Consider the following 60,948-nt stretch of genomic DNA (forward strand, 5'->3'; position numbering starts at 1 on the left):
CCATTCATCTGGCCAGCTCCTCCCATGTGGCCATTCATCTGGGCAGCAACAAACCCTGCATGCAAAACAAAAAACCGCAATAAATACTCCAAAGCTTGGTGTTCCATATTAGTTTTAAGATTATGTTTTATGTACAAATGAAAAATATAAGAAAACATAAAGTTCTTTTAAACAATTTTTTTACCACATCATTCCAATTTCTGAAGAAAAAAAAGAAATGAGAAATGTTTGAAATATCCTACCAAAATATAAGGTCTGAATCTACATGCGCTGAAGTTACGACACATTTGGGGTAACAATATCGTTGGGTAAAAAGAAATAATTAATTTGAACTTTCCTGAAAATATCATCTCTAAAACTTTTCCATAACTCATTCTGAATGGATATTAAATTCGGTTTAACTTGAGCTGACAATTTGACATTTATACAGTGGCCTTGTAATTTTAAATTTTGTCATCACATTGGCAGCGATTTACTTCTCCCGCGGTCGAAGGTAAGTCACAAACAAGAAATGAGTCACAATGCCAATTTCCCCCTGGAATTATTTCATCATGACTTATCCCATTCTTAAATTAAACAGACACATCCTCCGATCATCTGGTCTATGTTTATAGTCTTAAACGAGCAGAGACTTTTACAATTGAAAAACAATTTTTGAAAGAGACATTAAAAAAACCCATTAATTATGAAGTGTTTCAACTCGTCAATGCAGTTCTTAAAGAAAAGACAATCCAAATTAAAAAAAATAAAGAAAATAATTTGCATTTAACGAATTTTGTATTGTGACAGTTTTGGAGACAGATATATTTCTGACCTATTCAAAAATATTTGGATTTTATTTTCGAAAACGAGAAAAGTTGCTGCATATTTTAACCAAAGTTATCGACAAAGAGGTTTCCGGCGTATTAACGCACATTAAGATTTGTTCGTTGGTTGTCGTTTGGTTTTTCAGAGAACGGACAACAGCCTAACGGAATGGCAACAACGAAAGTTAACGGGCAGCAACCGATGAACGATGGTGTCTGAGTTCAGCAATACTCACCAAGAAGGGGAAGGAAGACGAGAAAACCTTTCATGGTGATCGCTCGGAGTGGCTTGAGGATGAACAAGATGGCTGAACGAGACGAGAACTGCAGCTAGCTCGATGTGCACTCTGCGTTCACAAGCAGTCTTCAAGTGACTGGATTTGTACTCAGTCCTACCCCTTATAGCGCCAAACATGTACAGGGAGACTTGCTCATTCAAGGGAGGGGGCAAGGCCCTACGTGATTGGACTAATTCGATCAGGATACGACACTGTGACTGTCCCCTTATTACTCCGCTCTTGTTTTGTAGCGTGGGGTCCCTAGGGTGACCTCACGCTAACCCACGCAGGCATTGACGCACTTAGGTTAAGGCGACTCATCAATCTGTCGGATGTGGTCGCTAAAACTTTCTATATTCATCCTGAAGAAAGTAGATCCTACTACGATAAGTCTTAAGTTTAAGTAGGCATCAAAGCAAGTTCTTGAACATTTAATTCAATGTGAATGGTAAAAGGGAAAGGCTTTTTAAAACAGCTGACCAGACGAGCTTTAAATCATGCACAAGTGGATATAGGAAAGTATTGTTACTTAATTGAGATCATTTCTGAATCTGTCAGAGAATTGGTACCCCCAGTAGTGTAACAAACAGCCAAGTGTACGTAACGTCCATGCAACCCTAAAACCCCTAACATAACAATGGATACCATTTAAAACGGTTTGTTATCGTTAATAACGAAGTTAACTTTTTTTGGAGAAATTGTCATTATACATGACATAACACATGACAGAATGTGAACGTTTTCAAAAAACTTTGGCGTGAGTTTTCACAATTTGTCGCAGAAGGTTTTGAAATTGTAAAGTACATGAGTATTTTTTTATCGAAATATGTTTTTATGATGTCATTTAATTAGGATTTGAATAAAAAATTAACAATAGTAATTTGACAGTTTCTACATTTTTATTATATTAATTATATAATTAACCAAATAAAAGGTGACCTGGATTCAGCAAATTTAGTGTTTTGTTTTTTTTAAATTAACTTCCCCTTATATTTGACATCAACGCGGACCCGAGTATAATTGTTTAGTCACAGGTGTTTGATGGAACTACTTTCTTGATGGCACAGATGACGCCACACCACAGGGAAGTGATTAGCCCCCAGGTGTTCATAACACTCCTCATCGGTATCAAAACAATAAAATAAAAAAAAAGATTCTCACTTCTCAAGGAAACCATCATCACTTTAAGGACAACTCCTCCTGGGATGAACTTGGCGTTTTGCCATCCACAGGGTTAGTCAGGGGTCTACTTTAGGGGGTGATATGTCTCTGTCAAGTTTGTCAATCACGCTTCCCGATGCTGTCCGTAGAGGGCCCATGTTGTGTCCCCCGCCGCCCATAATTGACCAATTCTGTCCCTGGCAAATGTCTCAACCGGTAGGCGGAAGTTTCCGAGTCATGGGGAGTCATCACCATTGTCTTATTTTATAGACGTGCATTTGTACGAGTCGTGATAATTGTCCACAATCATCTTCCAATTGGGGCACTGTCCAAACCAGACGATCATGCACACTATCAGACAATAGATAGCGCTTTTCAGGGCGAGATTCTCAAGAAGGGCACTCGTAAAAGGCCGCCAGCTGTTACAAAAAGGGTACTTGTTTAAAAACAGGACACTCGTTTAAAAACAAATGGCAATCTTCAGAAATAATGGGGGGGGGGGGCGCAAACGGGTGAAAAAGGGCACCTCAGTGGAAAAGGGCACACTGTTAAAAATGCCCGTAAATTTACTTTATTCGGCTTTAGTGAAACATTGTTGATTCAGTACACGAAAGTAAATCTATAAACAACATTTTTGCACAAAGTCTTTAAGTAAGCCGAAATTCGGGTCAATTTGAACAGAAAACCCCCAAACTGAAGACTGTGCCTAAGAAAGTTACATCACAGCACCAGCGCCCTCAGTTGTCAGAAAAAAACATGGCGTGTTTAAAATGTCAAAAAAGTGGACTTTACAAAAATTTGAACCTCATGGTTTTCGTACAAAATAAATCCCAGTGTAAACCTCATGTCATGAACCCTTTAAAAAGTTGAGATGAGTCACCATGTTAGTAGAGTCAAAGTATACGTCAGAGTTTCCTTGACCCGCCCTCTATATCCTCCGGCACCAACTGAGGTTACAGAGATGTTAGTCTCCATTTTGAAGTTTTAACCCCCCTCCCGAACTGGGCATGCTCAAAATCACGTGACTAAAACTAAGATGTGAAGTAATCAATGAAATTGGCTTGCTTGACTGGAGCGTCGTTATTGGAAATACAGCACGTGCGCGTGCGATAATCGATAAGTCGACGAAAGAAACTATGGCACATAATTTTCATAAAAAATAAACTGAGTATTTTATTCGTTCAATACCAAATCGCACTTTCATACAAGCGGTTTTTTTTGTCACCCGATTTTAACACATCTACACTGTAAAAACTGCATTCAGAGTTTAAACACATTTCTAAACACTTAATTGTACCCGCTGTTTCACCTTTTTGAAACATCAAGCATAAATTGTTAAGGTAAATAAAAATGACATATGTTTGCAGTTGAATGACAGGATAGAAACCCACTTTTCTCATTCTTCTCTATAATCTGTCTCAGAAAAAAATGAACTTTGAAATATAAATTTGACTTTTTTTTATAACGAATTAACCCCTTACCAGCCAAACTCCAACACAAGTGTTTGGCACTAACAGGCGTTTCACACTGCTGTAAAAAAATATAAACATAGCCTACGCATATGCAAAGAGTTTGTACAAAAAAGTGTTTAAACTATAAGCACCATTTTGAAAGTGTACAAATCGCACGACATTTTTTTTCCGAAACACGTCAACAATGAACTATTTACAAAAAAAGTCATTTTTTATACAAACTATCCACTATTAAAATAGACCATTATTAATATAGATTCACAATTCTAATGCTAAGTATAATTATAAACAACTTTCCCATTGCATAACGCACAATGAGCACACGTTGCTACTGCAGGTTGCAGCGTGTGTATTGTGCTATACATTAAATGTCGCTACCATTGTTTCGTGGCATAGTTCCTAACAACTAAAGTTTACTTCAAGACGTGTGTCATATATACAGCATTTGCTGTACAAATTTCAGTCTGAAATCTCCACACTCTTGGTTAAGCCTTGCAACACAAAGTACTATACCATAAACAGCATCTAGCCAACAAAACATCAGCTTACAAAAAAAGTATTGCTCATATTCCCAAACTATACATCTCTTTAAAACTGTATTCTCAGGTTTGAAGAAATATTGCAGTAAATGAAAGATTTAAATTTCAACAAGTATATCAAAATAGGCCATACAAATTGATTAATTGTTTTACTTAATTCTAATGTCTTCCCTTGAAACCATCTTTACCCAGGGAATGTAACATGGGAATTCTTGCCTCTAGTAAATATAAGAAATCGATTTATGAATAGCTGTGTAACACCATTTACATAAAGTAAATCCAGGTTGTCCTTTTTTAAAATGTTTATCATTCGAATTCACCGTTTCAAATACTCAAATTCGTCCAACAACATCAATCTAGTGCACTTCCAATGTTAATTTTTGTCGTTTGTCAGATAGTTTCAAATTAAGTTCAAGCAAATTCAAACGATGAGAACACGTTCTTGTCCCGGAGTATTCGATTTCGTCCGTCGTCTACGCCAAACCGTGTTATTCAGAAATCAAATTCGTCTGATTGATTTATATAAGACGAATTCGATCTCTGAATACTGAGGGAACAGTTTAGACGAGATTGATCTGTAATGACGAATATTCTCGACCCGTGACTAAAGAGGGTGACCAAACTTCAACATTGAATGGTAAATGACGAAATTAGTTTTGTTAAAAGCGTGTGAATTTTTTTTGTGGATGAAATTGAACGATAGGGTTGGTGAATTTGAATGCAACATCTTTTACAATAGCCGGGAAACCCTATAATAAAAAAAAACAGCTGTCTTTTTGGCATTCAAAAATGTGCCGATATTTATCACTTTTCTTGATTTTCATTGCTGTTTTGTTTCAAAGACATTTTGAACCATGAGTCTTGCCGTTTCACGAAATCTGGAATCGTGGAATCTAAAAGTTCTTTCAGCTTTCTGGTTGTAGAATTGATATTGCTGTCTCATATAAAATATAAAATTCGCTTATTGAAGGAAGACTCGAATTTGGCATTAACACTTTCTTCTGTTTGTGTGTTACACACTTTATCAGCCCATAAAAATACAGTAAAAATGTCAGTTATACTTAAGTTGACGCTGGGCACACTTCACGGAAGTTAAGTTAATTATTTGTCAAGTTACACGGAAATAACTATTCAGTAAATTTGACCTCGTTCTAAATGAAGAACCAGGGAAATGGTTAATTATTGCATGTCACGTGTGTGAGACTGCGTGCACGTAGCTGTCAAATCCCCCATCATTTCAAAACGTCTCTCATTACAGAAAAACATATGGTACAGAATATCTACATCTATAAATAAACATAAAAGTATAACATTATATAATATAACTGAACCGCATTGAACGGAATTTCAAGGAGAGTCAATTATATTTTTTTTGATACGTGATTTTAAAAGGGTAAACACTATACAAAATGTTTGTGTTATTTCATCCAACTTTAATTGCTAGTTTAATGTATATTATATATGTCGTCTTACCATTTATTGTTTATACAATCTTTGTATTGAAAATAATTATAGTGTGGGATGGAAGGATAGTGCGACATGCAATCGCGCTAGCGCATGCGCAATGCCACGCTTGACTACAAGCCAATATCATAGCCGTGTCCGAGTTACTTTATGGCTGAGGCTAGAAATTACACACGCGGCTATACGCGGCTATGGAACTGGCCGTAGCCACTTCCCATAGTTATTTCTAGCCGTAGCCAAATAGTTTGGACGTGGCTCTGCACAGAGAAAATGAGTGCATTGAGCAGTATAGACGCCTTCACGGTGCGCCCTCACCCAGGGCAGTTTTTGTTATATAGATTCAGTGACAATGAAAGTACACAGAGTCTACTAATTAAAAATTGTATCACAGAGGAATAAAGAACCGCCTTGAATATAAGGGGGTATATGCGCGAAGAAGTGCAATTAGGTGACACCTGAATTAGGGCCAAGGAGGTGACACCTGAATCAGGGCCAATGAATTGCCTCGATTGCACAGCGACAGGTGCCACAGAAAATCTTGGGCCTTGGGTATTAATTGGTTCTTGGTCTTATGAAAGCCCCCTTTCTAGCGGATGGAATTTAATAGGCCTATGCTCAATGTTACCTTTCTTATCTACATTCTAAATCGGGAAACTGAGTCTAGACGCACGTACATCCGCTTAGAGGGAACAGTGAGCATACATACTTGATATATTCAAAATTGATCACCACATTCCGGACGCTGCTTCTATGTATACCAATGCAAAAGGGCATCTTATTATCTAGTCTATTCCAAAATGCAATATAATTAAAACCAATTTTTAGTGGGGATTAAAGCAATATATCGACATGGCCAAGAGGGCCACCTTTGTTTAAATTTTGCGGCCAATATAATCATTTCTCTCTCTAATTTGTCGGCCATAAAATTGGTGTCTTTGCTTGCCCCTCGGGTTCACGACGGATGCGTTTTGCCGCCCTCACACGTTGTTATCGAGAACTGTTTGGTTTAAATTATTGCCTTACGGTAAAAGACAGACAACCTTTTTCTTATCTATATCCACGGAATGATTAAGAGTTGTACCAAAATCTCAGAGGTATCAGATAAGTGTGGTACCCTGGCTACATATTGGAGCTCTCCGTGTTAATCGAGTCATTATAGGAGCGGGTATCCATCTCCTTCCATGCCACAGCGTCTTTGCTGTCCATGCTGAAGTGCTCGTATTTGCCGATGCGCGACTTCCGCCTCTGTCGCACTAAGACGATGACAAGAAAGACGACAATGGCGATGAAGAGCAGGCCACCGAAGACGACAGCTATGATGTGGCCGGTAGAGGGCGGATTAGATTGCTTGCTCTTCCCCGTCCCGTTATCCTTAACCCCCGTAGACTTGGGAGTGGCTTCTATTTTTGGTAGAACATTGTTATCCTCCCTTGGGGTGGTTTTGCCAGGGGTGCTTGGCCTGTTTACATCCGTAGTTTGGCTGTCACTCGTTGTCTCAATCTCCTCCAATAATGTGGTTTCCACCAGCTCAATCTTAGGACTCGTTGCGTCTTCGGTCTCTGGCTCCTGCGACTGCGTGTTGACCTCTGTACCTCCTCCCATGCCCGAAGGTCCTTCATCGGTGTCGGTCTCCTCGTCGATTGGCGTGGTGAACTCAGTATCACTGCTGATTGGGTAGGAGGACTCCTGGAAGTCCGAATCGAAGTCACTCCAGGAGTCGGAACCGTGATGGGGTATCGCCCGTGGAGTTGTGCGTGGGGTTGTGCGCTGGGTTGTGGCTGGGATTGTTGTCACGGCTGACGACAGACGGAAAGACATTACAACATTTTAGGAACCATTAAAACAAGAAATTCTTAAACCTTCTCTTGCCAATACACCCAAAATGGAAGTTACCCCCACCCCAACAGGAAAGGACACAATTTTTCATATTTCATTCAAGAAGCTCAAGGTATTCGCTTTACATCACATTTCATTTCCCAAGATGTATCAAGATCCAAACTGACCATGCAGCATTTTAAGTTTATTTAATTAATTTGCTTGCCAACCTTATTGCTAAATAAAACAGCCTTGCTCTTACAGGTCACGTGAATTTCCAAACCCATATTGCAAAGGCGCTGGAAGGGGTAGGCTAAATAGAGTTTCTTCATAATTGGCATTAAATGTCATTAGCTCAAATTATAAAAGACATGAGGGTAAAATCTGTTATCAAACTTTTCAGGCCTCTTTTTCTTTTATGGACTTTTAAGTCACCTTTCATTCTTTCTCCAATTAAAGTGTCACATAGCTGTGAGACAGTAAAACAGCGATGATGCAAATAGGAGGGGGACCAAACACCACCCCGTACCAGTTTATGAGTCCAAGTACCAGTTGAATTATTCGTGTACAGAAATAACCCCGTTTAACTCATAGGCCGGAAATCTTGACTCAAGCACCGATGGCTTCACGCACCGTGAGTCACTCGGAAGCCACACGGGCTGAAAATAGCCGTGACTCGGCAAGGCCGGTACCGAGCACGGCCTGGCACAGTTCCCAGGGCTGGGACTATTTATAAACCCGGGACGAATGGGCTCGGGAATACGGTGGCCGGTGGTTGGGACACGGGAGATATGGCACAGGATGGTTTATATGGATGGGACGGCACAATGTTGCCTAGTTTAGCGAAAGATTAGGTGGGAGTTTTTAGCCGTTTATTTCTGGCTGGGCGAATGGCACAAATCCAAGGAAAATGGTAGATTAGAGGATAAGCCAAAAGAAAATTGTTTGTACGAATTTTTTATTGTTTTATCTTCAGGAAAGTGCATTCCTCGTTCTTGGATTTGATTGTTTCAAGAAAAATCTCTTTCAGAAATATCTTTCGGGTCCAAAATGAATCCGAACAAATACGTTTTCACACCATTATAATTATGTTTCATAAGGTTTTATAGCAAAATAAAGGCCTGCTAAACTTGACTTCAATAACTGAGCAGGTTATGAATACTTGTGCGAAAAAATTGACACTTTGCATTAAAAAGACAGAGGGCGCTAGATAATGCATAATAGGGTGCAGACCTGTAAATCAAGTATACCTCAGTCATACTTGCACGTACTTCCAAAAATTATTACAAATTATTCAAAACTCTCCAAGGTGTTTGACACAACCATCCAATTAAAGCTTATTTGATAATCTTTCATTTTCTGTTCAATTTTTGGATGGTAATTCGATGGCCTTTGAGAGAAAATTCCATCAAAAGATGATCACCCCTACAAGAAGTTATGTGGCATTTTGAAAAGTGATGGCTGCGCTCCATTGCAAAGTAGAGCAATTTTAGAGCTCAATGTCATCCAAATTTCACCAAAATTTCACAGAAATACGAGGTCGCACTACTGAGCACGGCTTCCAGCCATTTTTTCCCCACAAATCTTTAAGTTCATGGTCCACAGAATTCTCTAATAGCTAGAAATTGAGGGCGTACATATCGTGATTTGACCCGCGTAGGCAATTCTGGGCCTATTTACAGGTCTGCACCCATGAAGCCCAATCCATTCATCATGCTTTCATTACAGAGGGCGCTATTTCTTGGAGAATCAAATCATGTTGGCTAATTCTCCCTTAAAAACCCCAAACGAACAAACAAGTGAGACAATCCACGTTTTCCATTGGAAGTCTTCATACTTCAAACTTTCTAATGTCAATAAACTTAAAATGTCTACTTAATAACCAAATCTCAATCTTCAAAATAAGAAATAATAGCTGAAAAGGTATAGCTGCATCTTTGCTGCATGACTCAGTAGGCCATGACTTTAATGATTGATGTGCCTAACCCGGCGGAGGGCGCTATTACCAAATATTAGCTCTAATAAACCGAGTACGAATCCATTGGAGTGAAATAATACTTTGTTGGTCAAAATATTCATTTCGGACAGAGGGCGCTCTTACCTTGTTCGCAGTATCTTCCTTGCCAATTTAAAGGGCAGATGCAGTCATGACGGTTGTCTAAATTGAGACACACTCCACCGTTCAGACATGGGTCACTGAGACATTCATCAACGTCTGCAGGAAAATGCAATCAATTTCCAGTTTTAAAAAATTCTGCTCTAATATTTCAACACATTTGTTTGACAGAGTAACAACCAAACCAAACTTTATAGCCAAAACATCCGGTGTTTGTTTGACGTCTTAAAAAACGAAGTTAAAGTAAGGGCCAGGTTCGGGCAAGGACCAGTCGACTAGTGGTTGATTTGTGACGTAGCTTACGCTTGCGCACTAATAACAACGTGCAAACGTCTCTAGTCAAACTCTGGTCAAAATGTCATTGCAAAACTTCTGGGTCCTGGCTCCCTGCTGTACGTTATCATGCGCGCGGCTATTGGTTTCAGCGATGCAACCACCCCAGTAAGTTGGTTCCAAATTAGCCTTGGTCAAGGCGCTAGTTGTTTTTTATCCGGCCGTAGCGCGGTAATGCATGCAGTCATAATGTCTATGCGCTATGTATGCAGTACAGTGCATTAAAAATACAGCGCGAACAGCGACCTCACGCGGCCACTATTTTTATGCAAATCAGTTGGACCCAATATAGCGCCTTGGTTCAATCGTCCATGTGAGGTTTTTGGGGTGGTGCTTATTATGTTAATAGCCTTAGCTGACCTTAAATGTCGTTTTCTTATTGGTCGATCGTTGCGGGAAAACTTGCTTAGTAAAACGTGGCACACTGTACATAATCCATACATGTACACGTACACGTTATGTGTCTCTGCACACGGCACCAATGCACAAAAACTGTGGTTCCTGTCACGTCCGCAAAAGGCGAATAGCTAGCTGCAAACAATTTGATGACGTCCGGATTTACCAAGGTGTGATTGGACACTCCACATATTAGCCCCGCCTACACTTATCTGTATTCGCATACGAGGTCGTGCGCTAGAAATCCAGCGCAAAATAAAGAAAAACATAAGCTTTTGCCGACGATTGAACCAAGGCGCGATATTGGGTCCAACTAATTTGCATAGAAATGGTGGCCGCATGAGGTCGCTGTTCGCGCTGTATTTTTAATGCACTGCATAATGCATGGCCCTAGCGAGGATATCGTTTACGCGCCACTGCCGGGATGAATAACATTTAGCGCCTTGACCAAGGCTAGTTCCAAATAGTCGTCTAGCGTAGTCAACCATCGTCGACTAGACAGAGTTCGGGCTAACTTCAGTCGAACTATGGTTAACCAATGGTCAACAATAGTTCTTGCGCGAACTTGCCCCAGGCTGTTTATTATAATGTACACTTCATGAGGTGAGTAAATAGGGCCTTATTCTTTTCCGAAATTAAGGGGGCTGTTTGGGGGCATGAGCATCCCTGAATTGTGATTTATCATTTCTAAATGCTTATTTAAAACAAAGCAATTTTTTTGAAGAGTGCATTTTTCCTAGTAGCGCCCTCTGCTGTTCAGGTTTGGTCAGTTTGTACACAACACTCACCGATCTCACAATGGACCCCGGTGAATCCTGGGTAGCACAGACATTCATATTGGTTGGCGCCCTCTATGCACTCGCCACGGAGGCATGGACTGCTCGCACACTCTGATATATCTACAAAGAAATAGCGGCAAAACAATGACTTCCCTATTCAGACAGAAAAAAGTCTTGGAAAACCTGAGATGTCGGAAAGTGATTAGTAAATGTAGTTTTAACTTTAGTAAAAAAAATAAGACTTGTTAGTATAACATGCAATCCTTCAAGAAAATCGCTACCTTTTAAACACTTTGGCATATTTTTGTCTCGAGTTTGTCTAAATGCTCTAGAAAAATGTTCAAAAATACTTTCATGCACCTGGAGGTTTTTCCAACAATGTTTTGTGTTTTTTTTCCCTTCCGGCTTCCTTGGTGGACGTTTGCATCGGGGTGAAGGGTAATGTTAATACAAATATTGCCGGCCCTTCGGAATTGTTATAGTTGAGTGCCTAAAGGGTCCTCATTGCAGGTCAATTTCAAGTCACGATAAGCAGCTGTTCTGATTATCTGTGACAAAGGCATTCCTTTATTATTGCTCAACCCCTGTTAACTGTGACTGGACATAATGACGGACATGTGGTTGACTCGACCACAACAATGCCTTCACTAGTGTTGTGTGCTGCCTCCTGACGCCAAAAGGTACATGTCTTCATTTAAATCTAATAAGAATAATTTAATGGGTCCGCCATGTTACAAATCTTAATGTTCCTGACAGTTCATATGCTCTGCCCGTCGTCAGAAGACCTCAGGGATTCCAAGGCTGAACAACCTAACCACCCTTCATCGTAATTTCTTTCATTTCTAGGTAGACGTTAAAAATAAATGGATAGAAGAGTCAGATTCCCATCTACCTGTGGCGCAGGTCGGCCCGGTCCAGCCTGCCGTACAGGAACAGTTGAAGCCATCCAACAAATCCTGGCAGGTTGCCCCGTTCCGACAGGGTAAGCTCAAACATTCATTCACCTCTAAATAAAGAAAAAACACAGAAAAGAACAGCCGATTACCTTCCATGTTTCAAAAGACAGTACAATGGGGTTTTTTTTAACTCAATATTAAAACATCGCCCTCTGGAGAACAGGTGGACCGCTCTTATGGTAGTCAGGTGTGTTACTGATCAATGCAGTGAATAGAACGGGAATTATATGGGAATGTCCTCCTCAAGGTACACTGTTACTTAAATCTGTGACTTGAGCAAGGGTGCATTTTAACAAGCTCGATCGGATCTCGGAAGATGCTGGGCATCGATTTCGTCTTCTTGCATGGGTCATGTGATTGTGCCACGTAATTTCTGGAAGCACGGTTTTGAGTAAAGAAAAAAAAAAGTTTTTTGACCCCAGTGACCCCATGATGACCTTTGACCCCAGTTTAGTCATGTGACATGTTGGGACTGGGCTACTGATACTTTTGACAAAGTTTGATTGAAATCGGTCAAAATATGTAGCAGCAATATATAGAAAATGTCACTGTTTGGTACTAACTAAAACGGAGAGACAAGATGATTTGTTGAGATGCTATCCTGTAGCTAAAAATATCCAGATTATATTTCTTACCTAGTTCACAATTGGATCCTTGCCAACCACGTGGGCAGTAGCATATGTAGAGTCGGTTGCCGACGCCATGATAGCACGTGCCGCCGTTTGTACACGGGTTGCTTTTACACTCGTCAAAATCTGAAACAAGAAGGTCAAATACTTTAAAAAGTTACCGTCATTCCAGGACAGTGTAAGGCGACTAACCACCTGTTACACTCTGAAAGGTTCATATAGTTCCGGTTTCTTTATCTCAAACTGCGTTGTCATAATTCATTGGTCGAGGTGTTGCAGATGCGGAACCCCATTTTCAGGATAAGATTTTCAGAAAAGTCAAATCTCGGTTTCAGAATACGGATAAGATTTTCATTCATAAATGATTTTCAAATACGTATATATTCTTGGGAATAACTATAACAGGTTTCCCCCTACTCAAATTGTCATCAAGTTTGTATCATTTGAAGCATTTGCTATAGTTGCTGGTTTGACCTTTGACCTTACCAAATTGACACTCTGGTCCGGTCCATTCAGGCGGACAGTGGCACACGTAACCGTTGGTCTGGTCTTCGCATCTGCCGCCATGTTGGCAGGGGGAGCTCCCACACTCGTTGATCTCTGACAATGGGGCAAATGAGATATCACACGGTCAGTTATGGGTGCAACCTTGTTTCAACATTCTCATAGACACAAGTGCTCAATGCCCATACTTCAAAATTCTCTTTTCATTTTATGGTGGGTTGACCATTGACTTTTCGAGATATTCTCACCCAAAGAAGACGACCCCTATTTTCCCCAAAGCGGAAAAGTAGCCATCTTGAAAAATGTTGTCCTAAAACGATCCAATTGAGATGCAGGAATCAGTATTTTCACTTGCAAACTTACCTATCTCGCAATTTATACCGTCAAACCCCTCCGGACACGTACAGTTGTATCCCCTTAGGTCGTCAGTGCATGTACCGTTGTTAAGACAAGGTTCGCTGGTGCAGAAGTCTGCCTCTGTTAAGAATATGCAATGTCTTCGTTTAACTGAGTCGGAGAAAACTCAGAAGTATAATACAATGGCGGCATCTTTACAGACTTTACCTTATTTGATGTCTAGTGAATGACGTGCTTTCAAAGAATACTTTTTTAATTGCAAAATAACGGCAGCCAAAGCTCAAAAAAAGAATAAAAGAGGAGGATGTGTTGCTTTCCGGTGAGGATTATATGTGTTGAAAATGTCAATTTAGCTTAATCTCTGACTACAAATTAACTGTTTTATAATGAGCCATTTTTCACCGGTGCATTTTATCGCAGGGAGCATATTCAAATCGAGGCGGGTTTGTCTCACGAGCAAAGTGTTCAAGCAAAGTGTCATATATGCAAATTAATGTACAAACGAGTCATAAACGTTGTAAAAAAACCTGCCTGAAAGTCTTAAAAACAAAGGGAACATGCACAAGTTGCAGTTTTGTTGTTTTAATCCCAGCTGTACTATCGCTGACGCCCATAATGCATTTGCCAATACAAATAGGTATCCTATTGAGATCTTTCATATTACTTATCTTCGGTAGTTTCACTGTTGATCACTGTGAGCATTGTAATCGTGAGAAGAGAGATATAGAAACATTCGTACCTAATTCACACGTGAATCCTCTGTACCATTCTGTACATCTGCACTCAAATCCATTCGGCAAATCTATGCATGTTCCATTATTCATACAAGGCTGGGTGAGGCAATCGTCGATGTCTGAAAGAAACCAATGTATAGAATACATGTAATGATTTACTTTCTCGAAATGTTCAAAATGATATCCATGTATGATACCAAAATATTCTTCGTAACCTTAGCTCATTTCAGCCTACCTATTTCACAGTTGACGCCCTTAAAGCCTGGCGTACACGTGCATGTGTATGAGTCCACTCCGTCCACGCATGTAGCTGCATTCTGACACGGACTACTCGCACATTCATCTGAAAACGGTAAGTAAAGGTTTGAACTGTAAAGGTTAATTGTATATTGTAGAAGCTCACGTTATTTTGCAAGTTGAGAAAAGATGTACATAAAGTTTCCGTTGTCTTGTCCTTTGGAAGACTTTTGAAACGCTTGGTGGCAGCAAACACGTCCGGTCCTTTTCTATTCTCGACATAATTTTGAACATGCGCACATTAACTTGAACATGAGGCAAACAATAACGAAAAGGACCGGTGTGTTTGCTGCCAGCCAGCGTCTCAAACTTCTCCCATTGTCATCAATAACGGAGTAAGAACACTTTTTCCTGGGATGAAATTATCCAGTCAGTTGTGCCGGGACTTGGTTTTAAATTCTTGTTTCATTGCGACATTTTGGTGCATATCTAGTCTTCTCCTGAAAATAGTTTTGTTTCAGTTCATACATGCTATATTTGCCAAAGTGTAATACTTGTATGCCATAAATCCATGGATTGTTGTGTACGAATTAATTTGTTAACGCAAATGACAAAAAACGGTATTACATCGAGTTGTCAATTTCTTCTTCGCTGTGCATCATCACAGTAAGGATGGTTAGCATTTACTTACCGTCAATACAGACACCACAGCTGTAGTGACAATTGGCCATCATGTAGTAAGGATTCTTCGTGCATTCTCCGAGTTTTTTCCACTTTGGACAACTCTCATGGGAGTCTTCACAAACTAGCACCAAAGGGAAACAATCCAATTATAAATCGTGCATAGGTAAAATGTCGTCGTATGGAATTACTATAAAATGGACGCTGTTAAATTTGGTTTTTCCGCCCTCGCTCTCAATTTTTTTCTCAGTCAAACTAGTAGCATTATAAATTTTAAAACCATGTGTTTTCGATAATATTTCGGGAAGTTTTTAATGTTTCTATATGTTGGAATTTTAGTCCAAATTTAGCCCGTCACGGGAAAACCCTCTTCAGTCTTGTGCAAATATAGAATCAAATATCATCGACTCGGTTTATTTCGTAAGCGTAGCCTTTGCTCCATTTATCTTGGATTGTTTATGGTAGTTTCTGATAATACCAGTAGCTACTTAACAATCTACAAATTCAGCATATTTGCATTGTTGACGTCAATAAATCAGAAACCGTGCAACATGTTTGAATTCTGTGCCATCTACACGTTAGATTACAATAACCTAAACTTCAAATCACTTACTGTAGTTTTGGCACACACCGCAAGCTTTCTGGCAGTATATCAGCATGTAGTTGGGGTTGACTTTGCACTCTCCTACAGCCGCCCAGTACATGCAATTTTTATTGCTGTCGGCACACTCTATGTATTCAAGTAACAAAAAAACGGATGAAATCAAATTTAGGTATTTTTAAAGTCCCTCCCGAAATGTAAGATCAGATGGAGAACGAACCCGTTTTGATCTGGCTAATGAAGTTCAAATTGTTAATTTTATTATTATTAGGCCGTGATAGAGGTGTAATATAGACTTGACTCAAAAGCGATATTAAGACAGAATAAGTTACCAGAACTACCCCATGTTAAAGCTCATTGCAATCCAAATACAATCTTAACAACTGTTTTCAGAATTGTCTGGAAAACAGTGAACTAAATTTTAAACTGTTCAACATTAAAATACGAGAACACTTTTCATCTACGGGCAGTCGTAATGACGCTACACCCGTGATTTTGCCATTTTCATAGTCGTATCAGACACCTTCCATTCTTGTCATGGGTTAACTCCACCGGCTCTTGTTTGACATTCTGTGATCTTACCGATCAAGGTGAATGTGATATAGCCTCACCTAAGTCGCAGTTTTGGCTGTGCCAGCCGCGGGGGCAGGTGCAGTTATAACCCCCTATCGTGTTGTTACACATCCCACCGTTTTGGCAAGGACTGGTAGGGAGTGAGCACTCGTCGACGTCTGGAAACGAGACCATCAATCAAAGAATCAAATTTAACATTTATTATCGAATGAGAATATTTGCAAGGTGTATGACTTGAATAATTTATTTTAAGTAAAGAGAATTTGTAAACATTTTACAGATGTTTGTGTTTTGATTTGACAATGTAATGACATCAACAAGTCAATTCTCTTTACTTTTTTTGTATAAGCAAAGCATTGTGAACGATACACATGCACAGTAACAGTCGGTTCCAATTCGTGCAGAAATGAAGGCAAGCCTTGCAAAATGCGTCAGTGACAACTTACTTACCACCTGCTAGCTCTCTACAAAACAATAAAGCAATGCAATTAAATCACTTAAAAACAACATTTATTTTCACACGTCAATACGGCAAGATATTTACTGTAACAGTTGTGGAGGCATCTTTCCAAAAACCGAAGCTTATGGTGAATGTGCCCCAGAAAACAAAACAAAACAAGACTGATGAAGAAATCGCAATTGTTATCTCAACGATCGAGTCGTCCATTCATGTCATTAACGACAAGTCACAAACTTGCAAGTTGCAATGTCTGTTTTACTTTTTAATCCACCCCTCATTCGTCAAATTTGGCTTTATATCTTCCACTCAATGAAACACCGTTGTGAAATTTAGTAAGTAAGATTTGAGGCTTTGCATGGTGGAGATACTAAATAATGAAAGGTTTGCGGAAACACCATGTGCGAATAATTTCTCAACAATTTAGTAAGTTGCCATAAAACCTGACATGTTGCGCATGAAAAAGTTACAAAAATAATGAAAACGTTTTGTTAATTAAAGCATCTTTCAAGTTTGACTTTACTCCAAAATAGCCAAAAGGCTTGCACGGTTTGCTTTAAAATCCGACGTCTTGGGCGATCTCTATGATCAATTAATCAAAGAACAACAATAGAGGAAATCAGACCATTTCACTAGTGTAAACTAGTACATATCGTCGGTCTGTCTCCCTACCTTCTTCACAGTTCTCCCCTGTCCATCCTGATGGGCACAAGCATTCGTAACGGTCGAAGAAGCTGGAGCACGTAGCGTCGTTCTGGCACGGAGAACTTGCACATTTGTCAATACTTGCGCGATCTGGACACAGTGATTAAACACAATAAAAGGTGTGATTAGGCCTATGGTTTACCTTGGGTTTTGTGCTTGACCAGAGGGCTAGCCTAGTGTCCTATCTGTACCTACTTGACTGACTGATCCACCGCCTGACTGACTAACTGTCACTTGTGATTAGACTGTTTGTAGTCTAATGAAGAGACGGGCTAAATCGAGCCCATTGTGTAGACCAAATGCATGAAGAGAACTCAGTGAAAACAAAAACATTCTGAATCAATTACTTAGAAGTATGTGAGCTCTGGGACCAGCTTTAATAGGCTTTCCTGCTCCTGGTTTTTCTTCAATATCTTCAGCAGACTGGAGCATAAGTCGTGCTTATTTTGTAACCTTCGAATGGGTTTAAGGTAAAGCATGCAAGTTCTTTTTTATTCCATACAAACAAACTTCTGTGGTCCTTTTTTCCCCCGCTGAGCACGTCTTACCAATCTCGCAGTCTCCCCCGGTATACCGCTCGGTGCACAGGCACTCGTACCGGTCGGTAAAACTACTGCATGTCGCCTCGTTCTGGCACGGGTTGCTCAGGCACTTGTCCACATTACTCGTATCTGAAAATAAGACGGAAAACATGGAAATATGTTGAATATTACAATAGTTGAACATAGGTAAATGTGTTTTCATTATCTGATGTCACAAGTTAACGCATGGGGGACAGCATGGCGAATCCAAATGTTTCAGAACAGATTAAGATGCACTTGTGGTGATGATGTCTTGTTTTTATCAGATGAAAATGCCCACATGGGAAATATTTTTTTTATAATAATATTAATAATAATAATAATAATAAATAGAGCATTTATAAATCGCTTTTAACAAATCTCAAAGCGCTGTACAAAACCACAAATAAACAAGAAAAAAAGAAACAAATACAAGAAAACCAGGAGATATTAGGCCAATTGTGATTCAATGAACGGATGCGTTTTTAGCAATTTCTTGAAAATAGACACCGATGACGAAAGTCGGATCTGTGTTTTCTTCTTGAGATATTTTGACAAGACTTTTACCTATTTCGCAATTAGTTCCCAACCACTCGGGAGTGCAGATGCACATGTACGTCTCTTCTCGGACGGTACCCCGGCAGGTTCCATCATTCTGACACGGTTGGCTCTCGCACGGGTCTGTCAACTGTACTTCTGAATATCAAGAGGGAAAGAGGACATTGTCAAAAAATTCTGAAATTAAAATTATCCTAAATTGTTATCTGAAGACATTCTATGTGACATTTGTTTCTAGCTTTTTAATGAAAAACATATGTTAATGAAGTTTCGGATTTGTAAGTTACTGGTGGTTATGGGGCTGGGGCAGTATTGGGCCTGAAGCTGGGACAAACAACTTTTTTAGGGGATTGACATTTGGGTAATTGTTATTATTTTTACTCGTTTACTTTAATGTCATTTGGATGTATTTATAAGTACTGTGTACTAGATTTATTTCCTGTCACGACTTGATGCAATTCAATCTGTGATTGCCACATCTTGTCTTAAAAAAACCCAAATAAACATTTATAATAATTCTTTTTCACTTGAAAGTGAGTACAAAAGGGGTGTGTTTGAGATGTTGCATCCGATGGTACATTAAAATGAACCATAAGGTATCAATGATGCAAAATAAGGTACCAATGAAAAACTTATGGTACAGTATAATGAACCATAAGGTATCAATGATGCAAAATAAGGTACCAATGGAAAACTCATGGTACATTATAATGAACCATAAGGTATCAATGATGCAAAATAAGGTACCAATGGAAAACTTATGGTACATTATAATGAACCATAAGGTATCAATGATGCAAAATAAGGTACCAATGGAAAACTTATGACCCATCCTTTAAGATGACGCCACTTTGGCAATGTAAGGTTTCATGACTGTTACATATCATTACTCTGACATATCAACTCACTGTTTTCGGATATATATAATTTAAGTTATAGTTGGTGCATACGTTTTTTTTCGGGTGTGGCATCTTAAAAATGTCGGGACTATTGTTTTAGTGAAGTTCTGTATGTACATGTAGCACTTTCATAATCAAGAATATGAAAGCCTAATTCATTCGCTTTCTTTTAGTACAGGAATCATTCAAATCACTCATGTACTTTTCAAGTTATGATATTTTAAACACAACCACCGTTTTAAAGTTCTGTCCACGGATCACAAAAAAGTGTGCGCTCTTTCAGCAAAACAAAAACAATTAACACACATCCCTATGTGATATGTTTTCGTTTTGCTGAAAGAACGCTGAACTTTTTTGTGATCCGTGGACAGAACCTTAAAACGGTGGTTGTGTTTAAGATTCCGTAACTTGAAAAGTACATGAGTGATTTGAATAATTCTTGTACTCAAAGAAAGCTTATGAATTGGGCTTTCATATCCTAGATTTTGAAAGTGCTTCATGCAGAACTTCACTAAAACAATTGTCCCGACATTTGGATTTCGTGGTTTTTTTTACTCACCCTGTAGTAAAACTAACCTCCCTCGGTGATCAATGGAGCCTTTCATTTCCCTCGACTACACCTCAGGAAAACAGAGCATTCCATGGATCACCACGGGAGGTTAGTCTTACTACACCTCTTGAAGCAGTCAACATTTTGTATAGTATCGTGTTTGATGGATAATAGTGCAAAACTGTGTACCTGTTTCACAGTTAAATCCAACGAACCCTTCACGACATGTGCATGTGTAGCTTCCGTCTGGTTGAGGGATGCAAACACCGCCAGGCCGACAGGGACTGACCTCACAAGGATCTGGAATGTCCTCTTTGATGTCAGAGGAGAAAGAGGATAGACAGAACACAATTCTTTAAGATGGACAAATACAAATCAATGAATTCATGTAGCAAGCCAAATCGAGGAACATTTTCGATAGTTTGTGTGTTGATTTCACTGACAGGAATGATACATTTTCTGTACCAAATTTTATTATAGGCCTAAAGACAAAACAGTTTTTTTCTTCTGATACCAACGACATAAGTTTCATGTAATTAAATAGTTATACTAGGTCTATATAGGTATAATGTACCTTTAGACCATAATCATCAATATTATTAATTATTTCCCCTCACTCACCAATTTCGCAATCCCCACCGGTCCAGCCCTCTTTGCAGTCACACTCGTAGTATGTGGTGAAGTTGTAGCAGGTAGCCTCGTTTTGGCACGGGTTGGGGTCACACCCAGAGGAGGAGTCTGTGTCCTCTGTAACCATGGTAACATGCACATGCAAAGGATGCAATGGGGACGGTTACCAGTGATGCAAAAATGAAATACACAATGCAGCAAACGGTATGCATTTCAAGACATTGCTTCCAAATCGCCCAACTACACTGTCTCTTAAGATATGTATTAACATTTGGGTGGTTAAAACTTTTTTAACCTACCAAATGTTAATACATGTTTTGTGAGTGTACCATTAGCTTAACTCTGTTAAACGGCAAGTTCCTTGCTCTTAGGTTAATAAACAATCCACTTATGATCCACCTCTTAGAAAAAAATCCAAATAGGTAGTATTCCAGGTTAAAAAAAATCCCCAATTATGATGAGAATTCATGTTAAGAGGTGCGGAAAGCGTTTTTGTTGTATTCCCGTTGCTTTTTGGAGATGCATAATCACGAACGATGCGGGTACTACACCTTGAAAATTGTTAAGATTTTTTTTACCAGGATCTTTGGGCAAATTTCCATTTTGTATCAAGTGCCACGATGAAATATTGAGGCGTGACATAGTGGGGAAAATGATGAGTGGGCGTGACATTTCTGTACGATCGCCCAAAGGACATAGGTCAAAATAACAGGCTGGGATCCGGACAAATGGTTGGAAGAAACTTAAGCGAATTAAGATCAAATACAAGCCCAGTTCCTTCCAAGGGATTAAACTATCATTCTAAACCAATTTCTGTGACGGAGAGCATGCATTTGGAGGATTCGGGAGGGGAAGGAAAAGGTTGAAATTACAAACCAGAATTAAGACGGAACATAAAGTATCCTGCGGGCTTGAATAACAGGCTATGAGCAATTTCATCTGGGTATTGCTTTACAAGGGGTAACCTGACTAGGGGTTCAATTATAGCTTGGCGCACACTTGAGATGGGTGCCCTTTAAGAGTGGGAACATCGCTATGATAAGTTTTTTTTCTTCAAATTGAGCTGAGCAGTTTTAAACCATTGAAAAATATTAGGGATTAGTTTTGCGGGATAATGTTTGTAACTCATGCCACTGTGTGATTATTTTATCCATGAAAGGAAATCCTCACTGAAGTGCTGGTTAGGGGTAAATTTGTCCGCGGAAAAAACTTCTTTGGGCGAGTGTACTGATTAATAGGCAGGACAAAATGTTGGGTTTGACGTCTCCTTTTTGAACTATTATGCACCCTATGTTTCAGTTTTGGGTTAATTGTTTTTTAAGATAATTCATGCGACAAACGTTAATTGGTCGGTGATGTTCCAAACGGAAAGGACTTATTGCATTCCCCCAGATCGACATTGGAAGGAACCAAGCTTTTCTGTCTGATGGATAAAGGGAAGATTTGAGACGGTTAAAACTCTGGTGATCGTTATATTTTTGCGGGAGAAAATCTTCCACCATTTACTTCATGTTGGTGAATGAAGTCATCGGCACTCATCTTCCCTCTGTAGATTAATGTGTGGGACACGCCCTTCGCTAGTGATAATTAACATTTCCCAGGCAGCATTTGTGAAAAGCAAAACTTGGGGATGCAAAGCCACCGAGATGGTTATCCTCATGTCCAAAATGCCTCATTATCTCAGCCATTTATTTCTATAATAGTGCAAATAAGGACATTTACAATACTGGAACACAATTCTGACACTGAGGAAAAAATCCGTTGTGGAAAAAAATCAAGTGAAAACGTTACAACTGATCTGTACTATGAAAAGCCCTTTTCAGAGACTATATGACTGGTGACGAACAAAAATGGGAGGGCACATATCACCACCAATTAGCACTACAAAATACAAGGACGTGCAAATGCAAAAATGCAAAAGATTAGATATCAAAGTTCGAAGGTGGCCAAGTGCCAAAGGTCTCACCGATTTCGCAGTTTTCACCCGTCCAGCCTAGCGGGCATTCGCAGGTGTAGGTCGTGCTGTTGATGACTACACAATGACCGTCGTTCACGCAGGGCCGGCTGGAACACGAACTTCTCAAAAGTTCTAGATAAAATCACACAACAAACTCTCAACTAGTGCACATTTAATCAAACACAAGCTTAGGGGAAATGACTAGGTGAATTTCAAATGATATAATTGAGCATAGAAATTGACCAGAACGGGGTTTGAATCTGCGATTTCCGTAATACCTTGCCAGCCCTATTTTGGTGGTTCCCAAGACTTTTGCTGGCAGTTCCCCAGTTCGACAAATCGGGGAACTCCCAGCATAGGACAGGATATTTCTAATCACTGTGCATTTAAACAAAAGCAATATTTAATGACACTGCCCGACTTTTCTTGTCCAGTCTGGTGCTAATTGCCACTATAAGGGGAAGGTAAACATCCCTACCAATTTAATGACACTACCCGACTTTTCTTGTCCAGTCTGGTGCTAATTGCTACTATAAGGGGAAGGTAAACATCCCTACCAATCCATCTCTAAGTGATTCAACATAAAGGCGCAAACTCATCGTGATGCAATCGTCGAAATGCAAATTGTTCAGACCTAAAAGTTTGCCAATTCTCAACGGACTCATCTGTCATCCAACATATCGAGGCCTTACTTCCCCAACCATGACCTTGTACTCCAATTTTCTTTTTCTTTTAGCTACCACCGTGAATCCACACCCATAATCTGATCTCCCGTGTGTATTGATGATTAATCTATAGAAAAAAATGTTCTATTGGAAGGCTCCAGGTACATGCTCGTTTGAGTTAGTCTCGCATGTTACCACCAATAAAACATGCTGACACGGTGTGCAAAAACACGGGGATGGTAGCAGGTCCGGCCGTGCCCCCTAAGGGCTCACCTCTGTTGCAGTTCACTCCTCCCCATCCTTCCGTGCAGTTACACCTGTACCCCCCAATCACCTGCTGGCAACTACCGCCATGGCTGCATGGGTTCGGAGAACAGTTATCCCTCCTGGACTCGTTTCTCTGTACTGGTGAAAAATAAAGGGAACAGGCAAAGCCCATTAAGGCTTTTCACTGGAACTCTTTCTATCAAGGGAAATTTGGTCTACACAATGGGCCGGATTTGTGTGTTGCCGGGTAATCCTATACGATAACACTGCGAGGCTCACGGTGACAATAAGTGAGGAAGTGTGTCAGTCAATCAGTCGGGGAGTCAGTCAGTCAGTCAGTCAGTCTGTGACATAGATATGAAGAGGACACTCAGCCTCTGGGACCAGCACAAATTATCGGGTTGAAATATTTTTATCAATGTTGTTAAGCTGCCGTGAATGTGCTTATTATGTAGTCCAAATTTTGGCCCACGGAGTGTAACAACTCTTAAGTGCACTTTTTGCTCAGCGACAAATGTAATGACATCGATCATTTGTGACGGCAAGAGGCAGCTATCTGTCTATCATGCAGATCGAACTATCTGGCCTCACCTTATCGCTCACACTAATTCATTAGGGATCCTGCGCACAGGTGCCGGCTAACAGCTGGGGTCATGATAGCTTAATTACGTAATTCTCCCGAACAGGAAAAAAATTGCTAAATTATTGTCAGTCAGGATTTGGACATTTTCGTCTTTCACGACCGAACAAAATCTGGCAGTATTGTGCCCTAACAGCTGTGTGGAATTAATCGACGGTCCCAGCCAAAATATTGACCTTTAGCAGATGTGTGCGTTTTGGCCCAACGCCAGAGGTTGGTACGTTTCAGTTTCCTTCGTAGGAACATTTCAACGAACCGGGAAAAATCTGACATTTAAAGCCACAAACATTTTAACGCTGTGCGTTGCAAGGAAGGAAGTATCCCTCCCCTTGCAACGCACAGCTTGCTTCTGGTTGGCGCCTCATAGTAACCAAATGTTTGCTGTTTCATCATAAGAAGCATTCAAGCGTAAACAAAAACAAGTTTCCTCCAGCAATTGCAAAGATAACTTCCTCACTCTAATTTTGGGGGCCTGCTAAAATAGCAAATTTAGTCCTTCCCTTTCCTACTTCCCTTGAATTCATTTCCAGGGACATGCAGACACTGTAGCAACATTAACGTTCACTTGGCGGCTCTTTGACGAAAGGAAAGTTGTATTTTCCAACTAAAAAGCATTTTCTATGTTCTGCACGCTTTTTAGTCTTGCAAAGTCATTGTTTTCATTACTTTCAAAGTTTGATATCTGGTAATTCCGATGGAAAAAAGAATCTGGAACCTCCCTATTTTACATTTTAACTTTGAAAATGGTGCCTATAATTTTTTGTACCCCTTTTTTACAGGTTTAGTCTTAGCCGTGTTTAGTTTATTTGTTTTTTCATTGCACAGTCCGAATAGGGCTAATTGACATCAAGAATAAACAGTAAAAATGACAAGGTTATGTTTTGGATTGCGTTTTTTTCTCAGATTATATGGTGATAAAAAAGAAAGAGGAAAGTGCGTATTTACCCTGTGTTTGGACTTGATCCCCATAATTCATGTTCATTTACTTTCACAATTTACACTTGATGGTACTAACAGGCTTTCGTATGAGGAAACGAAGCTCCACATTCCCAAAAACAGCTTAATTATGTATGCTATCAAACTAGCAGTTGAATTATAATTATTGGTTTTCACGGTGTAATAACCCTAAGCAGTAGCGGATCTAGGCCGGGGCGTGCAACACCCCCTCCCCCACCCCCACCCACCCCCCCCCCCACCCCCACCCCCCCGTTCAGCCGCTGACTTATGTTATGATACTAGCAACATGGGGCCAAAGATAAAAACAAAAATGGAATGCTAAAGTTCCTACATTTATTCTCAAATTGCCTTAGAAGAAAGGAGAAAGCATCGTAAATTTCAAAAATTTTCTGGGGGCATGCCACCGTGCGTCCGGTACGCCTTCACTCACCCCCCCCCCCCCATATCACCCCCCCCCCGTTTCCTGAAGCTAGACCCGCCCCTGTAAGGACAGACCAACTTTAATAAACCTTCTGATCAAGGATGACCGTTGCATTGACGTATACATGGCATGCACGACATATGGATTCTAAATTGATATAATTTCCCAGTGACATTTGAATAATTGCTAGAAATCGCTTTCAATTTCAAGACTTGGGGGAATCTTACATTCTCTGAGTGACTCAGCAGTGATGCAGTGCGGACCTAGAAGCCTGACATCATCGATGGCAATATCCCCAGAGGAACCATCCCCCCGGATTCCCTCAAAAACAACCTTGAAAGAGAGAGAAAAAAACATCAAGACAGTAATTGGAAATGTTACTTTGATGTACATGCTGTCCCGGATGCCTATAACCTCCTTTCAAATTTATGTGCTGATTCATAACGAGTGGCGAGACAAATTTAATGACATGTCTTCAATCAAAGTCTAAGATAGGGCGTTCACTTTACATTTTTCTAAAGGAAATATAGGCTGCTTTTTATTTATCTGACATCACTGCATGATGATCAAAATGACTGGGAAAATGACTAAGTGGAACTGAATAAATAAATAAATAAGTGCCAAAATATTAGATTTCAGACTGTTTCTTTGATGGTTTGCACGTTTTTGTGTGTGTGTGTGGGGGGGGGGATTTAAAGCGAATCTAATTTGTTTGTTTTTTAATTTAACTGAATCAGAACGTTTTAATAAACTAAACGCAAAAGAAGGAAGTACATCATTCTGGCATTATCATCAAAGCATATTTCATTGATTCCGATGTCATGATATTCATGACCTTCACGTAATTAGGGTAAGAGTGACCTTATTACAAACTGTCTTGCTAAATTGTTCACAATACTAGATTATCCGTAAACAGTGAGACAGCGCCCTCACCCGATAGCTGCCGACAATGTTGGTGATGTTGAAATGACCCTCGATCCAAATGTTGCCATGGTCGCCCGCTTGAGTGAAGTAAGGCTCCCCAAGATGGCCGGGATGTTTCATGATGTGCACCTGCATTTACGGGGAGGAATAAAAATGAGCACCCTTAACATAGATCTGAAATTACGGGCCTACATCTAGATTAACCAGTCCCACAAAACTGGTTTAAAAAAAGATGGAATTTAGAAGTTGAGGAAGCATAGCGGCATAAAGAAAAAAAGGTTAAAAGAGAAAAACATCAGAAGTTGAAGTTGAGTTCATTTGTTGACTTAATTTGTTTGATGATTTCGCACGTGTGATTGCCACTTGGTGGCGCCCTTGTGAACCGTTAAATCTGACTCAGTTCAAACCTTGAGATGGCCCACGTGCTCGCCGTACATGTGGTACCAGAACGACACGTCGCAATCGCCTTGGATCTTGGTGTAGCGGGGGCTCAGGAGATGGGCTTTCTCCCCCTGATTCGGGCCCGTTGCCTCGATGTACTTGTAAGTTCCTATCAAGAGCAACATTGAAACTTTTCATGAGAACTACATTATACTCTGACACAAATAGGCTACTCATCCACAATATTTGCATTTGATGATATTGGAAAGCATTTCACGCAAATGCATGGTAACAAATCACATTCGATCAGCAAATGACCATTCTTGGAGGCACATGAGGAATCCTAATCAAAGTCACAAAACTGACAATGTCATATAACAGTTAGAAACACGGCAGTTCGTCCCCTGAGTCCAGTGGATAGATCCACGGGATGATATTTCAATTTTTCTCTTCAATAATTCACAATGAAGCCTGAAAAAGCTTCCTATACGTGCATGCCTCATAGCCGAGAGCTTCATTTTAGGGATTTCGTGAATTACAAAATTATATTAGTATGTAATCCTCTTTGGCCTAACATTCTTTAGTTATGATGTCTCAGCATATTTCCTTAGGATTTTTACAAGGACCCAATCCCGTTATGGGACTTCAGCACACTTTCCTTTATTTTCCCATAACATGAGCTCTTATCGAAATATATATAGAAGTTTGCGGGTAAAATGGCTATTAATTTGGCAATTGAGAATTTCGAAAGTAAGCTCTCACTCCATAAAACAATCAGCTCTTTTTATTTTCCATTTTAAGACGGCTGCCGATATATTATCGGAGTTTACTAGTTTTAACCCGCCTGAAATACATTCAACACGCACAAAAGCTGCATCATGTTTCAACGGAGAAAGGAAGACAGCGGTTGGAGATTTAGAAGTTGTAGAAGAGGATTGTCGATCACTGCTTTATCTGTCCATCCATTGCACTCATACCTCCGGTGTAATCATTGAATTATCGTCTACCTGAGGAAATGGCTTGCAGTAACGGAATGGATCTGATAATGTGACGTGTTCCATGATGAGTCACTTAATTAATTCAGAACATGAATTACCGGAACATTAGTTGACAGTGATGAAGGACCTGCAGAACATGAGGACCATATAATAAACAGGTGGTTTATACACTGAATAGAGTAAATCTATTCAGCCTTGATGTTGCAAAGCTGAAAATATATCTTTGCAAGTTTCTGCGCTCAGTAAATAATTCGGCCGAGAATTAGTCACCACGCAACACCAATTGCACGAAAAGCTATGATTATATAATAAGCAAATATATTTGTGCTTAGCGAATGTCTATGATAAAGACCTCCAGGATATTGACCACGGTCATTTGGGGAATGTATACATATTATTCGTAAACAAAATGTGGATTTCAAAAAGCTACATTCAACAAGCCGAGATTATGACTGAAGTCTATGTCAGTATGCTGAATAGGTAACTGTGGGGGGAAAAGACTGGTTCCACTGATATTTAAAATTTCTGCCCAAACAACACACGAGGAATTCGTTGGCATGATTGCGCGGGAACCAGACTTCGCTTCAGGAAGCTCATTGACTTATCAATTCGTCAGGGTGATTTTGCTGCGTTGATTTCAGGTCCATCAAGGTCAAATCACAAGTCAAATCACAACTCAGGTCATGAGTTACGACAAGGGTAGGCTTCAGTCTTGTAATCGAGTAGTCGAGTACATCACAAGTCCTCCATTCTCAAGTCAAGTCAATAGCTATTGAGAAGACAGGTGCTAAATGTATCCATTTGTTGTTGTTCGTCACCTGTTACATGTATGACTGGAATTGATTCGACTACAACACCGAAAGACAGTGACAATGGTTGTCATTTTCGTACAGTTACTGTAAATAGCTGGTGACTTGAGCTCAAGACTGAATGGCCCGTGATTAACATCTGCGGATTGGTGAGGACTTGACTGTAGAACTTTTCTCATTTGAATGACAGATTGATTGGTTTCAGATTGTTTCAATTAGCCCAACTTCTTCCAGTCTGCTTCCCAGATCCGAAATGCCGGTGCAGCGATGGCGAATGACGCCCGTTGGGGAGACAGACTGGCATCGAAGTTGAATTTAGAAGAAAAAAAATCAGTGAAATTGACGGACTTGTCTTTTCTTTTTCTTCAAATTTTGGTGACTTGGCACTCAGTGGCGCTCTCCGTGCCGTGGTTCTTGCCTGAATGTCACGGTGGCAATCCAGGGGAAATCGAGCACAAGTCACGGTGTGAGCTAACGGAAGCTTATCACTAACCAGCTATTTTGTCCCTAGTGGTTACACATCCGTTTTGCACAAAAGTTTACAAGTTAGGACCATGCAGGATAGGCACGAGAGAAGACGCAGTGGGGAACAAAAGAGGAATCTGTTATTAGTTATCGAAGCCAGAGGAACAAGTACTTACAAGATAAGGCAAACGTAAAAGGCTGGTCGCAGAACGCACATAATTCAATTCAATTGATTCAGAATGGTTATTTACTGGAAGCTCCTTTTCATATAATCTAGTCTACACAATGGGTCGGATTTGTCCCATTCATTAGCGATATGGTGTAAGCCTATGCGATAGCACTGCCCGGCTAACAAGTGACAATGAGCAGTGAATCAGTCAGTGAGAAAGGGTACAAAGCGGACACTAACAGGCTGACCCCTTCGTGACCAGAAAAACATAACTCCACAACCACTCAAGACCGATGGCGATTGTTGAACCATGAAGGTGGATTATTTTACCTCCATGGTTAAACTGAGTAATGAGCATTCGTAACGCCATTTTGTAAAAGGCCTAGCCGTGTATGCGAGTTCAAGTAATGGTATTCCGTTATATTATACTCGTGCTGCTCAGTCTCGAGCGAAAAGAGGGCTTCACCAAATCTTGGTACACTCTTGCAGTACGATTTTGTCTTTAAAGGTACACTCAGAGAGTGTGCCTCTATATTTTATATGAGCCCCCTGCATTCAGCTTATATCCGCCTTTAACTCAACCCGGGCAGGGTATAGACAGTGAGTGGTAAGGCTACCGTACCGAGACCACACCCAGCAGTTAGGAAATATGGACAATTTGGAAGGAAAAAAAAAAGTTGCTCACGTGTTTAAGGAGGGGGCAATACCCTTGTACCCGTTACTCCCTTTGGGGTGCCTTTGGCTGAAATAAACCTGCAAGAGGGACCGCAAAGGGGGATTTCTTGTCGCATGGAGACAAAGTCCAGTTGTGTACGGCAACTGGGGTGTTCTCCTGGGGATCAGTTGGTGACTCAGTCACGGGCCAGGTAATGCTCGGCCGTTCATTGACTCTCACGTTACGCCAGGTACTCAGAATAGTGGCGTAATTTCTTATCATCACAAGGCACAATAACCAAGAGACATTTCAAAAAGGTCAGTCGTGTGCAGATGGAGTCAGGGTTTGTTAGTTTGTAACGCATGAATTGGGTGGCATGAAATATAAGGGAGATACGGCGCCAAAAGGTATACCAACACAAGATGCTTAGTCGATCACAGAATTCATTCTTTTTGAGACTGAAACCTGCTTTCAATACACTAGGTGCTAATTTGCACCAACAATCCCAAAATCTTAACCATTAATAAGCCGTATCGCTAAAAATTTTACAGTAGAGCTTATTCAACGGCCAACGCACCCTGTACTTTCGGAAGTTCAGGCTTCGGAACTATTTTGGTCTACAAAATAATGTCTGTACCAGACAGGTTTGATTTTACTCAGATACAATGGAAAATGTGTACAGAAGGAAGTATATCCATTGTTGTGTTACCGGTGGAATGCCCCTTTGGAAACCAGTAACGGGGACGGTAGTTTCCGCTCCAAACATTACAGACATGATTGAACCTCTCGCATGCATGTATACGCTACCTTTAAAGAGCTTTCAAAACATGTCCATTTTATTTTCAACTCGAAAAGTTGTTAAAGGCCTTTGCCTCTGTAGCGCAAATTATCTTTAAACGAATTGCAATTAACAATTTCCTTATTTGTTAACCTTGAGTACCCAATTGAATGAGTTCTAATTCTTAACGATTTTTTAATTGTTTCCCAAAGGACAGTGCCCCGCGCCCCCTGTTCAATTTTTAAAGTTCTGGCACGAGTTTCCACATGCCACTTGGTGGTCGATCTGTCTGTCCCGAAAATTGATCGAAAGTATGGTAATCCATAATTATGTGCCATCGGATTCGCATTTTTCGGCGTCGCATTTTTCAGCTCTTACAGGGATTATTTTGATCGATTTCATGCAAGACTGTCATGCAAGACTTCTTGCAACATGGCCAGATCTTCTTGTGCACTCGCACTTGTTTTTACATCAATGCTTTGGATTTTATTATACTTTTCATATATCGAATCAGTTTTATGTCTGTGTTTTGGTCGCTTCCTCAGATCGGCCTTTTTGAGTGTCTAAATTCTTGAAAATTGTCTTGAAGTGGTCTCCACAATTTCTTTAATTTTGAGTATGAATTAATATTTCATTGCCTTTTTTTAGTTTTTGTTGAGGCCTTATTTCGGCCACCGTCTACTCGACCACTGCTTCTCAATTTGGTCACTGCATTAGTTCGACCATCAACTGCCTCGCTTTTGCCAAGTCAGCTACTGATGATAGTTTGTCATCTGCCCTAATTCAGCACCTGTCCTGTTAACTGTCTTAATTGGACAACTGTCCTTCCTCGGCTGCTATCTTAATTTGGCCACTGTGTAACTCGACAACTGTTCTTAATCCGGTAGCTTCCTTGACTCAGGCACTGTTTGATTTCAGCCTCTGAATTAGTCTGGATGCTGCCTTAATCCGCAGGCTGTCATTATTCGGTCATTGCTTTTATTCGGTCATTACCTTCAACCGGTAGCTCCATTAGCTTTGACTGTGGCTTGATTCGGCACAAGTCACTGTTGGGCGAATGCCCTAATTCGACAAATGCCGCCATTTGGCAACTAATGAGGCACAGCTTAATAAGAATACTACGACTACTACTACTAATAATAAACAGTTCTTATACAGCTCATGATACATTTAAGGCTCTATGCGCTTGTTTAAGTAAACAGGTGAGTTTCAACAAGTAGTTTGAATTGCTCCAAGGTGGGACAGTTTTTGATATGGTTTGGGAGATCGTTCCATAGTTTGGGAGCAGTGAATTGAAAGGCTCGTTGACCGTATGATTGGGTGAAAACCCGGATATGGAGTGAGAAAATCTTTGGAACTACCTCGATAAGGCAATCACCTGAGCTCACCAACTCCCTTTGATACTCCATAACTGCTCAAGTCATTGCTTTCTGTTCGGCACCAGTCTAAATTCGACTACATGTACTGCCTTCTAATAGGCTCTATCTGAATTCATTATTTACGCTTCTCAGGCCATTAATTTACTCACCTTCAGTTATAATAAGGCAACTGCAGTCATTGTTTTTCGGTAGAACACCCGCAGTGTTAATATGTGTTACGCTTCAGATATCCATTGCCATTTTTGGACTCACCTCTGGATTGTTCCAAGGTGTGGTCGATAGCTGGTCCCGTCCGTCTTGTGGGCGTCTTCCCTGTGTTCTCCTGCCAGTCGAAGTGGTCCTCGCTCGCCTCCTCGAAGAGACAAGGGGGCTCGATGGGTACCAAGCCTCCGGCGCTCTCGAAGGTACAATCTGCTGCCAGGTCTGGTCAGGAGATAGAATAGTGAAAAGACGTAGCATAAGCTTAATAAATACTCCATAATGGCATCTGTGGTTTGGATGTGCTCTTGACTATATTAGATTGAACAGATTATGAGTCAGGCATCTGCGTCCATTGCGTTCTTAAAGCCGTCCTTTCGTCAGTCTTTCTTTATATTAGGATGTCGAAATCCGATTGCAATGCTCGTAGATGTTTTTCTGGGTTTTTTTCAGGAAAGCCTTAGATGTGTTTTTCGTATTGGCACTGAGAAGCCATTGTATATAGTACTGGAGGATCCAAAGGGTTATGTAAATGATGAACAATGCATTTGTTTTACAGAATAAAACGACCTGATTTTACAACTATCATCAGTCTGTCATTGAATTAAATCTACATCTTCTTTCTTGCCAACCTGTCAGTTTAATGTCATCATTATCCAATTCCAAACTTCAAGTAATCCTTGTTGCCTGGGGCAGGCACCCCTCTTTGCCTCTTTGACTCTGAACTAGGCCTACTTTCTATTAACCCGATTAAAGCACCATCCGTTCAGCTTTAATCTCGTTAACAATTGTTCCGGACGGTTTTTCACGACATGGTTTTCAACTAAGCGAGGGGCACTTCTCGGCAGCGAAGGGTAACGGGTCTCTTGCCTTGAGGTGTAATCGTGGACTAAGCTTGGATCGAGAAATAATTTCTCCTCTTGAAAGAAGCTTCCTCTCTGCTGAGAAGTCTCACCAGTTGCCTTGCAGAGTCTTAGCCAGAGGTTCTTAATATCCCATTGCTCCAGAGGGTGCTTGCTTTTCAACACTTGTGTAAGATTTGCTTCCTCGGTATTAATGATGAAGGAGGAGAACCATGGATAATTGCAATTAAAAGTAGATGGAGCATTATTTTTTATCCTCAATGAAGGAAGGAAACGATCTTGCATCACCGCGTTATGTCTCAAGGCAATCATTGACAACAAGGGAAGCATCTGTGATGTAGTTCCTCGTGTTATACACAGATGTTTTGCTGGCAACGGAACACAATTTTCATAAGTAGCAAGTTGTAATAAGTAACTTGGGTGACGGGCTTATCTGTTTTTGTGTGTGTTTATTTTGTGGAAAATCGAAGTATCAAAATCACTAGTCATCAGGTGTAATCGGAATGGCGCCATTTTGTTTCAAAATAAAGTTTAAATGTAACAGACCATTAGAATTCACATGCTAAGTAGTAACTTGTGGAGAACAAAAAATACTCTTCAAAACGGTTTTACTGAAAAGAGTGTAGCAACAACCAAGGAGGAAGAACAATCGCTGAAAAGATCTCAGCAACAGAATGTGGAAAGTAGGCATACGAATCCACCAATTTAAAAAAAAAAATTGAAAACACTCGCTCGAAAATCAAGTCCACCTTGGCAACTGCCGCCAAATTCCTCAGGGTCTTCCCAACTTCGTCTTCAATTAGAAAAGTGGGGTCTTTTTTGTCTCTCCAGAAAGTCAGAGTTCACGGAAGGGGCACATGATGCATGACTCAATGTTCTACCCAGAACAGGAACAATGCAGGTCGTGAGATAGCATATTCATCTTGAAAAGGAACATCTGCACTCGCTAATAAACTCAGATTTTAGTTCATTTGTCATTCTGTTACAGGGAACAGCAGGCAAATATCATTACAAATTATTATGATAACTGTTTCCCATTGTGTAGATTAATTTAATTAACTGCCATTTGGAACTCTCGTCATCACGTATCTGCCTTAGCTCCTAGAGCTCCTAAAGTTGAGCTCCTTCGACCCCCTTGGGCGAGGAAGACACCCTGGAATAGGGGAGGGAAATTCTTTTTCAACCCTCCATGAGAACTTGCACTGCCAACGACCTTTACAAATCCAGGTTAACCCGGGACACCAGGACAGCATCCGAAACATCTGTAACATATCTGTATATGCCTGACCAGACACAATGTTCCCGTAAGCGAGGGAAGCTGACTCGAGGGTTGGGTGCCCTGCGTTAATGCACTGCGTGGCTCGACCCTAGAAGGTAAAGTTAAGCTTTAAATTAAGGAAGCCAACAATTAAGGTCCAATAAGGCAGTGTCGAAAATTGACCCAGTTACTCAGATGAGGCATTACCGTGTATCGCAGTCTGTACAACCTAGTCGAAAGTAGGGACTCGATACTGAGGAAATAGCTGTGCGTGTTCCTTAAAAAAAAAAAAAGTTGAATCGTTCTCATCTCGAAGAGAAGGAATCGATCCGTAATTAGTAAGGTTCTTATAATATTTAGTTATGAGTAATATTTTATCTCACCATCTGAGTCGATTTTGAAGTTAAGTGTCAATGTTGTAAGAGATATGATCCGTTTTCCATTCGAATAAAAAGAATCGATTCTTACCATTTATCGTGATGTCGTCGATGGCTATGTCTCCGGCTACTCCCTTACCGACTGCAGCTTCAAAGACAACCTGAAACAATGATAATTATTACCATTAAAGATACCCCCAAAAAACCCAAAAGTTCATTCTTGTCGGACGTTTCCTGGGATTGTGTTTAAAGAGAAAGAAAATTACAAATTTCTGGAATAAAATTGGACGATTACCTTTAAGTGATCAAAAAAAATCTTGATCTTAGGAAAGACCCTTCTCTCTAAAGAAAACCTTTTTCCTAGGCTTCCATATATTCAACAGAACCTCTTTAACCTGCAATAGATTCGATGCGTCTTTTCTTTCACATCGGGGTGGGTCCGTTATTTCCTCTTTCATGACCTAAGTCAGCCATGACGCCCCCACCCTCAACCGCCACGCCCCCGATAAGACATTACTTCCCTGTTCGCAATTGCCATGAGATACTCAGTCCGCCGTCTGTGCAATTGCATGGTTGCATCAGTACAATAAGGCACACATCTACCTCCCGTAAAGTGATAGACCAAATTCATAAAATCTGGGTGTATATCCGGACTGGACCAATTTCAATTAGTGTAATTAATGCAGGTAGTTTATATCACGATTGGACCTTTCTTATAGTAATTTTGGGACGGACTAGAGTTGATTTCAGTTTCTTTTCGAACGTCATTTCGAACCAAAAGCATTGCTTCCTAAAGGGAAGAGTTTAGGGCGCTATGGAATTCAGGGACGGGATACCTTTGGAAGAAAAAAAAGATTTTCGACTCCTTACCAAAAGCAACAATTTTTCAGCTTACTAGAAAGTTGCACCTGTCACGCTCAATGTCCTCAAGCCAAAAGCTCGACTGATTTCAAATATCCGGGTTTGCAAAAGATTCCTGAAAAACACTTTATTTTTTCTTAATTCACAAATCTCTCATCAACTCAATCCCATTTCAACTAAGATATCGTTTCAGTGTGACACACTTTTAAGGCGACCTTTCTCCCTAGAGAAAAATCTGGATGTAGGTATACAGTCAAAGATATAGTAATAAGGAAGATATGGCGGCTATCGCTGATGGAAGGTTTGCTTAGGTCAAAGGTCTACTCTATACTTATTGCTTACACAAAACAAAAGTCCTAATAATGATTACTATGAGTAATGATTTTTAGCTGCGGGATAGCAGATCAACAAATCATCATGTCTCTCCGTTAGTTAGTTAGTTAGTTAGTTAGTTAGTTAGTTAATTAGTTAGTTAGTAACAAACGTTGACATTGTCTATTGCTCCTACATAATTATTTTGACCGATTTCAACCAAACTTTGTCAAAAGTATCAGCAGCCCAGCCCCATGGCACATGACCAAACTGGCTCTAAGATCATCACGGGGGTCACTCGGGTAAAAAAAGCCCTGATTTTGTTTTTACTCAAAACACTTTTCCTTCCAGAAATTAAATGGGACAATCACTTGAATCATGCATGAACACGAATTCGTGGCCCGCAGCATATTTTAGATCGAGCTTGTTAAGCAACAAGTGATATCTGTGGGTTTTTTGCCTTCGTTCGGTAGATTTTCTGCACACAGGACCGTCAGAGTTTTTTTTTCGAAAACGACCATTACTAAAAACAATTTTCAGCGGTTTTGTGAATGCTACATAATGTTTCCAGGAAAAGACACAATATTTCGAGGAAAGGACGATTTGCTAATTTTTGAAACTTCCTGCTTAATACGAATACTAAAAAAACTGTCGAAATTGATATATGCCACAAAGTGCAGGCCTATATGTCAGAATCTTGAAATAAAAATTATTTGGTGCATAAGGCCAATATGACTCATTTGGTAAGACTGGGGCATAAAATTTGCACAACCGTTCTGGCAGAAATTCAATGCAAATCGTTATTTTTTTTCTCTCTCTCTTGCGTCGGTACTTTTCGCAAATTCGGCATCCATTCAAGACAAGAAGGCATTAAACGGAAAGATCTAATCCGAATTGTCTGGACATGGATTACGCATGGGAAATGGCACACAGGAAAACACAGTGTTCCTGTCAAATAAAAAGGTTTCCTTTCTAATTCACAAAGTAAAGGATGATGGAAAGTTAAGGTTCTTGAATGCGATGGGAATTATTTTCAGGGATGGGCCAAAGCAAAACTCTAGAAACGGAAGATATATGTATATTTTTAGGCCAAGGGGAGGACAGAGGAAACAAAATGTAAGTTTTGTTATTGGTATATAAATATCTAGAGCGGAAGCCATATTGTGTTTCACAATCACACGTAAGCACTAACAAGGATACTCTTTAAAGAGTGACAATTCACTCCATTCGAGTGAAGATTCACTCCCACAGTGGGAAACTAGGGACTAGACGTTTTAGAGTGAAATTTCTTCAATCGTAATGATCGAGTTTCACTCGAGCTTCGACTGAATCGAAAATGAGAGTGTCGATCGAAAATGAGAGTGATTTTCACTCTATATTTCACTCTAATTTCACTCTTTGCAATTTAGAGAGTAGCAACAAAATGATTACAACTTTGTGGGTATGTTCCCATAGCTAAATATACCCCAATAGTATAACCTGCTTTGTTGAAAAAAACAGCTAATTATTTATTTAAAAAAAATATATATAGCTACATGTATTTATGCTCAGGGATAAAAAAAAAAATTACTTCCGGGATTTCAGAATTTGTTTTAATCTCATATAAGGAGGATCGTTTGTCTTGGTCAAGAACGTATAGCTACCATGCTGTCTAATTTAGTTGAGAACGGTTATTACAGGCATTAAATTTCACGAACGATTTGTAAGTTTGAGTATCTGAAGTCAACTAAGTAATATTATTTGTATCTCGCAAGATAGCTGGGTAATTAACTTTAGTGTCAAGAATTAAAAGAAGGTACAGAAACTCATTCTGAAAAAATTATTCCACTTCAGATTTGATGCGTTCCATATGCTAAAGTAGGTCCAGTCAACGTGCGGGGTATGCACGTGTAAAGACGGGCCTCTTACAATTTTGTCTGGGGCGAGGTTGGGGCGGGACAGTCCGTTTTTCCTTTCTAATGACCGTATTTCCTTGAATTTTTCACAAGGGGTATTAACAGATTCGGGTCATGCGTCTAAGATTGTCTGGTCCAAACTGCAGTGCTATTCCTTTGTTGGAATTCGTCTGTCTAACTGTTGTGCGCTAAAAGAAGCACCATCAAGTTACGAGTTTTAACTCTGCTCTGTACAAGACATTATTTAGACGCCATCGCACTATACACGTTCAATGGTGATTGTGCGCATGCTCTATGTTACGTCACACACAATGAAAAGCAAATGTGCTGCCACCAAGCGTTTCGAACGTGTCGTGGGTCAAGTATACGGTTCAATTCAAAACAAGTATGCCATGATTTCTGGTGGAAAGCTTTGCCTCCATGTAATAAATGTTCCGCGAAGTGGGGCAATGTAAAGAGAAAGTGTAATAAAGAACATTAATGTTATTTTATATTCACGGTGGAATTGTAAATACGTTTCAGCCTTAACCACATTGTCCACGGCTGTCAGCGCATTTATTTTCTTCTAACAGGAATTATATTGCCAATAATATAAACTTTCGACAGCAGTGGTTCAGCTCAGGTTCCAAACTTTCGCAAAAGACGCAGGGACTTGCATACACCCTAACTGTCCAACCTTGCCGAGAATTCGCATTGTCATCACCGCGCGCAGCGAATTTGATCTGACCGTCTCTCGCGCTCAGTTCCCGGTGGACGTCGTGCGTGAGTTACCGGTGAGTGTACGCCTTATCTCGGACGTATAACAGAATTTCTTCAGTATCTCCAGGGATATCTCCTCATCCAAATCCCAGGAAATGTGTGTTGTTTTCTCCCACCGAGGTCACTGAGGAGGAAATTTACATTTCGCTAACAAGAACTCTTGAGATTTCCTATTATTGTCAAAGTGGTGTTGTTGTGGGAAGTTAAGAGTTAGCCATTTTGTTTTGATGTAAGATCTACTCGGAAAAGCGATCAGCGATTGGTAAACTGATTGTGACAATAACACGATCAGATCATGCCACGGAGAGTACAATGATATTGTTCGGAAAAAGGAGTTATGAATTTTACAGCCATTTCGTCTTACACTGTTTCAGGACCTGTGTGTGTTATACTGTGTATGTCATTAGATGTTGGTCAACAAAATGGCGTCACAGTGCTTCAAACATCAAATTTCATTTTCCATTTTTTATTTTTTATTTGAGCGGCTGAATAAAATGCCCAAAGATGTCATCCGATCAATCACAAGTCAAATACAAGTCAATCACAAGTCAATCACAAATCAGTCACAAATTCACAAGTCACATTTTACAAGTTAGTGACAGCGGATGAAAAGCTTCTCACTTGACTGAGATGACTCGTGATTGACTTGTGATGACAGGCATGATTGACCTGTAATTGACCTTTGATTGACCCGTGACTGACCTAGTGGTCGACCCCTGATGACTTGTGATGACTGAATTACAAATCTGGCTCAGAAACATTTCACTTCCGATCTCACCTTGACTGTACTATTTGCAGGTAGTCGTATCTCCCCCATGTGCCAAATCACACCTAGGTTCCCCCTCCGTCTCCACACGGGTGAAGGCGGGCTAGTATCTCCCCTCACCGCCACAAACACCGCCATTCCACCGATCTGTTTGCCGAACATGAAGTAGTAGAACCTGAGCAGTTTCCGTTGCGGGCCGATGGTCAGCGTGGGGCTGGTCAAACGAGCCCGGGATCGTTTGGGGAGGCGTTGCAGGCCCTTCCTGGTTTCAATCGACGACCTGGCAAGCATGTACTTGCCACCTGTTGAGTAAGACACAAGAAGGAAAAATGAGCCTTTATTCCTGGGGCTTTGGTGCAATTGTAGCATAGATATTTTTATTCCACATTTAAATACCCCCTTGAAGGCTCAGGTTTTCGTGAAATGCACATTGTTTTCTATAGTAAGTCGGTTATTCAATTGAAAGGGGACTGTTTCTTTTTTAAAGTAAGCCTGCCTCCTATAGGTTCAGAGGATTTTTATATTGGAAAGTAATATGTCCACAAGCTTCACACGCCCTCTGTAAACGTGAAGTCGAAAACAGCATGCATGAAATGAAGTATAAAAAAAACAGAATTTTCTAAATTTACATAAGCCCATCTGGTATAATATTTATCATTTTCCGGTGTCGGAAGATTTGTAGCTATTCGAAATGCACAAACTTTATAAACACAGTTACACGAAGAACTTTTGAGATTTTCAATGGGCATTGCAACATTATTGAATGCGAGACCTGCATCATTGCATTCAGCTGTGTGTTGCAATGCCCAATGAAAATCTCGCTAAGTGCAACTTTAGTTTTGGTGTTTCAGGAGCTTCAGCGCTTGCGCTCTCGTTTTGTCTTACACATTGTTCCCAAGTGAGGTATCAAATTGAACCGGAAAGTTTCCGTGACAAAACGTTCATTTCGGATTTTTTTCTTCACCGAGAGAAATGTCTAAACAAGAATGATTATAAAAACTACTTAGTCCTGTTTGTGCCAGGTGTACACCTTTTCCAGGGTCTCATAGCCAGGACCAATTATTTGCAGGAAATTGAAATGGAAAACGTTTTTAAATTGACTATCTGATTTTTTTTTTAATTGATATCTTCAATATTGGGCTTTGCCCTTCACCGACGTATTTTATGAACACTGTATACTCAGTGTTGTCCCGAGTGATTGAGAAAAAAAAATCACTCGGTGGGATTCGAACCCACGACCTCCTGTGACGATCTCCTGCTTGATATCTGAACATAATTCATATTAAGAGCAGGAAGCAACCACCAAAGCTATCGCTAGTATGTGAGCACAGTCTGGAGCACCTTTCTAAGAGTAACCTGATCATGGCATTCAGACGCACATTCAACGTGACCTTATTAAAACCGGTTTAATAAAATGTCAAAACCAAAACGAACAGAGTGCAAAATGTTAGCACATGGTCCTTGCCTAATATGTGAGAAAGGCCAGAACCGCCAAAATGAATTAAGGGCCTCCCTCGTTAGCAGTATCAGCACCAAACAGCCTAATGCACTGCACCAACAAAGGATGATCCCCATATCCCGTTAAAATCTTAGCGATCGTGACGATAATTGAAATCGGGTTGCCTGGTGAACCGGCCGTTTAAAGGTTTCCTAAGCCGAGCAACAAGCACTCAAGGTTATCGTTAATCTGACGGTAATCTTTGCTTGGATTATCGGACCAGCTGATGTCAGATTTATCTTGAATAAAGATATAACGGTATCGAAATTTGGCCGTGTCCCTGTTGCTTTTTGGTATTTTTAGTGACAAGCGCGGTGGTTAATACCGCAATATGGAACGCCAAAGCTGCCTTTAATAATTCACATCATTCCATTCGGCACACTCATCAATTGAAAATCTCGCTAAAGTGCGACGTTTAGTTTTGGGGTTTCAGGAGCTTCAGCGCTTGCGCTCTCGTTATTTCTTACACAGTGTTCCCAAGTGAGATATCAAATTGAACCGGAAAGTTTCCGTGACAAAAACGTATATTTCGGATATATTGTTTACCGAGAAGTGTCCAAACAATTAAGGATGATTATAGAAGCTGACGTTTCTTTTTGTGCCAGGTGTATATTTAATACTCTAGGTCTAATGGCAAGTTAACGTAACTTAGCGTAAGACTACTACAAAATCATCTTTTTTAAGTGAGAAAATGAATGTAACCCTTTCGAGTTATATCACCTACTTCCTGAGCGGTCATTTGGTGGTCCCGTGTTCTTGGCAGGTGTGCTGCCCTCACGTAGCTGCCAGTAATAATCACTACCACGTGACCCGATCCAGCCACACATTGGGTTGACTGCCTCGTCAAAGGTACATTCCTGAGACAGACTGGCAGCTGGAGAAGGAGAATACGAGGACTCGTTTAATAATAGACAACATTTGTAATATCAAACAAACGATACTACATTATTACGAAATACCGTACTTGACTGTAAGTGAATAATTATAGTCTCATGCATCCTGAATCATGGCACCTGATGTGTTTTCATACTCAAGAAAAGTGAAATTGTTGTATCGATGTCCAACAAAACTGACTTTTTTTTCGAATACTGCCCACAATTCACCAAATTTAGTCTATCTTTTGTTTGCCATAGTTACACATCCGCGAACAGGTACAAGCCAGCTAGTCTGGTTCCCTGACCTGACAATTCCCCGACGTCCATAAATAAATTGCCCCGTTTCGCCTGAAGTAGGGTCAGGGAACCAGAGTACATGAACAACGGGTTTTTTTCATGGTTTTCCAGCTCCATAAACACAAAATTTTAAAAAGATCAGTGTAGCAATATTTGATATACAATACAATTTCTGGAAAGTACAGCAAGAGCAAATGTTGTATGCTGCCTTTTAAATATAGAATGGCAGTTTAGGATGAATGAGTTTAGATGAACTTATCAAAGGGAAAAGGATGGGAGTAATGTGCAGTATAGATAGATCTACTGGTTCACCTATCAATACAGGTAAGGTTTCAGACCGAGGTAAATATAAAGGTTAAAAACATTTATACATATACAAAGTGAGGTATGACGCATTACTTATCGGCAAGAGGTAAAGCAAGCAAATAATGACGGCAAACGGGACGTATTTCGGTGAAGATTTTTTCAAAAGATAAAGGAAGGGACACATCGTGGAAGTAATTGAAAGTTTGGTCGTGTAAAGGGAAATTGTAAAGGTGAGTAATATAATAGAAGTGTATTAAAAGTACTTGTTTTAAGGTAAAGTTAATAAAAAGGTAAACATTTTTTAACATTTAAAGGGCCCGTGTAATGTATTTGTTTTAGTGCAGCCCTCGAAAATGTTAAGTTGTGTCCCATTTAACATTCTTTTCAATTTTCGTTTTGCCATTTTCTATAGGGCGTTGTTTTGGTGGGTTTGTGGCTTTTATGCAAATGTAAAGTTCCATAATTCATGAGCAAAAGTGTGATTTCATTTCAGGCGCGGCAGAAACCTCAGTGTTACAGCTATTTCAGCGCCAAAGGTTGCCAGAAGTTTGGATATTTTGTTGTCCTAGAGGAGGAGAAAAATGCACAAAAAAAGTTCCTATGAAAAATTCATTGCATGAACCATTTAAGTGCGAACCCTTAGTCTTAACAACGTTCCTAGTCGAGATTAACGGTTTGGTTGCTCTATTTTTTCCCCAGTTTTTATTTCAGTTCCTAATTTTCAACGTCGTAAACATTCAAGCCGTTTCCCTGCACACATCCAATAGGCATCAACCTCCTGTTTTCAAACATCAAGGAATACCCAACTTTAATACATGACGTTTCAAAGTACCCCCAGAAACCGCTGGCGATATGCCAAACATTTTTTTTTATTACCGTCCCCAACTGATTCCCTACGTCCTATTTTTAGCGAGCCACTTGTGGATATTTGCCAAACTGCGTCAGATGAGTGAGTCTGATGCGTCAACGGGGGCAGAGAGAGGCTCACATGGTGCGAAGGATTCATGTCAAAGTTTACATCAGCAGGAAGAGGAGCACATAGTGCCCTGGGCAGGAGAGGGTAGTTGAGGGGGTCTAGGGCCCATGGGAGGGGGAACCTGGGGACTAGAAATGGCTTGGGAGATTTTGCCTGCATGTTGAGCTTTTGGTATTACCGTAGATTTACGTTCATGTAGTTACATTAAGGGCGTCATTGAGCTTACATAATCTTCAGTTTTTACCAGTACGGTTAGGGATTTCCAAGAATCCGACAGCCGAAAGTAACTGAGTTGATATCCTGATGTTATCAGCATGATGAAAGAAAGTTTTAGAAAGGCTCAACACATTGCGTATAGGTGGACACCAATATTTTTCAAAATGAATGCCTGTGTTTGCAAAAAGGTATAATGATTTATGAATTAGTTTCCACAGACCCTAACACAAGGCAGGAAGAAGATTCGTCAACGTTGTCAAGAACAAAAAGAAAACAGAACAAAATGTACCAAAGACAGAGTGAAATTTGACTATTGTGAAAAAGCTTTTGTCTGCCTAACAGTGGAAATGATTAATGTGACAGCTGCATGATGTCTGTATTCACAACGTTCCCAGAAACTCACCAACAAACCAGAAACTATAATCTTTCCTATAAACCTTACAAACCACATTCATATCAAAGAATGTCCTTGTATCAGATTAACCACAAGCCACATCACTAGACTCCGGACTTCCCAATTGAAGACACCTGGTACCAACCGCTGCCAAAGAACGGAAATCCACCCGTTCGAGGGCCTGCCGATTCCCGAACGGGCGGACTAACCCTCCCCGAAGGAATAACCACACAAATACATGCAGGATGCACGGAGCGTTTTACCATCAAGTGCGGAAGTTAGACCGGTGCTGCTTGCTTCCCCTCGCCCTCTTATGACTTCCGCCATTTCTGAACTAGTCAAGTTTTTTATGTTGCAGTACGTGACAAGAGTCCTAAAATGTGCAGGGAAGCGAAGTAAAGGGCACCAAGTTCACTCGACACAGGTCATGTGTTGTGATGCAGCAACTCCTTGTACCTCAGCGGGTTTTCAGAATGGATTTTTTTTGTCAGACAGCATCGCGTGTTTCCGACGGCTGCTTTCTAGGGACGCGGGGCTGTTTCTGTTTTGGGAAACCAAACCGAGGCGTTGAATCGGACAGATAAGAAGGCGCGTGTTTCCCCCATGCCAGATATAATGAATGACAAATTTGAGATATTTGGGTATTACACCAAAAACAAGTGCGAGTGCACAATGCTCTGGCCGTCTTCTTGCATCAAGGTCTTGTATGAAATGATTACAATTACTCACTTGGTCGTGATTGTCAATTGAAATAAAGGATTTCCCATTGGTTGAACGTCACAATGCAAACTTTAAACCTTGATAATGCAGCTATTATGTCCTCCCTCATTGGAGACCCATTAACAGTGACACAGGGCCTGAGACAGGAGATGGCCAAGGTGATGTATAGCGAACAGTGCATTCCAAGGTCTGATACACACGAACTAACGAAGAAGGCCCCTAAGTTTATAGCGCGCTATATATCACGTGACCATTACATTACTGCACATATCATGCCTCCAGTTACAAAATTTTCATAAACAACTTCACAAATTGTTACAAACATTTTTTGTTAAGTATTTAACTTATTTCGGTTTTTTTTTGTGAAGATTAAAATTTGGTAGTTACATTTAATGGGACACTTAGAAGGTTTGTTTTTGGTCAATTTTTTTCAGGGACCGACCGACACCAGGGTAACTTGTAGAAGCACTGTGCCTGAGCTTAAAAAATGTATCATTTGCGTTTCTGCACAGATCTTTTTTTTTACTTCGATAAATACTGTTCTGGCACGATGTCAATTGGTATAATAATCATCTCTACCACTTCGAATATACATACAGCTTAGGGTGGTACCTCCGATAGCGGTTACCAGGTCACTGTATTTCCCCCTATTATGTACAGGGGACAAGTCCAATATGGCCTAAGTCCTTATACGGTAGGTCACTTTTAGTCCAACCATGCATGGGGTCAGTTGTGGTTGACCCCGTGTGTCATATACTCAAGGGATCCCGGATATCCTACCTCTTAGAAATGGTTAAATTGGACATCCCCTTCCTTCCACAGAGATCTCTCATAAAATTCAAGGCTCTAAACATTCAAAAATGACAACCTGGCAGGTAGATTGAACCCTAATTATTTCATGCAAAACAGATCCAGGTCAGTAGCTCAAGGGAGACTTCAGCTTGTGATAAAGTCAGTGCTAGACGGAGTGTCTGCGCTATCGGCATCTTTTCTGTTGGCTATCCTTAGCTATCTTTAGTCTCACATCTGGTAGTTTTCACCTCTGTCATCTCTAATTAACGTTTGAAACAGCACACGCGCGAGGCGGCTCGATCCCATCAAATGAAATTTCCTTTCAATCTGCTAAATAGTATCAATCCCCTGAGGTTAGGATTTCAAATCTTCATGTTTGGCATTGAGAAAAATTGAAAAATAAAAACGATTAACCGGATTTGTTTCTTCTATAAAGTCGTTTAGAAAGTTTGACCCGGTTGGGGACATTATTTCCTACAAGATGGATAATGCAGCTTACGTTTTAAGCAAGAGATTTTTTCAAAGTCTAAACAACACAGCTTTCTATGGAATACGGATGATCCCTGTATCAGGAATGCCGAAATGTATACCTTTGCAACCGACATTGAAGTTGGCAGGACAATGTTTTCGCCATTATGAACCGCCTGCTTCATGTGCTCTGTGGTGCCCTAGCCGAAGAGGCGACCTGTTTGCAGCATGGTCACAATTTTCGAAGAAGAAATTTCAATTAACAACCGAGTGACCTTTTATTGCCTGGGCAGGCAGCCACCCCTCATATGATGACTAAACATATGCGATCTGTCAGTGTAGAAATCCACGAGGCATGGCGAGAATTACCCTGGCGAGCACCAAAACACCAGATCAGACAAACATCACCGTCCGAATCACCTGGTATCGATTCTCTATTCCGGAACCGACGGTGGCGAATAGTTGACCCCGAAACACACATTCGACTCTCAACAAGACAACTTTACTTCACACGTCTCAAACCAAAACACAAAATCCGAAGCAACTCCGAAAACACATGGCATTCATTTTGTCGTCAGACTGCCCGGAAGATTTCAGATTTTCAGCCCAGACCAGGGGCCAGATTTGCTAAGCACAAAACATATGTGCTCAGAAAATAAGGTCACCAACCAATAATAATGTCATGCAATGTAAAAGCGCCTGAAAGTTCACACCTGGTGGCGCGCTTCCGGAACCCTTGAATTAGAAAATTAACGTGCAAAAGTTCTAACGTTTGCAATTAATTTGGTTACATTGATTTCTTAAGAAAATCAACCTCGATAAAGGCCTTCGTAATTTTTTTACTAGCATATTAATTTATGGACACTGATAAATCGCATGACGTGAAAGGGAAATATTATGCCAAAAGTCGAACTCTCACTTCCGAAATCTAAAGTACATACGAACTAGTGCAACACGGTGTACTCGTACATCGGATGAAAAATTATGGCAGTCATTTGGTGAAAACTTAAAGTTAAATAGAAGACCAAAATGTCTTTTAGGGTTTCCACTTTTTTGGAATAAAGTGAAAGGACTCATCAGCATTTCTAGAAAAATCTAAAGTGACCGCTGCTAAGGACTGCAATCAAGCCAGCCCGACTAAATCTAGAACCCATCGGCTGTAGGTCGGTAAATCTCCACGTCGTTTTACATTCTCGTTCTCGCGCAAGTACGCGATGTGAAAACAAACGTTAACGAACAAGGAGATGTAGGAATGAACATTCTGGATGTTAGAGGTCGTAAATGAAATTCGTTTTTGCGTATCTCAAAGTGATTTTTCATTAATTTTGTTTTAGAATGCCAAGATAAAATACCAACACGAATGTTTCTCGGGGTGGTTACGGTTAAAAATCATTCTGCCAAAAATTATAGTAAGGGAAAAGCAACCCAGTGTAAAATGCCCATAGACGGGCCGCGCGTGGGTTCCGGAAGTCCAACTTTTTCCGCGACAGCCTTGAAATTATTTTTCGCGACCTGAGCTGTTATGACTTTTTAGCCTCGAGCTTTGCGCATCTTTTGATACCAAAAACACAAAAATCGGACCATGGGTGACTGCTCTATGTTCCGACACACCTAAGTTATGACACCCCTATATGTTCAGGTTAGGTTATGGTTAGGGTTAGGGTTAGGGTTAGGACTAGGTTTAGGGTGTGTGTCGAATATATATGTCGGAACATAGGTGTGTAACCGTTTTGTAGAGATAAAGTAGAATGAACCGCTTTGGGGTAAATTAAAAGCCAAGAGAACAATGTCTGCATCATATCTAGAAATTCAGTGGGTGCGAAACAGAAAACCACCTTCTTCGGCTTATGAACCGTTATGTTTCACACTGCCCCAAATTGTTAACTTTGACATCAGGCTTGGCAGACTGATCAACGTTCAGCGATTCCAACAGTTCTTTATTTTTTCAAGGTGTTAAAAAGGCCAAGAGTGGCATTTGAAATTGCCAGTGCATGCAATAATTATGTCTTATAATGAAAAAGGTAAGGAGCTCGGCTCACAGAATGACTTATTCTGACCCCTGAGTGTAGAGAAACGGGTGAAGGCATCAGAACAAGTGAAGGTGGGTCACACCCTTAAGGAAAGACACCCTTAATATCCCCCTCTCCAAAGACCAGCTGCGCGTACAGGAACCGCTGCCAAGCTGGGAGGAAGAACCACAGGGGAACCTAGAGCAAACCCCGACATGGGTAGGAAGGTACCGCAAACCTAATCCACATGCGAGACACCCACCCCCCTTTAGATGTCATCACAGGTCAGGCATAGTTTCATACTCTGGTTCGGTCTCAGACCTCAGACATACCAAGAAATAGTTTTTCAAAACCTTAAAATGTGTAGATTAGCTTCATTGTGCCCAAAATGAATAACTGTAAATAATGGACGGCAGTGTTCCCGGCCATAAATTGCAAAAATAGTCTTGAAAGCGATACAAGCACTGGTTGATAGTCTGGCACCTTACCATTCAATTTACAATTTAGTGCACACTTATGATATAGAAACAGGGAGCAATTACATCTATTAGGTAGTTAGTGAGCAGATGTGTCATTTTTACATCGGAGGTGTGTAGTGTAGGCCCGCGGGGGTCGGCTCCGCTGGTTACAGGAAGTGAACTTTCTTTTGCCTCAGCAACTTGTAATATGTCACCCGCAATCTTTTTTACATGGCCAAGTGATCCCACTTGAGCACAAACGGAATGGGAAACGCTATATGAATACGCCGTCTGTCTGGTTGTAATTCAGACCAGATTGAATTTCATTGGTGCAGATTTGGAAGAAGTTGAAATCATCGATCGAGTTTCCCCTACAGGTTACTCAGACATCCAAGTTGGCTATGTGGTTTTTTTGTGAACAGCCCAGAAGTTGCGTACACGAATCTAGAGTCATAAAGTTTGACCTGTATTCTTTCTCACTAACTCGATCTTTTTATAGCAAGGCGCCCAAGTTTATAGCGACTCGCAATGGGAAATCGGTGAGAGGTAAAAACGCAGTTGGGCCCAAAACCTTCAGGCCACCAAGAGTCAGATTACCAGAATTGGAGTGTATAAGCAACGCCATGAACTCCATGTGGGTTTCAAGTCGCAACAGTACTTGATGCTATACATGTCCCACGTGGCTACTTTCAATTTTATTAATTTAGGCTACAGATGACCAAACATGGCGGCATGCACATATGCAGACGACGCCACTGGAGGGCGCTTTGAGAAGAGACTCAATTCGAGCATGACCTCTTTCAAACTTAATTGTCGCATTCATCTTGTCCGGTTAAAACTTTCTGTAGGGATATTTGTTTCTAACAAAAATTAGGATGGACAAGGCCCCGTAAAATGAGACCATAGGCCAAATCTTCGCTTAACTCCGTCCCTTAAGTTGCGCACTCAGATTTTGACAAACTTAACCAAAGGCCAAAACGAAAATTAAAGTGTCCTTGGGTGCCCCTATATAACTCCCCCCCCCCCCTATCCTGAAAAAGAAATAGCTACGGCTGTAACAACAAGGGGAAGATGGGGGGGGGGGAACTAGTTTGAAAATGTCAAACTTCAGTTCAAGTATCAAAGCGGCAGTATAAAATATCCATTCATTTCCCAGAGAGGGTGGCTACCCCCGAGATATCATTTCAGGCCTGACAAGATGAAGGTTCTGCAACCGCGCCTGACAGTCACACTTGATTCACATGAGTCAGAAATGCTAAATAAAGATTCCAGGGAACTTCGAGAGATAAAAATAATGCAATCTGACAGGAGCAACACATATGAAGACATTAAAGTCTGGATTGAAGTCATTTTTGTGTCCGTTTGTTGACAAAAGGCTTAACCATCGCCCCTGATCCTTCGATGTTCATGTTTAAGGTGATGAATACTATTTGCAGTTGCAAACATTCCAAACAGAATTATCATGAAATATCGTACTTGATTGTAAGTAAATAATAGGATCATGCATACCTGTGAAATTATTGTATCTGTCATTTTCGAGAAAAGATGAATTACCATCACTTTATCGCGATGGTTAGGATCAAACCATTGCATTTTCCTGAACGTTGAGAAAAATGAAGATGACTTTACACAGTTTTCGCAAAAAGTAAGATATCTAGGGCTGAAATTGGACGGGTTAGCTTGTTGTTGTTTCTTGAATCAGCAAAAATACAATTATGTGCAAATGGTATCCATTGCGTTTATGAACCTTTTTCTTATAAGTGTTGTTAGGAAAAGCCGGACAAAATTCAGCAAACAATTTCTGCAGTGTCATTTTGATATTGGGTTCGCAGCATTAAAGGGATGGGTTTCTTTCCGCACGATGGAGCGTGCTGCAAGCGGTCACCAAGCATGCCCTCAGCCCAGTACCCACCCCTGGAAAATGACTTCCGCCAACCTTAAAATACCCCTTTATCATGTACCGACGACAGTATACAAGAAGAGAAAACCGCCAACAGTGAGTCATGTGGGTCGCCGACTGACACGACAGTCCCCTGGGTACCTGGGCCCCCCCCCCCCCCCCCCACCCACCATCCGCTCCTCTCACTCATCGCCAGGTCCGCTATAAAGGCTTAGCTGCGGCGGGAATCGAGACGACAAGAGTCAATTTCGAAAGAGCGTAGAAATCCGATGCCGAATAATTTCAATAACGTATTTTATATTTTGTTGGGGAATCTCAAAACTTTAAGCTTGCCTATAGTTATAATTATGCCATGTAATTTTTAGGCCTAGATGTCGTTAATCAGTGGAATTCGCCATTTTGAGTTCACCCTAAATCCTCATGCTAGTCCCTGGTCAGCTTGGCCCTTTTTTTTTACACCTTTCCCGGGTCCAAAATGACACGTTTCCGGGTACCGGGTCAAAATGACTCTTTTCTGGGTCCATTTACCTCGAAAACCTCACTTTGACTCGAAAAAAGTGTCATTTTTTACTTTTGAATTTTTTTTCCTTTGAAAGGTCTTTGACTAAATGTTAGAAGGGAACGTACAACATTTGCTTTTGCTGCAATTTTCAGGAAAAAAAATGGATTTGGAGGATAAGTATGTTATTGCAAATATTGTTAAACTGACTTGTTTCACATTTTGGGCTTGTAGATTCTGGGAAAACAAGAAAACCTATCATGTTCTTGTAGTCTTGTTCCCTGACCCCACTTAAGATGAAACAGAGCAATTTATAGACGTTGGGGAATTGTAAGGTCAGAGAATCAGTCTAGCAGACTCGTACCCCTTCAAAGGTGTGTAATCAATTGTAAAGAAAGTGCGGAATAACTAAATATGAACAACTAGGAGCAGTTTTTTTGAAAAGCCAGTTTTTTCCAACGCTGGTCTGCCGACCAGCGTTGGAAAAAAAATAGTTTTTCTTGAAAACGTCATCTCACTAGGAGCCACGATTTTACAGAATGCTTTAGACTGTCATGATCATTCCTTAACAATTCAGTAAGGTATATCGTGATAAGTTGATCATTTCGTTTTTTGATGTTTGCAAATGTTGTATCTTCCATTTAAATGTAAATTAGCAATCGAGCAGATATGTAAAAACAAACTAACACATTACAACTTTTAAACAGGTTTGAAAGAGTTAAAAAATAAAAACCTCTGTAACATGTATGCCGCTTTAAAGTTTGGCAAAAGGTCAGAATGAAATTAATTTTATTACTGCACCGGCAATCAAAATTTTGTCCACCTTCCCAACCGGTACACGGTAACTAGTATGCATCCCCCTCTTACTAAAGAAAACCCGACAATTTCCCAAAGGCAACGCTTTTTAAAGAGTAAAGTTGAAGAGGTTTGGTAACCGTTATTCAAACCCCATTTGAGACTCGTTAAGGTTCGTTAATCAGAGCATGTGATGCGATAGCCCGAAGGTTCGTTGGTCCGAAGGATCGATAATCCGAAGGTTCATTTGTCCGAAGGTTCGATAGTCCAAATTTAGAATAAAGTGAATTATTCCGAAGGTTCAATAGTCCGAAATGAAAACAAGGTTCCACAGTCCGAAGATTCGTAATCCGAAAGCACTTAAACAGTCCGAATTGACAATAACGTTCGATGCTGTCAATTCCGACTGTTGACGTATATTGTTGATTCGGACTATGGAACTTTTATCTTCGGACCAATGAACACTTCGGACTATCGAACCTTCGGACTAATGAACCTTCGGGCTATATCGAACCTTTGGATTAACGAACCTTCGGACTATATCGAACCTTCGGATTAACAAAACTTTGGACTATCGAACCTTCGAACTAATGAAACCTTCGGACTATCGAACCTTCGGACGATCGAGCGGGAACCTGAGCAGTATATGTATTCATTGTGTTCATTTACTGGAGTGTTCGAGACTAAAACGAGACTAAAACGTTCGAGACTAAAACGTTTCATAATGTTCACTCCCCATGCAGTTACTTAAGGTTAATGTCAGCCTCTCATTCTTGCATGTCCTTATACCTTTGGAATTTGAACTCATTTAATCTTTCTAGAGGGTAGACATCTAGAAGAGAATAATTCTGTCTGAGGAAATTATGATTTCAAACTCGCAGAGTATACCCGCGAATGTGCCTCAGAGGGAGAGAGAAAAATACCCCGGAAACTGGAGTGATGTCTTGTCGAACAGAACATAAAAACATGCTTGTTCATAACCGTAATGCATTCGGACGTTCCAGCTGTTGTCCTGTTGTCGTGACATTTCTAGAAGACCAGTACATTGATCAGGCAAGTTTCCTTCTGGGGTTATTTGCTTGCATTTTATGTTCTCGATAGTTTAGCGTATCAAGCCGGAGACAAGATAAAACGCCCGGCCTTTTGCCGGCCTTTTGTTCGGACTATGGAACTTTATTGTCTATCTTTGGACCAATAAACACTTCGGACTATCCAACCTTCGGACTAACGAACCTTCGGACTATATCGAACCTTCGGATCAACGAACCTTCGGACTATATCGAACCTTCGGATTAACAAAACTTCGAACAAGACTATCGAACCTTCGAACTCATGAAACCTTCGGACTATCGCAACTTCGGACGATCGAGCGGGAATCAGAGCAGTATATGTATTCATTGTGTTCATTTACTGGGAGTGTTACATTCGAGACTAAAACGTTTCATTATGTTCACACCCCATGCAGTAACTTACGGTTCATGTCAACCTTTCATTATTGCAAGTCCTTATACCTTTAGAATTTGAACTAGTTTAATCTTTTTAAAGGGTAGACATCTAGAAGAAAATAATTCTGGCTGAGGCAATTATGATTTCAAACTCGCAGAGTATACCCGCGAATGTGCCTCAGAAGGAGAGAGAAAAATACCCCGGAAACTGGAGTGACGTCTTGTCGAACAGAACATAAAAACATGCTCGTCAGAACCGTAATGCATTCAGAAGTTCCAGCTGTTGTCCTGTTGTGACATTTCCAGAAGACCAGTACATTGATCAGGCAAGTTACCCTTCTGGGGTTATTTGCTTGCATTTTATGTTCTCGATAGTTTAGCGTATCAAGCCGGAAACAAGATAAAACGCTCGGCCTTTTGTGGCAACGAGGGGCATGATGTCATGCACTTTTGGACAAAATCCTCATAACTAGGTTGGTCAATTTGACCCGAATTGACAAACAAATAAGGGTATTTTACATTGACCGGTTTTCATCAAAATTCTGTTGACAGTGTGGAGGTTAAAGCGAAGCGCATCATAGCCAGCAGGTGGACAACAGGTACAGCGATTCATATCTGCTTCGATGAGATTAATGAACCCCGTTTTAGCCCCGACATCGAGACGACCGTCTTGCCGAGGTCCATGCTCAAATTTCTGCTGGCGCCTTTTATGGCAGTCAAGTGGACAGGCTCGTCATTCCAAAGTGGGAACGTGTTGAAGTTCATCACATTTGAAATTCTGTCAAACGGTGTTTTTTTTAATTTGGAAAGTCAAGTAACGACAACTGCGTGTTCGTATTTTGTTGGTGATGATGTGCCAAATCAAGTGGTAGTGACATCAAGCTACCTGGTTCGAACGCACTGTAAGTGTGAAATGAAGCTGAAATAACTTCCTTTTGGGCAATTAATGTAACAAGAAGACAGTCAAACTTGACTTGACGTCTAAGGTCAACTGCATGGGAGTGACTGACAAATCAGTGAACAAATCCGTATTCTTATAATAAATGGTTTTTGACCGAGAAGAGGGATTCAAGTCGAAATTTAAAACGAACGGCGTGTTTTGAATTAGATGTCGAGACAGTTCTAGTTCTAGTACATATTTACGGAAACCAGTATGAATTTGGACTATGTTGTTTGGAGAGTGCATTAATCTGACAATCATGCATGCATGTTCGCGTCTTGTACCTTAATCTCTGTTGAAACCTGTAATGATGAATAAATCAGAAAAAATATAAACAATTGATATACTTCGCAATCCCTGTTTTAATACGGCACTGATAAAATTGCACACCCCTATCAAGACACCACACGCTTTGGAAAGCTCTAATGGCTAGTTCGAATCCCGGGACACCGGTAAAAGCAGTATACTATAGACAAAAATTGTATTAAACCGATAATTCGCAGTCGATTGACTTGGTAAGGCATGCAGTGAACAAGATTGAACGTAACACGACACGATCTGCAGCGAAACAGTGATTGCTTGCATCTTGCATCGCCACGGCCATCCAGTAATCCAAGCTAAATCGCCCCCTGCCTAAGACGTTGCACTTTCTGCGTTCCGTCGGAAGACTTTTCTCAACTTTGACGGATATTCATAATTATCACCTCTTCCTATAGTTTCACTGTCATTAAATTAATCACGGTAGCGTATCTAGGCTTCGTCACCTGTAACACATGTTTCGACGTTTCTGACTTGTTATGGACAATAATATGCGATGAGTGACACGATCCAGACATGAGCTCTTTGTGTGAACTGAAGAAGTTTTCTTCGGGGGGGGTATGATCAGGCAATTATCCTTTCATAATTTGTCACTTCTTAATATGAGAATTTTTTTTATAAATACTTGAGTTCTGACTGGATAAAAAAAAGATCTCTTTTGATTTGAGCTCTACATAATAGACACCTTTATGACTAGCAAACTGAATAGGCCTACGTCCTACGTTTACAGAAGATGAGCAAGTAATGCTCCAGACAGTACAAAAGTTACTTTGAAGTTTTGAGTTTATCTCATGACTTTTTTCTTCACATGAATATTGTCAAAATATTTTGTGGTAGTCACAATGGTGTAAACTACAGTTCCAAATCTGAAGTGTTGAGTCCAGCACTTAAATAAGTTCGCTCAGTGACTACACTTTGAAAGTGTTGAACCCAGCATTTTAAATGGTAAATCCGACACTTATACTGTTAATTCAACAATTTAAGTGTTAATGCAACATTTTTCAAAGTTAATACATTGAAAGTGTTGAATCAATATGATCAACATTTTAAGTGTTGAATTATCAGTTTAAGCGTTGTGTTTAACATTTATAATGCTGGATTTAAGACTTCCAAAAACGTGTGGTCACTGACCAAACTCATGTAATAATCAGTTTTTAGAGTGTAGAAAAACTTCTGAGGGGACACCTGGGGGCTCCCATTTTTCGGGGGGGGGGGGCACTGAAGGCAAGTGATATATTTGTTTGTTCAATTCAAGATTTTAAATTGGGGGGGGGGGGGTGCACCTGCGGATACGGACATCGATGGGGGTGGGGGCGCTGCAGTCGGCAGTGTAAGATTTTCCCTCAATGAGCTATCGCATTACTGACCCATTTGCCAATCCTATATAGTTGAGGTAAATCAAATTACCCTCAGCAAGTGAGTGAGCAACCGCATTTAATTATCCTGTTTGTAGATCTGAAAATAACAAAAGCTCCAACAGCGCTATTTCCCGGCCATGCCGGCTCGGAAATTTAATTTGTCCGGCAAATAAAAAGGTTTTGAAACGTAAGCGCTAATGAAGACTTAACTGCCGTGTTCTGGCAGCTCGACCTATTATTCACTCACGGGCCAAGATAGTTTGTATGATGTGCCAAATGGTGATCTTGGTAACACAGAGACTACCTTCCCTAAGTTATATTGTTTCTTTAAGGCTCCTCAATCTTAGTTCGTCTTAGGCCTACCAATCAATCAACCGCCTTTGGTCTTATCACAGCCTGACCAGATGAATGAATGTTTCCAGACAAGAACACACCCGTTCATCATCAATTGTTCCCGCTATACACGTATCTCCTCCAGGAGGGAAGAGAGTTTGCCGGAAAATTAGTCACGAAACGAATTCCGATGCTTCCGAAGGATTCAAACGGGTGAAAAATGAAGCCATGAGGACACTCTTAAGTTAACAGGAAAAAGTTACAATGTTTACCTCATGTGGTATCTCGTGGGTTGCCGTATAGGGTGCAGATCTGTAAAATAGGCCCTGAATTGCCTACGCGAGCCAAATCACAATTTGTGTGCCCTCAATTTTTCAGGAATTAGAGCATTTTGATGGCCGTGAAATTGAGAATTTGTAAAAAAAAAAAAAAAAAGAAGGGCGGAAGCTGTTCAGAGGACTGCGAGCTCGTATGTCTGTGAAATGTGGATGAAATTAGGCCCTAAAATGTCTCTCTATTTTGCAATGGAGCGCAGGCGTCCATTTTCAAAATGACGATGGGCTTCAGGACTGCTCTCAGGGGTGATCATCTTTGGATGGTATTTTTTTTCCAAAGTCATCAGTTAACCTCCCCCCCCCCCAAAAAAAAAAGGAACGGAAAATGAAAGATGATCAATTAAGCTTTAATTTGATGGGTGTTTCAAACACCTTGGAGAGTTGTGAGTATTTTGAATATTTTTTGGAAATACGCGTAAATACCATTGGGGTCTATGGGAGTCGATTTGCAAGTCTGCACCCGTACAGGGAAAAGTTGCTTAGAGAAGACGCTATATCATGACTCTGTTTCTGCTTAACCGAAACACGCAGATAAATGAAAGAGTCTAAACGTGACGAAATAAGTTTCCACGAACGATGTATTGCTTTGGATCTGCCGTGAATGCACGACCTCAAGACAATCACATGATTTGATCAAAAGGTCATCCAAAAGATGTTCAGGGGAACTTGTCCGGAAACCCAGTTGGACTTTTGGCGCTAATCTGGTTGCACCACGAGGACGAAAGAGCTCCCCCCAAAAAACACAGTCACAGAAAAATCTACGAAGCTAAACAGAAAAGCATAGAGATAAGGGGTCATTTCCGCATGGCCAAATGGGACGCTAGCAACTGGAAAAGGAAGGGTAGTAACAAGGACATTTGTCTGCTGGGAAGTGACTGTTATTGCAACAGGGCCTTTCAAGAGGTAGTTTACACTAATGATGATTATCCTAGTGGAACTGATGGCTCCATATTTCACCTGAATTCGCACTTTAAGTCCCAACTCGGGATGTCATAAAAATGGTCTAGATTTGAGAGTTTCCATTTTAAGAAATAACAGCCATATTTTACCTAAATGCGCACTTTAAGCCCTAACTCGGGATGTCATAAAAAGTGGTATAGATTTGAGTTTCCATTTTAAGAAATAACAGCCATATTTTACCTGAATGCGAACTTTAAGCCCTACCTCGGGATGTCATAAAAATGGTCTATATTTGAGAGTTTCCATTTTAAGAAAAAACAACACGCAAGTTGAGACAAGACTTTACTCAAACCTCGGAAACTTCACAGGCACGTCGAAGAATGAACATTTATTCGCGTGTTGTGCACTATCAAGGGACTACATTCCTTATTTCCGGTGAACATTTTCTTTTGGGGGTAAGTCAAGTCTGTCTGGGCCTGCTGCCAAGCAGGACAGCTGACTAACTGGTGAAACAGCGAGATCCGACATCTCGGTAGAGGATCTTATCTTGCGACAATCGTATTAAGCGACTTCTCTCGTCCGGTTGGACTCGATCAGTTTCTGTATGGGCGTTTTCGCTTTTTTTTTTTTTGTTTTTTTTTTTGTAAAGCTGAATCAAATAAGGTCTCACATATACACTGAAACCACGGTTGACCTCATAACATATCGCTTTTGCCTGAAGAATCCCGACCGAAAGCTTAAACTAGACACTGAAGACATGACTAGGATGCATGGTGAATGAAAGAACGGTTTTAGCAGGAGACACCTCAACTCTAAAACAGCACCGGTCAGAATAACATAAACTATGATCAGCAATAAAAGGGGAGCTTATTCCTAAATCTTGAATACAGTATGACCAAGCATCATTATCATCAACAACAACAACAACATCAACAATCCCAAACTCAACAAAAGCAACTCAGTAGCAGATCTTGGGGGTGGGGTGGGGGTTGCAGCACCCCCTCCCGTTCAGCCGCTGAAAATGAAATGTTTATGATACTTGTGAAATTGGGTCAAAAATAATAACGTTTGACTCAAAGTTCCCAAATTTATTCTCAAATTGCCTTAGAATGGGAAAGAGGGCATGCCCCTATATCCCTACACCTATAGCAGGAGCACGTCTTCACTCAAATATCACTCCCCCGGGGGTTTCCTGAAAGCTAGATCCACCCCTGCAACTTTGAGGCAGCATAATTTCACAGCATCACCCATAAAAAATAGTGAAATGATTTATAACAAACTACCCAAGAAATGTAGTAGAGAGAAACACCAACAATCGCAGCAACAACAACAGCATCGACAACAGTACAATAATTTCTCCAACCCTCTGTCTTGTCATGTCATGACCTCCGGGTTTCCGGATCATTTTATCTGACACTTGATCAGCCCAAACAGACGGATGAATAATCCTGTACCAGTTTGAGAATCCGACTGTTTAATTGGAATGACATTCAACAACAGACACTTGAAGGTTACATATACAACATTTTGCTTTTGCTTAAATATTGCTTCAATATAACAACATCTGACCGTTCTTATACATCGTCGGTATAAAAGGGTTCAGCAATTTTCATTTAATTAAATCATGGTATGGGCCTCAACGTCTGTCGTCACAATGGTCTTAATTTTCAAAGCTAATCTTGAATTTTTAATCTCCAACGAGTTTGCATCATTTGATGATATACAAAATTATATTAGACACATCTTCACAAAAATGTGTGCCCTGGACAATAACACCCTTTCACCAACACAGCAGTAAAGGAGCAACCACAAGAAACAAAATGGTGGCCAAACTTTACCCGTGAACATTTGACAGTTTACGAGGATTAGTATGCCACTTGTGCCTTTCCTCGATAACTAACAACTTCGACCGAGACAACTTAAGCCGTTTTCGGCTTTATCATCCTGTAAAAGTCTTATACGTCTATCGCAGGTAAAAGTACAGGCAACCCCAGGTACCATAAGGTGGCGTGCCAAAGTTGGACTTGTGGCATACGCCATCTGTTTTTCTTTCTTTTTACATCATGCATTTCAGAAGAAAATAAACTCTCCCCATCATCTATGACTGAAAAGTAGACAGTACAGTAGACCATAACAGTAATAAGCATCATCAGTGAGTGTTTTTTCTCTTGCTTCCATCAAAGCCACCATTGCTTCGAATTTCAACACTGAATACCCCATACCATATACAGTACTGTACCGCGCAAACATTGCCATAGCACTATGTGTAAAACTAAATTATAAGCCGAAAAGGTATACCAGACATGTCAATTATACGTACATAACTCAATATAAACTTGGTACATTTGTAAATCTTAACTTGACTGGACTGCATGGTAACACAATCCCACACAAAGAAAAATGGCAACTTACCAACAAACGTGAGCACCAGTACGGCTATTCCTACAGTATAACCCATGGTTGCATGCATGTGTATGTCACAAGCCGGCTGAGGATAGGCACATGAGCTTTATCAAAGGGGAAAAGAACCCAACTACAACCTTATAGATGTCGGCTAGGCAATGAAACATCCGCTGAATAACTCTCTGCAGAGCACGCGACACAGCACACTTCCCGCCACTGGCAACGGCCTCATTTGAATAATATATGCAACGCGCATTGACTGCCCCAGCCTATGAAGATGCAGACACCTGCGCGACGTGTCATCATTGGTCTGAACTGGAGGGTTGGGATAATCAATGCGGCGCGATGATTGATAAAAACCCAGATGTATCTTAGCGGCTAATTATTCACAGATGACGTCATCAAGGTGAAATGGGTGCCAAAATCACAAGCTTCGAGAAGGGAAAAGGAGGCGGTAATAATTCAAGTGTTGATTCTGACAAGCCTGATGAATGGCTTGCTGTGTTGCGGTTAAACTTCAGTTTGGGGCAAGTCAAACCTCATCCCCAGTGCTTACTTTATTTCCAACCTCGTTTCCAATAGTATGCCCAGGATGTGAAAGTTTCTTCTTGTATAACGATGTGATACCGCAATTGACAGGTAATGGATTTGTATCGTGTACTTGGTGTTGTTATTTTCAACTTGTATTCCGTGTTTTCACGTTCATTGTAATGATTACGTCCACACCTCAAAAATAACCTCTTCGTTTCCAATTTGCTAATATTAATATGAAATGTGATACTGCATATTGGCTGGATAAGATTGTAACATTTTAACTTTGAAAAAAATAGTGTTTTCCTAACGAACGCCGCGACCAATTGATTGTGTTTTCACCCCAGACACCTCATACAAAAATAAACGCTGATGTAACGCACAGGCACCAGACTATTTCTCATTTGCATACCTATTCAAAAAATTTGGATATGCAGATGATCCAATACCAGGGTGAGAGAGCGGTTAGTGGTGGGAGCGTACTGCTCGACACCCTGGGAACGAGGTTAGGGCAGGTCCAACTTTTCAAGTTTGGCATACGGGTACTCCGATCTGTGCTTATTAAAGAATTTCGGAAGGATGCTAACTTGACCTAGTGAACGCGGATATCGGCCGATGGCTTGGAGGACCTTGGGCCA

At 40.5% G+C, this 60,948-nt stretch overlaps 2 protein-coding genes across 3 annotated transcripts in view; both read right to left on the reverse strand.

The window, feature by feature from the left end:
• LOC119740341 overlaps positions 1-1,239 on the reverse strand; it is a 3,963-nt gene extending 2,724 nt beyond the window's left edge. Inside the window, exons 1-2 of the mRNA XM_038215606.1 lie at positions 1,043-1,239; positions 1-55 (exon numbers count right to left, since the gene is read on the reverse strand). The exon at positions 1-55 is cut by the window's left edge and continues 368 nt beyond it. Coding sequence (XP_038071534.1) covers positions 1-55; positions 1,043-1,076 — 89 coding nt within the window. The 5' untranslated portion in view covers positions 1,077-1,239. The remainder of the gene's footprint in view (positions 56-1,042) is intronic.
• A 3,834-nt stretch (positions 1,240-5,073) lies between these two features.
• LOC119741108 (fibropellin-1-like) lies at positions 5,074-60,013 on the reverse strand. 2 transcript variants are annotated; one of them, XM_038216779.1, is made up of 27 exons: positions 59,789-60,013; positions 41,767-41,916; positions 39,557-39,846; positions 35,043-35,112; positions 32,508-32,678; positions 27,029-27,171; positions 26,631-26,750; positions 25,925-26,030; positions 23,686-23,817; positions 22,757-22,879; positions 20,782-20,907; positions 20,350-20,472; positions 18,721-18,849; positions 18,142-18,264; positions 17,561-17,683; positions 16,470-16,589; positions 15,871-15,987; positions 15,268-15,381; positions 14,575-14,682; positions 14,345-14,458; positions 13,612-13,725; positions 13,231-13,344; positions 12,751-12,870; positions 12,052-12,165; positions 11,169-11,279; positions 9,637-9,750; positions 5,074-7,516 (listed from the first exon to the last, which is right to left on the reverse strand). In XM_038216779.1, exons 1-27 carry the CDS (start codon positions 59,844-59,846, stop codon positions 6,840-6,842), a joined length of 3,924 nt encoding a protein of 1,307 aa, XP_038072707.1. In that variant the 5' UTR covers positions 59,847-60,013; the 3' UTR covers positions 5,074-6,839. The 2 variants fall into 2 exon arrangements, with proteins under 2 accessions (XP_038072707.1, XP_038072708.1); XM_038216780.1 differs by lacking the exons at positions 17,561-17,683; positions 18,142-18,264; positions 18,721-18,849; positions 20,350-20,472; positions 20,782-20,907.
• Positions 60,014-60,948: the final 935 nt, after the last annotated feature.

Source organism: Patiria miniata, unplaced genomic scaffold (assembly GCF_015706575.1).
Source record: "Patiria miniata isolate m_02_andy unplaced genomic scaffold, ASM1570657v1 HiC_scaffold_5, whole genome shotgun sequence".
Lineage (NCBI taxonomy): Eukaryota > Metazoa > Echinodermata > Asteroidea > Valvatida > Asterinidae > Patiria > Patiria miniata.

What these genes read in the sequence shown, in the direction of transcription:
- LOC119741108 (XM_038216779.1), bottom strand. Translation starts at nt 59,846, where the DNA reads ATGCATGCAACCATGGGTTATACTGTAGGAATAGCCGTACTGGTGCTC. An exon ending in ACTGGTGCTCACGTTTGTTG is followed by an intron (nt 41,917 to 59,788) that starts GTAAGTTGCCAT and finishes CTCCTTCTCCAG; the next exon opens with CTGCCAGTCTGTCTCAGGAA. An exon ending in AGGAGTGAACTGCAACAGAG is followed by an intron (nt 22,880 to 23,685) that starts GTGAGCCCTTAG and finishes GATTTTATCTAG; the next exon opens with AACTTTTGAGAAGTTCGTGT.